Source organism: Mus caroli, unplaced genomic scaffold (genome assembly GCF_978045245.1).
Source record: "Mus caroli unplaced genomic scaffold, Mus_caroli_1 scaffold_14, whole genome shotgun sequence".
In the NCBI taxonomy this organism is placed as follows: Eukaryota; Metazoa; Chordata; class Mammalia; order Rodentia; family Muridae; genus Mus; species Mus caroli.
The window spans coordinates 103,472,643-103,544,567 of NW_028227269.1; the positions used below are offsets into that span (position 1 = coordinate 103,472,643).

The following is a 71,925-nucleotide window of genomic DNA, read 5'->3' on the forward strand; positions in this document are numbered from 1 at the left end:
AGGCTGTGGTCCATCTAATCCAACAATGGCTGTCCACCAATGGAAGGTCTAGAATCCGGTGGTTGCTCAGTCCACAAGGCTCAGTGCCTCCGCTGGTCTTCAGTATACGCCAGAGCAAGCAGGCAAAGAGACAGCAAACTTCTTTCTTTCAATGTCCTTTGTATAGGCTGCCAGCAGAAAGTGTGGGCCAGATTAGAGGTAGATCTTGCCAGCTCAGATTAAAGGTATGTCTTCCCACTTCAAATTAAGAAAGAAGAAAAAAGAATCCTTCATAGGTGTGTCCTGACATTTTGGGGTTTTAGTTATTTCCAGATGTAGTGAAGTTGAATAACCATCTCTATCTGGTTTGCACATCTCTGAGAGCAGAACGTAGGTGGTTTTCCAAACCATATTTCAATCAGCTATAGAAGAAATGCAGAGTGCAAACCCAAGCAGACATCCCAGCATCCCTGACTTCCAGCCAACACTAGTCTTCAAGACCAACTGCGCTTTTTACTTTTTCAACTTATGTGTGTGTAGTACATATGTTTGTGTGTGTGGATATGTGTGTGTGTTTGTGTGTGTATAGTACATATGTGTGTGCATGGAGTGCATATGTATGTGTGTAGTACATGTGTGTTGCATAGAGTGCACATGTGCATGTAGTACATATGTGTACATGGAGTTCACATGTTTGTGTGTATAGTACATATGTGTGTGCATGGAGTGCATATGTGTGTGTGGAGTACACATGTTTGTGTGTGTAGTGCACATGTTTGTGTGTGTAGTACATATGTGTGTGCATAGAGTGCATATGTGTGTGTGTGTGTAGTACATGTGTGTATACATAGAGTGTGTGTGTGTGCATGTGTGCACGTGTGTGCCTATCTTCTCATGTGTGTGGGCAGTTGTCGAGTGTGAATGCAGACACCCACATTGATGTTCAGATTCACTATCGATTTCTCCTTCATGTTGTTCAGTGAAGCAGGACCTCTCAGTCAAACACTGGCCCACAAAAGATCTCATGTCTCCACCATCTGAGGAAGGAATTATAAGCAGGCAACCCCTTGTCCACCCAGCACTTAGGTGGTGTCTTAGGGTTTTTATTTCTGTGATGAAACACCATATCCAAAGCAAGTTGGAGAGGAAAGGGTTTATTCGGCTTACACTTCCACATCTCATCTCATCACCAAAGGAATTCAGGACAGGAACTCAAGGCAGGAACCTGGAGGCAGGAGCTGGTGCAGAGGCCATGGAGGGGTGCTGTTCACTGGCTTGCTCTACATAGCTTGCTTAGCCTGCTTACTTATAGAACTCAGGACCACCAGCCACAGGGGCTGGGCTCTCCCCCATCAATAACTAACTAAGAAAATGCCCTACAAGCCTACCTGTAGCCTGAGCTTAGGAAGGCATTTTCTTAATTGGGACCTCTCCTCTCAGACTTTCTTTAGTTCGTGTTGAATTGACATAAAACTATCCAATACCCTGAGAATATAAATTCTAGTCTTCACATTTGTATGATCGATGCTTTAAGTGCTAAGCCTTCTCCCTAGGCCCTAAGTTGACATTTTTTAAAAAATATATTTACTTTTGTCTTATATGCATTGGTGTTTTGCCTGCCTGTATGACTGGGAAGAGGCCAGATCCCCTGGAATTGGAGTTGCAGATAGTTGTGACTTGCCATGTGGGTGCTGGGAATTGAACCTTGGACGCTGGAAGAACAGCCAGTGCTCTTAACTGCTGAGCCATCTCTTCAGCCCCATCAGCTTGACTTTTTATAAGTCAACACTCCTGTAGCTACAAATGGCAATTAAATGTGGTGCATTGGCTGACTCCAGGGCTCCAGAGTCCCAGGGCCTCAGGCTGCTGCCCCAAACCATATCACTGTCCTTGATCTGAATTCTCCCTGCTTTTAGGCCCTTTCCTCCCATAGGAGCTAGACATCCCCAACCATCCCAAACGTTATACCTCTCAGTTCTGTGGTCTTGGGAGAAAAAGAATCACTCATTTTGCCTTGACTTTGCAATGACAGTATCAGCCAACTCTCCTGGGAACAGGATGTATGCTGTTGGGAGGTGGGGGAGGGTCTGTCTCTGGGGAAAACAGTTCTTAGAGCAGAAAAGGTCAAGAGGGTGGAAGACCGGCATGTCAACCATGCTGACCCTCTGGTACCCCAACTTGCACACACTATGATTCTCAAAAGTGTCTCTAGCCAACGCAATATACCCAAGTCATACAACCAATGTCTTCATCCCCCCACCCACAAAACAGAGTCCACCGGAAGTCAGACTCAAATCCAGATCCCATGTCAAGACAGATAGGTGGGTTTCACTCATCTCCATTGAACCTGGAAGTTCTCTCCAGAGGACTAGGACCAAATAGGCTCAAATGTGTAACAGCAGAGAGAGGCGAAGAGGGGGCAGGCGCACTCCTCCTGGGAAGAGGCAACAGGAGGGCCTGTCTATTCACAGCATCTAGCTGTACACAACAGCCGGGACCCCTGTGGAGTGGTGAATGGTCTGGTTAGCACCGAGGGCTGTCCCTCACTCTGCTCTCTTCAAGCTCTCTCTGCCCCTATCTGTTGACTATAACTCCTGGGTCATAAAGCACCATCATTGTGTTCATTAGCTTCCAGTCATTTTCACAAATACCCGAGGGGCCCAACTGACAAAGAGGTACCTCCCAGGGCTCATAATGTTGGAGTTTTTACTTCAAGTCCAAGCGGCCTTATTGTTTAGTGGTCTGTGGCAAGATGATAATACAACAGGAAGGAATAAGGAAAGAGGGAAAGGAAGGGGGGCTAGAAAGAAAGAGGGAGACACCCTAGAATCCCCTTTAAGGGCCTATCTCCAAAGACCTAAACTTCCTAGTGCTGCAGTGCCAAGCTGGGGACCCAACCTTCAGTATGCCGACCCAGAGGATATTCTAGAAAGCACTACAAGCATTCTTCAAATACATGTGTCCTGAGCAACCTGATGCTATGACTGCCTTTGGCTCTGAGCTACTCCCCTGTTGATGTCTAGAGCTGGCATTTCTCTAGAGATTAATTCCTCAGGCTAGGGAGACAGTTTAAAATGTAAAAGGCCATGACAATGTGAGTTTGGTTGACCAGCCCAAGGAAAAGCTAGGCATGTGGATCCATCTGAGACGGAAGGGAGCCAAGGCGAGCCAGGCGGATCCTCAGAGTTTGCTGGCCGGCCAGCCTAGCCAACCAGTGAGCTATAGGTTCAGTGAGAGACCCTGCCTCCAAAGAAAAGGCAGATAGCAATAGTGGAAGACACTTCCATGTGCACGCATAAGTGTGCAAGTAGAACTCAGAATCTGGTCCCAGCTAAAATCTGGAAGGCCCAGAGACCTTACTCTGAGGAGCCACAACATGTGACGTGGTGGCCCAGAATTGCTAGACCAGGTGTTGTTGGGTTCAAATGCTGATTTGACACTCAGTAGCCACTCCAGAGAGATGTCTGCTCCTCTCTGAATGGTAACAGCCCTGCAGGGCTATTCTTGGGACTGAGTAGGAACCCATGAGAGGACACGGGCCGCAACACACTGGAAAACATCTTGGTCACTGTCACCACCATCATCATTTTTCCTGTGACACGACAGGTCAGAGCTGCCCTGGGCTAGAGAAGAAGCACCTCCCTGAGTCACCGTCTGCACCACCCACCCACCCACCCCCAGCAGAACTCCGAGCTCCCTCCATTTCCTCTGGGTATAATCAGGAATTTAATTAAAATGACTTCATCAGACTGTTCAGAGGAGCAGTCAACAGAGAAAGGAGAAGAGGCTCAGCCTGGAGACTCAGGCATCCCCTGTGAAGACACGAAGGTGTGGGTGGCATGGCCCATCTAGCTGGGGAACTGGGGGGAGGGGGGCACTTTCTGTGGGTGGAGATGATGACGGAAAGCAGCATGGGGTTTGGGGAGAGCAGACATTTCTGAGGATAAGCACTTCCTGCCACAACAGCAGCGGAGGTCCCCAGTCTGAGCCTGAGATGGCTACATTCCCCAGAGAGTGCGAACTGAGAGTGGCTGGGTTAGACAGTTGAATTTCTCAAGGGGGTTCCCTTGCACAGACCCCTCCAGACTTCCTGCATCCTCACCTGCATCTGGGGCTATTTGCTTTGAGCTGATTGAGCCAAGAATCTTCATTAGAAATGGAATTCAAAGGATCTGGGAAGACAGCTTGGTGGGTAGAGTCTGTTTCCACCGACACAAAGAGGTGACTCTGATCCTCAGAGCCCGGAGGGCTTGCATTGTGATCCCAGCCCCTGGGAGTGGGGACAGGTGGATCTCTGGGCTTTGCAGGCTGGACAGTGTAGTCTACTTGGCAAATCCCAGTCTAGTGAGACATCTTCTCTCTTGTAGGCAGATCTCTGAGTTCGAGGCCAGCCTGGTCTATAGAGTGAGTTCCCAGACAACCAAGGCTACACAGAGAAACCTGCCTTAGGGGGAAAAAAGACACTTCTTTCCAAAAGATTGGTAGCCCCTGAGGAATTGTGCCTGAGGTTGTCCTCTGACTGTCACATGAACCCTTTCCCACCACAAAGAAGTGACTTTTACAAACACATAGATGGTTTAGAATGTTCCAGTAGTGACATTTAAAAAGTCAAAAGAATCAGACGAAATATTCATTGATGGGTAAACATTAGGTTTGGCTAAACTTAGCATACCTAAAGTATTGTCACCGCTCCGTGCTGTGTTTAAAAAACATTCAATTTGGGGGCTTCATCTTCAAATTCCTGCCTGCATTTCCCACTTCCCGTTTTGACTCAGTGAGTTTCCAGGGCCATGGCCTGCTGCCGTTGGCCAGCACAGGTCTGGACTGTGAGCTCATGGAGGACAGTGGCCATGCTTCCATGCATCACAGTACAGTCAGACTGTGTCCTGGAGAGGGTCCTCCCTGACCAGGGAGCCTGGCACAGTACCTGGTACTTGCTTGGTGGTTCATACTTAATGTCTGGGTGAATGAATAAAGGAAGGAGTGAGTGAATGAATGATGCGAGTGAGGGTCCCTCTGCTACATACTTACATAGAGTGAATGAATGATGTGAGTGAGGTATATGAGGGTCCTTCTGCTCCATACTGAGGAGAGCTGCAGGATGCTTCTAATTCTCTGGGCACAGCGATGCTAGGGACCCCTGCTTTCCTGGATAGGTTTCTTTTCCTTTACTGTGATAAAACACCCTGACTGAAAGCATCTCAGGGAATAAACAGGGTTGTTGTTTTTTTTTTTCTTACAGTTCAGAGGGATAGAGTCCATTGTGGCCAGGCAGATATGACCGCAGGATCGTGAGGCCAGCCTGGTGCCCAGGAAGCAGAGGGAGGAACAGGAAGTGCGGCTCAGCTATGAAACCTCAAAGCCCGCCCCTGGTTACACACTTCCTCCAGCAAAGCTCTACCTCCTAAAGGTCTCATAGCCTCCCTAGACAGCACCACCAACAGAGACCAGGGGTTCAAACACACGGGTTCAAACACACGAACCTGTGGGGGATATTTTGCAACCAAACCACTGCATTTCCTGTGCTGTGGGACCTTCACCCATAGGAGATAGAATAACCCACAGGTGAGCCACACCTGTCCATTCAGTCACCATTTGTAAAATCTGCCCTGCCATGTGTACCTGGGCAAAGGACATAGGTAAGGCCATCCAGAGGGTTAGAGGATAGATTTCATTTCCTACAGTCTCCTAATTCTTGCATCTGTTCATTTATTCACTCACGAAACACTCCCAGAATCTTCCCATTAAGCCAACTGCCTGCCAGGTACTGGTGTGTTCTGTGGACTCAAGTTCCCAAGCTGAGAAAAAGCCACCCCTGTGTTAACAGATCTGAAGCAACGATGGACTGAGGGGAACTTCGTGACTATGGAGGTCTTGGAATGTGGGTCAGGGGCCATATTACTTGTGTTACTTTCAGTCCCCATAATAGACAGTCATTGCCCACCTCTGTGTGACCTAACATCCTGTGATTATTAGGTACATCTTTGTTGGGAGAAAATAAAGAAGGAAGAAAGGAAAGATAATGAAGTTGTCAGATAGCATCTGAGGCCATAACATATTGTTCGTTGATAATATTCAAGAGATGCATTGAGTCATCACTTCCTTGTGTTCTGTGACTGTAAATCCATTATGCGGCTGCTTCCATGTGGGAACATGTCAATTAGGACAGATGACCGTGTGTTCTCAGGGACATAGTCACTCACTTGACTCAGCACAAAGAATCCCTTACTCCCTTGGAGGGGAGAGCTGTGTCTTGTGTTCCCAGTTTGATGATTGGATTGAAGAGTCCTGGCCTCACCCTACAGCCTCTGCTGCCTTCTATCCAGCAGAGCACTGGTGGAAACTGGAAGAAACATGGGTGAGTGACAGGTTTCCGTGTAACACATTCACTCTTCTCCTATGTACCAGAGCAGCACAGAATCAGCTAGCGCAGTCTTCCACACTCAGGTATAAAATGCCATGGCCTAGGAAGGCTAAGTTGCTTCATGATGCTGTCACTGGCAAGTGACAGAGCTCAGGCATAATCCAGTTCAGTCCTCACTGTCTCTGGGTTGTTTGAATGAGAACGACACCCATATATTGGAACGCTTGGCCCCCAGTTGGTGGAACTGTTTGGGAAGGATTAGGAAGTGTGGTCCTGTTGGAGGAGGTGCGTCATTGGGGAGGTTTCAAAAGCCCAACCTATTCTCAGGGCTTTTTTCTCCCTCTCCCATTCCCTCTCCCTCTCCCTCCTTCTCTCCCTGTTCCCCTCCCTCTTTGTCTCCCTTTTCTTCGTTCTCCCTTCTCTCTCCTTCCTTCTCCTCCCTCCTCCCTCTGCCTCCTTCTCTGTCTCCCCCTCCTTTCTTCTCCCTCTCCTTCCCTGTCTCCCTCTCCATGCTTTTCTCTGTCTCTCTCTGTCTCTCTGTCTCTCTCTGTCTCTCTGTCTCTCTGTCTCTCTCTGTCTCTCTCTCTCTGTCTCTGTCTCTGTCTCTCTCTCTGTCTCTCTCTCTCTCTCTCTCTCTGTCTCTCTGTCTCTCTTACACACACACACCATATGTGGATCAGATATAAGCTCTCAGCTATTGCTCCAGTCTGCCATGTTCCCTGCCGTGATGGCCATGGACTCAGTCTCTGGAACTGTAAACCCCAATAAACTCTTTTTTTTTTTTAAAGATAACCACTAAATTTATTTCCCAAACAGTGATGGCAAAACACACTCATGGTTATGTATATTTGATCTCAAAATGCACATTTGACCTGAACAGTTCCTTTTGAACCCATGGGCATCTTTGGGTAGACATAGGCTTTGATATATAAGTTTTATATTCTGTAATATCCACAACCTTTTTCTACCAAACTATTGTTAATTATATTCTATATTTTCAAATGCATTAGTAATTCAAGGCAAATTACGACAAATTAATTTTAACAGAGATTGCTATATTGTATGAATTTTGACAATATTCTTTTTTTTTGGTAAGATATTTTCTTTTTAATTAATTTTTTTATTAGGTATTTTCCTCATTTACATTTCCAATGCTATCCAAAAAGTCCCCAATACACTCCCCCCCCCACTCCCCTACCCACCCATTCCCACATTTTGGCCCTGGCATTCCTCTGTATTGGGGCATATAAAGTTTACAAGTCCTATGGGCCTCTCTTTCCAGTGATGACCTACTAGGCCATCTTTTGATACATATGCAGCTAGAGTCAAGAGCTCTGGGGTACTGGTTAGTTCATAATGTTGTTCCACCTATAGGGTTGCAGTTCCCTTTAGCTCCTTGGGTACTTTCTCTAGCTCCTCCATTGGGGGCCCTGTGATCCATTCAATAGCTGACTGTGAGCATCCACTTCTGTGTTTGCTAGGCCCCGGCATTGTCTCAAAACAGACAGCTATATCAGGGTCCTTTCAGCAAAATCTTGCTAGTGTCAATGGTGTCAGCATTTGGAAGCTGATTATGGGATGGATCCCTGGATATGGCAGTCTTTAGATGGTCCATCCTTTCGTCACAGCTCCAAACTTTATCTCTGTAACTCTTTCTTCTACACATTGCCTTGGTCTTGGTTTCTCTTCACAGCAATAGAAATTCTCTAAGACACAGTCCCCAAACTGGAAGCTTTAACCACACTTGAGACACTGTGAAGCTCTAGCCCCGTGTTCTCCTTTTGGGGACATAGGACTTAGAACATAGTAGATGTTCAGAGAATCTGAACTGAGTGGATTTTTTTTTTACTTTCTTCTCATTCCTCTCCTCCTCTTCACCCCGTGTGCATGCACATGTGCACATAGGCATGTGTGTGTGCATGCAAGTGTGTACATGTGTGTGCGTGTCTACATATGCCATGGCATGCACATAGAGGTCAGAGGGCAACTTTCAGCAATCAGTTCTGTTCACCCACCAAGTGGATCCCAGGGATCAGACTCAAGTCCTCGGCCTTGGTGGCAAGCACCCTTACCCGCTGAGCCATCTCACTGCCCTGGTTCTTGTTGAAACAGTGAAAGACTGGGTTCCTTCCTCCACACTTGAGCATCATTACAGCTTTCCCATTGTTTTGAACGAGATGTACATTCTTTATAGGCAGGAGCCAGTCGGGGAAGACAAGCACTTTGGAGTCATCTGCTCTGGGTTCCAGTCCCAGCATTGTCCTTGTGTGCACATGTGCCCTCCTTACTGAGGGACCTCAGTAAGACTGACTGCTCGGTCTATTTCTATGCACTGATGTACAATGCATGCTTTGTGGTTCCTGCTAAAGGGACCCAGGCTGGGCTGCAGTTTTCCTGTAGAGGACGTAGCCTTGAGAATCACCTATGTAGAGCACTATGTATTTAATAAGGTCCCCTGCTGGCCCTCATACTAGCAGCCTCGGTCTCTTTTTAAAAAGCACTGACTGTTTTAAACAGAGGAGTCTCTCTGAGGGACTGACAGAGGGAGGAAGGCGTGCTGGCATCGGGCCTCCAAGCCAGTGGGTTTACTCTTGTCTGTTCCCAAGGATAGGTCCTGGGCCATGACTCCCACTCTAACTTGTGTGCTCCTTAAATAATTTATCAAGTCACTTAATGAGGCAATCGTGACTTCTTAAATCCTTTTGAGAGGCTTTCCAAAAAGACCAGGCCTCCACCTGAGGGGTCTGCAGCCCCCTGCCTCCCTCATCTGGATCCCAGATGAGTGCCAGAGGTCAGGACAGGCCCCTACTTCTGGCTGGAGCCTTTTAAGGGACACACTGTTCCCTTTCTCCGCATCCAAGTTCTTGGCACATATGAATTATGCATGCAGGGCTTGGCTTGGCACAAGCTCACTATCTGAGCATCTCAGGAGCTAGAGGCATATCCCTTGTTCAACCGCGGCCCAAGTGGAACTTGTGGTGGCCTTTGGCCTACCGGGCACTTGTGTTCTTGTCAGTCCAAGGGAGCACTCGGGAATGCTTGGGAGCACTCAAGGCTTGTGGCATGCCACCTCTTCCAGCAGGTAAGCCTGTCTCAAGGACAGAGAAATGCTATGGGACAAATAAAATAAGCTGCCATGACAGACACAAGCCAGTGTGGCCATGGGGGGGGGGGTCCAATGAGAGATGCTTTTTAAGATTTTATTTTCAAAGTTTTAATTATGTATATGTGTGTGTCGGTGTGTGGGGGTCCAGGGATTGCACATAACCGCAGGTGTCTAAGGAGGCTAGAAGAGGACACTGGATTCCCAGGAGCTGAGGTCGCAAATGGTTGTGAGCCACCCACATGTAGATACTGGGAATGGAGCAAGGGTTCTCTGTGAGAACAGTGTGCACTCTTAACTGGGCCATCTTTCCTGCCATGAAGAGGTGGCTTCTGAAAGGAAACCTGAGAAAAAAAAAAAGATCATCATAGCAGAAGGAACCACAGAGAAATTGTCCCTGAAGGAGGCACACCGGCTGGTATCCTCCTGGGAGAGAAATAAGGTCCCAGGATGACCCTCGCCAAGATGTGGGCTGAGAATCCAGATGAGGGAGAGAGGAGTCTGGAGGCTGATGTCTGACTCCCGCACTAAGTCTCTCCCAAAACTATTTCTGGAGACTCAGCAAAGACACTGCAGGCAGTACAGAGGTCTCTGTGCTCACAGGGGACCAGGAATGCTAAACACACAGAGTTGTCCCTTCAGAGGGAGGGACACATAACCTGTTATCTGCCTAGGAGGTTGGAAGCAAATGTGGTTAACAGCCTGGTGACCTCTGAGCTGTCTATGTGGCCGAGACCACACTGGATCCTCCCCAGACCCTTACTGTGAGCTTGTTAATCTACAGAACTCATCTGTTATGGAAGATGTCATATATACTTTACAAAGAGTTTTGATGTAGTCACATCTTAAGCTTTGTGGTGTATATGGGATTGAGTTAATTATCACCAGGAAAGCACCAAATTGTGCTGTGCTTAAATTTGCCTAAACTTAATTATTTGGGGTCAGACTACTGAAGTTTGAACCAATAGTTAGTCATGTTGGACTGAACTACTTTCTTATCTCTATCAGATTGTTACTCTGGTGGTCACAGAGACCCCTCTTCCTCTGGGCAGATACAACCCCTTACCCAGCCACAGAAGGGGAGTGTGGCTGGACCCTGAGTCCCTCTACCCTTGTGCAGTCTACATACACAGGGGACCTGGATAGCATCCTCTTCTGATTCAGACAGAACCAGATCGAAGAGAGAAGTTGGAGCCTAGTGCTGGCAGGATTGGCGACTCAGGAGACACCACTAAGTGAACAGTCAACAGAACGCAAGGCGACCTCTAGGGTTCATTTGACATTACCTGGTGAGCACTTTTTGCAGGTCATTTAGAGAGAAGAGTGAGCCTGTAATTGGTCACTCTGTCAGGAGAAGGTTAAGGTGGGAGCCAGAAGAGAAAGTCTAAGTAGAAATGCTGTCAGAGCTCCAGAGTGGGTGGTGTTGTCACCTTGAAGGCTCATTAGCACAGCCTCCTGCTCTGGGTAATTTAATGGTCGCAGAATGGTCTTTATAAGAAATGGCTCTGGGACAGCTGGATGTGGTTTTAGAAAAGAAAAACCCCAACCTTTATTTCATATCTCCTATAAAAATAAAAAGAGGGTGACAGTCCGAAGCATAAAGAACAGGAAAGGTGAGGTGTGCTTTTAGCGGGTTTTTTTAAAAATTCATTAGATTATATTAAAGCTGAAATAGCCCCAGGCTGAGAAAACATTTGCACATGTCTGATATAAAACGTGTTTGCAAAATATATAAAGAACCCTAGCAACTCAATATCAAAATGGCAAGTGATCCAAGCTTTCCAAAAAGGGGTCAACGCTTTGCACAGACCATCCGCAGAGGGAACGAGATCACTGAGTAGCCCCTGAGCCCATGAACTCAGCCTCAGTGTCATCTGCAGCCACAGAAACACATACCTGAGACCTAAGCAAATGCTACTTTATACCCACGAGGGTCGCTAAATAAAGAGCTCTGAGACTCAGTACTAAGTGTTGGCAAGAAAGGAAGTCAACTAAGACTTGTGGTCTGCTGCAGATGTGGAACACACAGAACAAACAGAATGTCTCCAAAGAGGTTTCGACACCAGTGTATGTGAGAAACGTATTCACAGCAGCCAACGGCTTAGCATAACCCCAGTGCCTGTCAGCACGGCAGAAGCTGGGTGGGCTTCGGTTACCCGTTCATCGGAACGCCGTTCTGCAGTAAAATGGGTCTATTGATACACACGGCACGAGAAACAGAAAAAATTACATTGGTGTGTCAAGACTTACTAACTTGAATGTGTAAAAGTAAGTCCATTCGAGTGACCAGAAATACACCAAAGATTTAGTTTCTGGGGACAACCGTGGAGTTCTAAGGCATCATGGGAATTCACCTTTTTCTTCTTTTCCAGATGATGAGCCAGTGCTTACCACTGAGAGGTGACAAAGCACAGGAAGTGAACTCCATGCTGACTGGCTCCCCTCATCTTCTTTCAAAGGTGAAAAGCCACAGCCCAGGGGCAGGGAGGGCAGATGAGCCTTGTCCAAGGACACAGGACTAGGGTGAGGTACAGGCCACAGGGTGCTCAGGGGGCTTGCAAAACAGAACTAAAACAACTGGGTTGCCTCCACCGGGTCTCTCTCTTCCTCCAGAGCACATCTGGGAGAACTGTCTGGGTTTCTAGTGGGCAAGGCCAGGTCTGAAGGGTGAGAAGCTATGCAAGGCCCTAATCTACTGGACATACTGTAGAAATGACATCACTCCAGGACCACAGCCTTAGGAATGGGTGACAGACGTGTTCATGAAAAAAACTCAGACATAAATGTATATAGCAGATGTTTTCATAAACACCAAAGAACAGAAACATCACAGACATCCTTTGACAAATATGTAGTTAAGCTAACCGTGGTACGTCAAAAATATAAAATACTACTCAGCAATAAAAAAAGGAGCAAACTGTTGTGTCTATAACAACCTGGATAAACCTCCAGGTAGCTGGCCATTTATAGAGCTTTCTTGAAGTGACAGAAGTACAGAGATTGGAACAGACCAGTCAGGGACCATGAACACTTAGATTCCAGGCGGCTGGGGCAGCCGGGCAAGCAATAAAGCTTTGAAGAGATGGCCCTCAGGGCTTAACGACCATTGCTTAGTCTGTGTAATTGTGAGCCTGAGCCTTTCATGACTGGGCCATTTCTCTAGATCCATTTATTCTTTCTGTGTGACTGCATGGGGGAAGCATTATTGTTTAAGTTGTATATCACACATGCACACACACACACATAATGCACACATACATACATATGCACACATACATACACACACATAAACACACACACCTACAAACCTCTGCAAGTAAGGCTTCATGGTGAAAGTGCAGAGGATGTGAAGGTTCTGGGTGGGCTGAGGAACTGCCAGGCCATAGAGCAGTTGTTCTCAACCTTGGCATCACGACCCCTTTGGAGTTAAATGACCCTTTCACAAGAATCGCATATCAGAGATCCTGCATATCAGATATTTACATTACGAACCATAACAATAGCAAAATTACAGTCGTGCAGTAGCAACGAAAATAATTTTATGTTCAGGGATCACCACAGCATGAGGAACTGTATTGAAGGGTTGCAGCATTATGTCGGTTAAGACCCGCTGCCGTCGCCCTGTGGGAACTAGTGGGGTTCCGGGCACTGAGACTGAAGGCCAGTGCTTGGCCTGGAAGGGTGCAGAAGTGATAGGTGCCAGAGTGAGGGAGCGAGGAAGAGTTGAGCCTGGAAGAGTTAGAGACCCAGGAAGCAAGAAAGGAAACAAACTGGAAGCACGGGACAGGAGGTGGGAAGGAGAAAAGGAAGGGGGAGGGGAGAAAGAGACGGGAAGGATGGACACACACACTCCCAGAGAGCAACAGGCCCCTCTGGGTACCTCTGTGGCTCCCTTCACTGCCTCGATAACCGTGACTTGGGCTACTTTTCTGGTAACTGAACCACTGGCACTGTTTGCAGGTTATGTATGCCATTCACTCCTTGGTCTCCACTAAGGGCCTTCCTACAGCTCATCCTGTGGTGACATATACCACGTCTTATTTAATTCCTAGGTTCTGTTACTCCCATTCTACAAACGAGGATACTCAGATTCAAACGAGCACTAATTCACCCAAACCGCACAATACAAAAATGCTAGACTTTCCTCTTTGTTCTGCTCAGTTCAAGAGCCAAGTCTTCAGAAGTGTAGGAGCAGGGTTGCCACCGAAAACCAGACACATCTACTCAACTCCCGGAAAGCACTTTTGGGGCTGGAGACAAGTGCCCTGGGAAGGGCACCCATCTCCCCAGCTGGCTCGCCTCAGACCTCACTTTCCCCATTTGGCCAGGGTAGAGCAAGGACTGCTAGAAATCAAGGGTCTGGCTTGGCCCGCCCTCGGGGGTGTGGTTGGGAGTGGTCACGTGGAGGGGCGCCGCGCCCGGGGTCTCCCGCCCACTTGGAGGCGTCTGGAGCTGGAGCCTGGAGCCAGCCAGGGCGCTGAGAGGGCTGGAGACTCGCCACCACGCCGGGGCTGCTGAGGTCACGGTCGCCGGGGCCCGAGGGCACCTGCTCGCGGTTCCGCCCGCTTTCTGATAATTGTGCGGGAGGCTGGACTCGCAGCGGCGACGGCGACGACAGCAGCAGCAACAGCGAGGACTGGAGCAGGGGCAGCAGCAGCAGCAGCAGCCACACCAGCCGTGACACCATGGATCTGTCTTTTATGGCCGCTCAGGTAACCTGGAATCTAACCCACGCGTCCTGGGGTCTCCAAGTTTGCAGGACCCCAGCCTCGCTGTCCTCCCGGGTGCATCTCTTGCATCCGTGGCCAGGTCCTTTGTCCCGAGCCGGGGAGCCCCACCTGGTGTACGTACTTGGGAGCTTGACTGTCCTGGATGGAGTGGCCCATGCCCCTTGCACATTGAGGGGTGCAGTAGGGCTGTCTCCACTGAGCACCCCTACTTCTGAGAAAGACAGTTCCGAGGAGCCTGGGCAGTTGAAGTGGCCCCTCCCAGCCCAACCCCCACCCGCTGTTTGCTCTGGAGCCCCTGGACTGGCAGAGGGGAAGCTGCTCTCCCCATTCTGGTTTTGCTTGGCGCTGGTACTTGTTGGTGTCCTCTGGGGACCCCCCACCCCCTTTCTTCCCCACTGTGGGTGGGACTTTAGTCTCTATCGCTCAGGAAGGCAGTGTGACAGGGCTTTGTGATAGAGATACATGGTTTAAAAGCATTTTTGCTTTGTGCTGGGTTTGAGCAGGGAACCACCATCCGTCCCTACACAAAAACAGGTTCCTCGTGGCAGGCGGACAAATGACCTCTTGGCGCTCTGCCTGGTCTCCGCTGCAGGAGAATCCCCTGAGGTGTGATCCTTGGTGTTCTCTTGAGCCAGAACAAAGACACACACCCTTTTCTGGGATTGTGTGTGGCCCCTGGGAAGACCCAGAGTCGACCATGGGTAAAGGCTACATTTGGCTGGACACAAGTCCCAAACCATGATATTTCACCTTCTGAGGTTGTGTTGGGAGTAGAGTGATAGGAACGGCACCCTGTCTCCTGGATGCTTGTCAAGCTCCCCTCCGCCCCCCCCTCCCGAAACACTGCTGCTTGTTTTCCAGAGTGATGTTCAAAGGCACACTTTCGCCAGACTTTGCCCGTGTGGTGGAAGTCTGTTTAAGATGTAACTTCAAAAGTCAGACTGGATATGGAGGGTTGTTCCCAAACGGAAACATCAAAGGAGCCAAAGTCCCCAAGTTGGTTCTGGGGAGTCAGGACCCCAGGCTTTGGGCTAGCTCTCAAGCAAGCAAGCTGTGAGCTCTAACAGCTCCTGTAACAGGACCCAGCTCATCATATTCAACCCGTGTGTGAATACCATCATGTGCAAAGCAGTCACTACCACTCTCGATGGAGGTGGGCTTAGCTGAGTGCTAACTGAAGAGAAGAGAAAGCTCACAGGATGTCTGAGGCTGCCTCCCTCTCTGCATCCCACAGAAACTGGTGTTCCCATGGTTACAGGATAAATTGATCATTACTAACTAACCTTGGGGCACCGGCTAGAGCATCCACAGTTGCTATGGCAACCTGACAAAATAAACAGGGCTTTTTCAGCACCTGTGGGCAGAGCTGGCAGGAGTCTGGATTGTGTGGTGGTGGCTGCGTTTGTTTTTGTTTTTGTTTTTGTTTTTGTTTTTATAATTCACATTTCAATTGGTCAGTTTGTTCCTGCCAACAGATGGCATTGATTACGCACTCCGCGCCATGCTAGCTGAAAAGAAGGAAAATGTGAATGGGCGCACCAGCAGAAGACACACTAAGGTTTGTTGAGGACCTACTGTGTGTGAGCTCTTGCAAGTTCTATTAGCCTGGAGTTGTACAGATTGGGTGCCCGGTGTTAGGGAGAACAGTTGGTAAGGAAGGAAGCTGGCTGTGAGTCCAGACCCTAGGATCTGCAGAGATTGGGCATTTTCCCGTTCTGGCTTCACCCTAGGGACACATTCCAAGATGGCTCATCATCTCCCTTCTTCTGGAGAAGCTGGCATCTTGATGCCTCCTGTACAAAACAGGCCCGGTTGTGCTCAGCATTGCTTCTTGCTGTAGACCTGTCTCACTGTTCCCATAAGAAGAGAATCGCTGTGTTTTGTAATATGTAGGACCTAGCAGTGGGTGGGAGTGAGCACTCACACCTGGTGTGTGTGTGTGTGTGTGTGTGTGTGAGAGAGAGAGAGAGAGAGAGAGAGGGAGAGAGAGAGCAAGCTTCTTTCCTCTTCCCAGTCTTATCCGGCAGTGAGCACCTGCAGAGAAATATTGGCACACAATTCACTTCTTTAGCCCCTTGTGTCACATGCCTTGCCAAGCACTAGGATAGGGTGCCGAGGGACAGAGTTGGATGTGACCTAGGTCATCTTTCTGGGTAGTTATAATGCGTTGGTGAGACCAGGACCCAGCAAAAGAAATAGACCAAGTGTTGGGCTCAGCACTGAGCCGGCACATAGTAGGTCTTCAAAACGTCGCTCTTGGATGTTTGGATGAGGGCGAGATGAGGTAGGTGTATGCTCACTAAAAGACACTCATGTGGACAGAGTCAGTGCAAGATGTTAGGTATGAATACCATCAGTGGGACTCTGAGGAGGCAGTGGACATAGTAGGACGACAGGCCCCGAGTAAGCTTGAGAAGGAGCCTCCTCGAGAAGGTGCATGGAGTTAGAGGGGCTCAGGGTAATTCAGAGCCCTTCAGGAAGCTATAGGACAGGAGATACAGTGGATCTGGCAGGGTGGGAGATGGGGTGGGGGTGTAGGCAGGACCAGGTTATGGAAGTCGCTGACTGACAGATGAGAAGCTTGGGTAGAATCAGAGAGTATTGGGAGCCTTTGTGAGCTCTTCAGCACATAAATGGCTTATTGGTGAAGCAGTGCCTGGGGAAGCCTGTGGGCTCACCCCGCCCTGCCCCGCCCCCTCCCCACGCCCCGCCCACCCATGGAGAATGGATGGAAGGTGGAGGAATGGGCTGGGCCAAGAGTCTGTTCACTGATAGGGAATAAAACCAGATCCACCTGACTCCAGATCTGGGTTTCCTGCCTTCAAATACAGCTAACTCTAAATAGGATTCCTGTCTGCAGGATAACATGATGCAGAGCATGTAAGCCTTTGGAAGGATTTGGAGCTACAAAAATAAATGTTGAGATGTCACCCCGTCAGATGTGGGGTGTGGATATGTTTACCCCGACACAAGCATGTGTCATGCTCTCTGTAGGAGGCTGAGAGAGGCCACAGAAGAGACTGGGCCTCAAAGGGTTAAGGCAGCCTGGGCACCTGGCCACCTTTCTATCACAGTCCCCCACAGTGAGATTGCATCCATTTTTCTGCAGCCAGAGGTGACCAGATGGGCAGGGCCACCAAGACTCCAGTGCTGGGGGGAGAGAGGGTCACAGATCTCTAGGACCCAGCCTAGATTCTTGCACTCAGAGACAGCCTTTACCCATTTGTCCACTCAGGAGCTGGGATCTGCTTTCCCATTCCTTCAAACCTGGGCCACCAATAATGACTTCATGACTCTGAGCATGCCATATTGGTCACACTTGGGAACTTCTGAGACTGGGTCCTGAGAAGTCGCCTAGGACTGGTGAACATCTACTCTAGGGAAAGCCACTGGCGTTTCCACACAGGAAATATGATGGTGCTGGGCCCCAGGGCTCATTCCCCTAGGACTTGTGACAGGAGCCTCACCTTCCCGTGCCCTTGCATCAAGCGTGTCCAAGATCTCAGCCATGTTTCTCTCTTGGACTGTGTCTAAAGTGACTGGTGTCTGTTCAGTAATAATCGATGTTCCTGGCTTTAGAATCCCCTGTGGCTGTTAGACGTTGTCCAGAGGTTGCTCCCAGTCCCACCCAGGTATCCACATTACAACAGTACTTCCAGTGACAGAGGCCTGGAGACACACTCAGCCAGCACGCTCCCTTCCCTGCCTTTGGTGGAAGCAGGTCCCTGGCTCTCTTGCCAGCCTTGGGTCATAAAACGACATGTGGTCCTGGAAGGTCCCAAATGTGACACTGATGTCATAGCTTAAAATATTTAAAGCAAGAACTGACTCGGAACATGCTCCCTCCTGAAGATTGGGCCTGTCACCTGCAGTCCAGCAGGTGACTCTCTTCTTCCCATTATTCAGGCTGTGAGAAAACAGGGGAACCACCTCCTCTACAAGCAGGAGAGTGGAGCCCCTCTGCTGGTCCAAGGCTATCTCATAGTCTCACCCCTCCTCCAGAGCAGACCAAGAAGTTGGGGTGCAATGAACCCTTCTAGAATTAGCCTCAGGGAATCCCCCTATTTTCTCAGATACACAAAACATTGTGTTTCTGCCCACATTTAAGCCAGTTCTTAAATGTACAAATGAGCAGAAAAAAACTGCTAAAACACTAGAATTTCTTCTCCCTCAGCTCTTAGGCCAGAGCTCCACACACAGGTGTTCACCTGTCCTGGGCACTGAAGGCCTGCAAAGAGGTCTGCTCCCTGTCCATTGAGCAGGGTTGTCCCCTGCCATCGCTGGTGTCCCTTGACCTTTACAGACCTCACTCTCACCTCTGCTTCTGTGGTTACATGGCATCTTCCCTATTCATGCCCTGTTCCCATGGTCCCCAGTCTAGTGGGCTGAGGGTCACCTTAGAACTGTATCTTGATCCCATCTGCACATATACAGAGATTCTGTCTAAAAATAATGGTGCTGGATTAGAACTTAAGTACATTTCTCGAGGGGGAAAAAGTTCACCTGACATTAGGATCTGAACACACACACACCTTAGTGAGCAGATTCTCCTCCAAGCCTCAGTTCTTCACCTTTGAAATGGCGCTGCTTGTTTTGTTCATTGGTTTGGGATTTACTGAGTGTCAAGCCCACAGTGGATTGTGAGACAGGACACGGCGTGGTCTAGGAACCCTGGGAGCCTACCAGGGCCACCTTTGATAGAGTTTAGCTTGAAGGTTACATCATCGTCATGCACACAGGATGAAGGACAATGGGCAATGAAACCAGCATGTGCTGGCCAGCGTCGCCTTGACACAGTGAGCCCTCACCTGTAGGGATTACTTCAAGCCATTCGTTGGGCTGGAGTGGAGGGTCAGGTGATGAAGCATTAGAGGTTAGGGCCCGGGAGGGGAGCCTGGGTCCAACTGAGTAGCTTCATGGAGAGGAGCAGGGTGGTGGGGGTGCCCTGGAGAGTGGGGGGCCTGATCTGGAGGTGTGGCAGATGCTAGCCCCCACGCTACATTTCTCATTTGTGCCAGGCACACACACAGGCTGGAGCAGTGGTTCTTCTGTTTTAGAGAAAGTGGAAATGGTGATGTTCGTGTGCTCTGTGTGTGTGTGCACATATGAGTGTGTGCATGTGTGTACATGTGTATGTGTGTGTGCACTCGTGTGTATGTGTGCGTATAGATGTGTGCATGTTTGTGTATGCGCATGTGTGCACACGTGTGTGTACATCTCTGTGTGTGTGTGTTTGAGTGTGTATATGTGCTTGTGTGTGTGTGCGAGTGTGAGCACGTGTGTTCACATGTGTAGATTATAAACGTGGAGGGCAGAGGTCATTGGTGGGTGCTCTCCCTCACTGGTGTCTTCCTTGGCTGTTTGTACAAGGCCTTTCCCTGACCCTAGGCCTCAGCAGTTCACTAGGAGGACTGTGTGGCTACTGAGCCTGGGGATCCCTCTAGCTCAGCCTCGCCGGCACTGGGATTGCTAGCAGGTGTCACTGTGCCCGGCTCTTTATGTGGGTTCTGGGTCTCCGACTCGGTCCTCGAGCTTGCTGTGCAAGCCCCTTACCTACTGAGCCAACTCGCCAGCCTCCAGATTGGATTTTTAACGATGACTTAGAAATCCGTAGCAACCTGACCGGCCTCAGCATGGGCTGATTGGATCCTGTTGATTAGTGAGGTTGCTAAGAGATCTTGAGGAGACATCTAAACTGCTCACAGTTTTGTGGGACAAGATTCAAGATACCTCTAGGTATCTGCTGCAGTGACCTCGGTGGCCTGACATCTGAACATCCAACCCAGAGCTTCTTCACAGGTATTTCTGTCACACACACACACACCCCACCACCCCCACATGGCCACTCCCTCTCCACGGTGCTCAACTCTGCAGAATTTGGGTTTAGCGTTTGGACCTCCTCCCAGCACAGGGCTCTCAGAGTCTGCCTGTTCCCTGTGGGTTAATGGCTCCCCCAAAAGTAAGAATCCAAGAAAGGATCCCAGGTCGAGGCTTCAGGCTGGATCCTCCTGACTGGGAAAACCCTGTGGCGCTGTAGGTGTGTGGGGAGAGGACCAGCCCTCACTTATACGTGTGGGTCTGCCTGCCTGTCTAGGAAGATGGAAAAGCATGGGCCATGGCGTCCTTGGAGACTGGGAAGTACACTGAACTATATAAAACAGGAATGGAGGCTGCTTTATCCTGGAGCTGCGGCAGATTTTCACTACCCTGCGCAGAGCCTGGCAAAGTCTTGTATCCTGCCAAGCGTAGGACGGAAACTAATTACTCTGAACTAGGTGGTGATTGTGTTAGGTGAGCTGTGTGCACCTGCATATATTTGACCATTTCAGACCTGACACTTCATATGACTGAATATCATATGAAGGAGTCTGAGAAGGCTTTCTGTTTCCGGGGAGCTGAGACACTACCCCCTCGCCTTCCCTCAGCCCACCCCTCAGAATCGTGGCTTTGGCAGATGGGAAGGCATCTTAACAGGACACTAATCCTGAGCCTGTCTAGGATCTAATCACTGCTGGGATGTTTCCCGTCTGTCCCCTTTGCCTTGTCTCACCTCTGGGGTCTTAGGAGACTGGAGGTAAATTTGCTTTTTATTTTTCACACAGAGGAGAAGCACAAAAATCATGTTGAACATGTCACCCTGTTGTCTCTGGAATGGGTCTCGTTTGTATCGTACAAAGCAGACTATGAGATCGTTCCGACAGGTCTGTGAAAAATTAGCAGACATTTCTTATCCATAAAAACACCACTCCCTAGAAAAATAGAATCCTGGGAAGCCAGCGATTTGCTATTTAGCCTGTGGGGGGGAGAGGCCAGTGATCCTCGAAGGCGTTAGGCAGGGAAACGGACTCAAAGAGGTGAGAACGAAAACTCAGTTCAGATTGAGTTTTCCTCAACCTGGATCAAGCCTCAGGGAGTCCGATGCCAGGTGACTTTCAGCCTATTTAAAACAGCTCAATCTGGGAAAGTTTCGAGGCGGTGACCATTCCCACTCCAGGTGCACAATAAAGCTTAGGGCGCGATCACATGGAAACTCCTTGGCAATGTGCATGTGACTCTGAGGGTGGGTCCTATAGCTAAAAAGCCTAGAATCTAGTGTCTCTGGCCAAGATAATACAGAGGTCAGCAGGCCATAAAATGCATGTGACATCTCCCCTAAAGATGAATTCTATTAACTGGGAGCTAAAGATGAAGGTCTAGGCTGGGAGAGTCGGGAATAAATCCTGGGGTTTGGTGAGGTCTGCCTCCATAGCAAAGGTTACCAGGCTGTTAACAAAATCCACTCCCAGCCTTCAGGACAGAGAATAGATGATTCCTTTCTCGAGGAGAAGCCTCTGAGTGTTTTACAGCCCTGGTTCCCCCTAGTACTCAGTGGGTGCAAGAGCCTTTGTTCCTCCCAAATGCCCATGGTTTCTTACAACAGGATTTTATCATTAAAGTATAAATTGTCTATTATCTCAGATGCTTCTAACCAGAGGGCCTGTCTCCTTCAAATCTCACTGAAAAGACCTAGTAAGTACTGGGTGTTCTCATCAGACCTGCCTCAGAAGGAGCTGCGACGCCATTTCTTAAGTTGTATAATGAACAGTTAACCAAGGCATCTAAATCACAGACACTTTTCTGGGTCAAATTTCTACGTAATATTTTAAAACCTAGGACTTTTTGGACCTTATGGAACAGGTATGGGGCATACATCTCCAAGCAAGTACTGTTTTTGTATCAATTTCTGTGTGCTCTGCCTTGCTATTGATTGAGCAAGACCCTAGCTTCTTCTACCCCCAGAGTGGGGACCCATAATTGCACCTTCTCTGCCCATTCTGTCTCCTGGAGATATCCCGTCCCTTCCCATCATGGCCACTATTTATCTCACACTTACATGGTACAAGGCATAGTACCCAGCCATACAGGAAATCCCACCAGATCTATACAAGGGATGGGTTCTGTGGAGATGCATTGCACTAGTCAGGAAACAGAGGTAAGGCTGCCGGCCCATGGTGTGTACAGCTAGGATGCAAGTATGGGAATCTGTACTTCTGCTACCGGTATTTTTAAAGTTTTGGTGGTGGTGGTCGTCATGGTTGGTGGTTGGTGGTCATAGTTGATGGTGGTGGTCATGGTTGGTTATTGGTGGTTGTTACTGTTGTAGGTGGTAGTGGTTGGTGGTGGTGGTAGTCATGGTTGGTGGTTGTCATTGTTGGTGATTGGTGGTTAGTGGTTGGTGGTGGTTGGTGGTGGTGGTGGTGGTGGTAGTGGCAGTGGTTGGTGGTGGTTGTTGGTGGTGGTGGTGATCATAGTTGGTGGTTAGTGGTTGGTGGTGGTTGTTGTTGTTGGTGGTGGTGGTAGTGGCAGTGGTTGGTGGTGGTTGTTGGTGGTGGTGGTGATCATAGTTGGTGGTTAGTGGTTGGTGGTTGTGGTTGGTTCTGAGAAGTTAAAGGCTCACAGAAAAGTTGAGAGGGGGATGTAATGGTTTCCCATAAGTCTGGCATTCAGAGCCTCTTCCATCATCAACTTCCATCACTGCAGGGGCCTAGGGACACAGTGGGGGAATTTGTGTTGACATCTCATCTTTAGCCAAAGCATATAGTGTTTGTAGGTTGGCAGGAACTAAGTTTTCTGCCCTTTAATTGAAGTATTTAAACCATTTACATTTAATGTATTTGTTGATATGATGAGGCTTAAGTTTACTATCTATTACACTGTTTCCTGTTTTTTCCAACTGTTCTTTGTTCTTTCTTTTTGCCTTCTTTTGAGATGAGAAATTCTTATTTTCCTATGTCATCCTCTTAGACACAAATCTTTGGTTTTTATATTTTAATAGTTACATAGGATTTTCATTAAGCATCTTTAGCCTGTCTGTGTAATAAATGTCTACAGTATCAAGCTCCTATTTCTCCTCTTCCAGTTTTTGCACTGTGGTGGTTACTACTATATAAGTTATAAACCATAATTATTATATTACATTAATACTATATTTATTATAGACCAACATTATTATTATCTTTGTTAAAAGTCAGTTTTCTTCAACTTATTTAAATAATAAGGGGAAACATTATATATTTTTCCCATGTGGTAATTACTACTGATGTCTTTTCTTTCTTTTGTGTAGAGCCTCATTTCTTTGAGACATCATTTTCTTTCTGCCTGGAATGGCTTTGGCCTGTCTAGTGCTACTGAATTGCTGGATGAATTCTTTCAGCTTTTGTATGTCTGGACATTCTAAGTTGGTGGTTCAGTTAAAAATACGGCTTCACCTTCTAGCTTGTGTTGTTTCCGGAGAAAATCTTCTGATGTCTGTGTTCTGTTCCTCTAAGCATTGTGTCTCTTTCCCCCTCTGGCTGCTTTTAAGAATTTTATCCTTTTCTCTGGGTTTGAGCAATTTGGTGATGTACCTCTGTGCAGTTCTCCCCATGTTTCTGGCACTTGGGATTTCGAAATGTGTGTGCAGGGAGCTGGAGAGGTGGCTCAGCATTAGAAGCTGTTTGTTCCTTTGGAGGATCCCAGGTTGGTTCCTAGCACACATCTGGCCACTTCTTTTTTTTTTAATTTTTAATATTTTTTATTACATATTTTCCTCAATTACATTTCCAATGCTATCCCAAAAGTTCCCCATACCCCCCCCCACTTCCCTACCCACCCATTCCCATTCTTTTGGCCCTGGCATTCCCCTATATTGGGGCATATAAAGTTTGCAAGTCCAATGGGCCTCTCTTTCCAGGGATGGCCGACTAGGCCATCTTTCGATACATATGCAGCTAGAGACAAGAGCTTAGGGTACTGGTTAGTTCATCATGTTGTTCCAACTATAGGGTTGCAGATCCCTTTAGCTCCTTAGGTACTTTCTCTAGCTTCTCCATTGGGAGCCCTGTGATCCATCCACTAGCTGACTGTGAGCATCCACTTCTGTGTTTGCTAGGCCCCGGCATAGTCTCACAAGAGACAGCTATATTTGGGTTCTTTCAGCAAAATCTTGCTAGTGTATGCAATGGTGTCAGCATTTGGAAGCTGATTATGGGATGGATCCCTGGATATGGCAGTCTCTAGATGGTCCATCCTTTCATCACAGCTCCCATCTGGCCACTTCTAACTCCAGGTCAGGTGTTCTCTGCTGGCCTCTGTGGGTACTATGTCACATGTGCATATCCCAGCCCCACATAAATGTACACACCATCAGAAATGAAATAAATCTAAAATATGCACGTATGGACTATAGTTTCATCACATTTGGAAACTTTTCTGACATCAATTCTTGGTCATCTTTTCTGCTCCCTCCCCTGGCCTTTCTGCTGTAGAAACTCTTTGTTCCTCTATCAGGCTGCCTCACCTTTCCCACAGCCCACCAGTGCTGGGTTTTCTCTTGTTTCATTCAAGTAGCTGTTATTGATGCCTCTTCAGGACCAACACCATTTTATTTGGCAATCTTCAAACTAACGGCAAGCCCAGCCAGAGTATTGTTATCTCAAAAATGGGGGGTATTGTCTCCAGACATGTAATTTGTGTCCTTTAAAAATATCTTATATTTTCTTAACACCTTTGGTGCTTACTTGGGCCTCTTAAAACAGGTGAGACACAGATGTAACACCAGTTTTAAATGTCCACTCACATCTAACTCTTGGGTTTTGTTAGGCTGAGTTGTGTTTGAGTGACCGATGCCCAAATTTGGGTTGTCTTCTTGTCCGTCTAGTCATTCTTGGTCAAATGCCAAGCACTGTGTATTATTATTTCCTCTTCCTCCTCTTCTTCTTCCTCCTCCTCTTCTTCATCCTCATCCTCCTCTTCTTCTCCTCTCCTCTCTCCTTTTAAGACAGTTTGTATGAATGCATGCGTGTGTGTGTGTGTGTGTGAGTGTGCATGTGTGTGAGGATGTGGACATGTGTGTGTGCATATGTGTGTGTGTGTGTGTGTGTGTGTGCGTGTGCTGTGTGTTCCTAGATGTCCTGGAACTCCCTCACTAGACCAGGCTGGCCTTGAGCTCTGAGATTCACCTGCCTTTGCCTCCTCTAGAGCTAGGATTAAAGGTGTGCTTCATTACCTTATCTAAGCAGTGTGAACTTCACCTCAGTCACATGATAAGAATTGCTATATTCTCTAAATATTCCCTATTTTGTTCTGGATGGAGACCACTCGTTTGGGGACAGCTTGATCTCCAAGGGTTGCTTTAAGGTTTGCTAGGCATTACCAGTCTGATGGTAACTGCCACATTTACTCTGATGGTAACTGTTGCAGCTGGCAAGGGCAGCCCATTCTCCCTGCTGCCCTGTGAGTTATGAGATCCGCCATGGGGCTGATGGGAGGAAGCAGGAGGGGGTTTTGTGTGCTGCTCTCCAGTTGGTTGCCTCTGCCTCAGCAATGTGAGTATACACATGACTCGGGAGCCACAGTCGTGGGGACCATGACCACCTTCTGCAGGCCGCTAGGGCTTCTGAGTCGCTGTCTCTCCACACTCACACCTTACTTGCTTGCTTGACATCTAAGTCCTCAAAACTGTTTTCTTAACGCCGACCTTGCTTTTCCCAGTTGAGTAAGTGAACTTGGTCCCGGGGACTCTGTCTGGGCTGGGAGCAGAATTTCTTAACCCTATGTCTTTCAGCATCTGCATTTCCAACCCCATTTTTTTTCCCATTGTGGTAAAGAAATGTACACTGGATCCACGCTGGAACCCTGGACATGAGCTGCCCTTTGGCTGGGGGGGGGGCGGGGGGGTGGACACGACACAGGTCACAGAGCTCAGGTGATTGGACGCCCCCAATCAGCTAGGGTGTGACGCCCAAGTTGGAGAAGCAAATCCTTGTGCACACTGCCTACCTTGTGTGTGTCCTGCGACAAGACATTCCAGAAGAGGCCATCTGATCCAGACGTTGAGGCTATACCAGGAAGCCAGCAGGGGTACTTCTCAGGGATGGGGGTGGGGCTGCAGCTGCCTTTGGAGGGGTGTTTTCAGTTTTAAGGGGGCCAGACTGTCATAGAATTTGAAATCCTCCTGCCTCCATCTTCCAAATGTTGAGATTATAAGTAACCACCACCACTCCATCCGGCTAAGCCTAGGTTTCTTTAGGCTTCTGTCCCAACATCAGGACCGTGGGAAGCCCCTTGGAAAGAAGAATCCAAGGGAAGGGAGTGGATGCTGCAGACTGAGCCCAGCTCAGCATGGCTTCCTCCCACTCAGCCAGCCCCTGCGGGTCCCGCGAGGAGCCCCCATCTGTAGCCTCAACATGCGGCTCTGGAAGCCCATTAGAAATGCATTAAGGCCGGGCTTCTGTGCCAAGGGAGGCCTGAGGGGTGACTAATGGGCTCTACCGTCCCCCACACCCTACTGTTCACCCTGCCAGCCTCCTTCTCTGACTTCCTGCCCTTCCTTCTCCCTCCTGCGGAAGTTCATCTGGCCCTGCTGTGTCAGTCAGTCAGTCAGTCAGCCTGGCGAACCCTGAGCCTCGCAGATGGGCGGATGAGAGTGTTGCGGAGCCTGGAGCAGCTTCTTGGGCCCCTTCTTTGCTGTTGCTCCCTCCCGTCTTGGAGCACAGGACACGTGAAGAACATCATCAGGGAGGAACCCGGCCCTCCGGTGGAAGAAGCAGGGACAGATAGCACAGATGGCTCAGGGTCAGGCCACCCCATAAAGAGCAATCCAGTGAGCATGCCCAGAGTCACGCAGGCAGGCGGGAAAGGAGCTAAGCTATTGCCAAATACAGGAGAGGGTGGGGGTGGGGGGGCGCAGTTCAGCTAATCGATTGCAGAGTGCTGGAAGGGACTCCAAGGCTCAAATGCATGTGTCGTAGGTATTTGTCAAATACATTTTTGTCACAGTCTTCTTCAGGCCCAGACTCTGTGTGGGTGGGCAGAGAGGACTGTGGCTGGGGGAGTTGGCGAGGCTCAGATGGACCAGCGTCAGCCCTGGAAAGGAGGAGGCCACGTCCTTCCACACAGCCTACCCCTCTCCTGCACGGCTCTGTTCAGCCTTCAGTCTGGAAGCTATCCCTGATGCTCCCTGACAGCAAAGACCTTCATTTCATATACACCAAACTCGCTGTGCCCCAGCCCAGGGCCAGACCCAGTAAATATTTAATGAATGAAATAAGATCAGGCACGGAGGTCAATGAACGCCAAGTGCTCAGAAACAGGCTGTGTCCTAGAGGGCCGGGAAGGCCAGTACTTCCTGCCAGCACAAAGTGTCCCCCTCTGTCCCTCAAACTCCACCTGCCTCCTGCCCTTCAGCCCCGGTAGCATGCCTGCCTTGTGCCGGGTCTTGGCACATTAGGCTCTCCACTTGGCGTTTTGATACAACCTCTGATGTGTTTGTAGTGTGCGCCGCCTCGGGTGCTTAGTTTCCTGGGGAGAAACGAGGCAGAAGGGTGGAGACACCTGCCCTGGTATTATGTGGCACACAGGCTGTGGGGTGTATGCGAAGAAAGAGCTGTCCCTTGGAAAGAACCTCCACACTTCTGTCAGGATGGTCACTCAAGTGCACCACGACCAACTGTCACGGCTCACTCAGGACTGGGGACTTGCGGCTCTGTAACCAGGATGGTGCCAGGGAAAGGGAGACGCTCTGCCACCTGCAGAGACCACCGGGGCTTGGGGGGGGGGCCTCTGGGAGAATAGAACTGCTGCCCCAGAGGTCTGTGCCCCTGAGTGAGTTCCTGTGTCTGCCCGTTCTTCACTAGAGAGAAGGAAAGGCAGGGGCTGAGTTGGTCGTTAATTCTACAGATGTCTGGCATTTCTCCAGTACGGGCTCCAAATGCTTCTAGACACTTGGACAAAAGCTCTGAAGGACACTTTGGTGGTTTCAGGCCCTGGGACTTGGTTACTGTGATGGTTTGTATCTGCTTGAGCCAGGGGGTGGCACTATTTGGAAGTGTGGTCTTGTTGGAGTAGGTGTGCCACTGTGGGCGAGGGCTTTAAGACCCTCAACCTAGCTGCCTGGAAGCCAGTATTCTGCTAGCAGCCTTCCGAAGAAGATGGAGAATTCTCAGCTCAGCCTGTACCATGCCTACCTGGATGCTGCCACGCTCCCACCTTGATGATAATGGACTGAATCTCTGAACCTTTAAGCCAGACCCAATTGTTGTCCTTATAAGAGTTGCCTTGGTCATGGTCTGTTCACAGTAGTAAAACCCTAATTAAGACAGAAATTGGTACCAGCATAGTGGGGTATTCCTGTGACAGCTTGACCATGTTTTGGGAAGGACTGTGGAGGACTTTGGAACTTTGAGCTAGAAGAACCATTGGGGTGTTAAGAGCTCTGTGGCAGGTGTTATAGGAGCTTGGGAGATAATGTTGAGAACAGTGCTGAAGATGGAAGTCTGGCTTGTGAAATTTCAGAGGGAAGATTAAAGACTCTTAGCAGGGCTGTTGCTGTTTTGGTTAGTTGGGGCTGAAGAATCAGCTGTGATTAACAGGATACCAGAACCACTAAAGTGGAACCTGTGCATTACTGGGACAACTGATGCTGGTTAGCTGGAGCTAAGAAATTGGCGATGATTAAGAAGAGATTAGACTCATTGAGGTGAAATCTTCTGGGAAGTGTTTTCTGAGAACACAAAGAAGCTGTGTTCCAGAGAGAGCCAAGGTTGTACCTCATGCTGCAGCTGGACTTAGTAATGTATAAGAGTCACCCAGGTGGTACTCATTTTGAAGGCATGAAGGGGTCATGAAGAGCAGCTGAGGCTTGGTACTGTGAGAGTCCATGGAAGGCCATTGGTGAAGGTGCAGCCTCAGTTGCAGTTGACAGCCCAGTCCTGAAGGGGTCGGAAAGGATTTGAGGCCTAGCACCGTGAAGGGAGCCTGTGAGAGGCTATTGGTGAAGCCTGATTGCAGTGAAGACTGGCTTTCAGGCAGCTAGGAGTAGGGTCTTAAAGCCCATGCCCACAGTGACACACCTACTTCAACAGGGCCACACCTCCAAATAGTGCCACTCCCTGGGCCAAGCATATGCAAACCATCACAGTTACCTTCTGGGAGATGTGGCCAAAGAGGAACACTATCCCTTCAGCCCTGTAGTCTGGCAGCGTGTATAAAGATGTCAGGAAAGCAGGAAGGGGGTTGCAAGATACAGACTCGTCACTGGCCCCAGGAAGCTAATGCCTCATGGCTGTCTGCACAGCAGGATGCAAGCTCCTCTTCCCCTGCAGCCCTCTACATCACCTCCTCTCAGAGCCTTAGGACACCCCAATTCCAGACAAGCCCCAACAGCCTTAAGAGGCTTCACATGGAAAGCAGAATGTTGCTGGCTCTTGTGGGCCGCTTGCCACCCAACATTAGGGAGCACAGCTGTGGGAGCAACCCAGCCAGGCCACACAGCTCACCCCGCTGGTCCCCAACAGTCATGAGGAGGCAATGTGAAGAAATAGGGTATCTGATGAGACTCAGAGGGAGCGGGCCAGGTGACCCAAGCCACAACCCCACAGAACAAAGGCCTCTCTCTGTGAGACCCTCAGGTCAGTGAGCAAATACCAGGCCGGGGTGGAGGTACCACGAACACAGGTAGAGACCTGGGTGTGAATTCTAACAAGCCATTTCATCATCAGAGAGTGCTGGCCAAATCTCCCACACACAGTCAGGTTTTATATTATCAAGGGCGAGTAACCCACTGTGTCTGCATATCCAGTAATGGGGGCTCACTACTTCTCAAAGCTGTGACTTCAGCTGAAGGCAGGCAGCCATGCTCTTCCTTCTGCTGTGCTGACAGGAAGCCTCTGAGTCGCTCCAAGCCCTGGTGCACTTGGCCTCACAGTGCGGGGAGGGAATCTGTGGTCAGTTACCAGAAGCCCCAGGATTCTGCAGCCTAAACATAGCAGTCTGACACCCATAAGTGTCGGGAAACTTGGCTGATTCACTGTGACCTTCTTGTCTTCTTCCCTTTCCCGCTGCCTGTCACACTAGGCAGCAAGTCTTACCATATTCGTGCTGGCCTGGGAGAGTGCCTGAGATAGGAAACAGGTTCGAGTCTCAGTCCTGCCTCTGCCTCAGTCACTCCTCAGTTTCTCTGTTTGGAAGGGACATTAGCACCCAGCACATGGCTGGACAAGAGATGCAAGTGAGAGGCAGTGTATGAAAGCACACAGTCTTGCCCACCATTCTCAGGGCTCCCCTCTCCAGCTCTGGCAAGCACGCACACGCACACACACATACACACACGATGAAAAATAACCAGCTATACAAGGCTATACGATACTTGAGCAGTCATCTTGTATCCTCTTTGTGTGTCACCTCCTTTTATGGCTTTATGAATTAACGTTGGGATTGACCCCAGGGCCCCATGCCTGCTGGACCTGTGTGCCAGTGCTGAGCTGATTCCCAGGGGTTTGTATAAAGCAGTTTTCTTAGAGCATGATTGTCTCAGAAAACCCATCACCTCTTTGGATCTTGCCCTGATACCCTCATTAGCGTGAGCTGTGGAGTTACATTTGGCCTCACGGAGTGCCTAGCCTCCGGCTTCCTCTGCGACACTGGCGATTCTTCCTGTGTGCCTCTGATCAGGCAGGTCTTCCCTGCAGCGTTGGTGCAGTAGATATTTTTGAACCTTAGCACAAATATGTCAAGAACCGAGATGAACCCGAGACTTCACCCTGCCTGTATAACTCCACAGATGCTGAGAAGAGAGATGCCAGAGTCCAAGCCCCTCTCTTAGCACTGGAACCAGTAGCTGGGGGTCATGTCTACATCCATAAGACCCCTGAGGATGTGCAGAATGGTCCAAGGAGTCCGCATAGCAACTCAAAATGAAGGACTTGGCCCATGGCTGCAAATGTACTCTTGATCACTCTTCCACCTTATTCACGGAGGAAGGGTTCTCAATCAAACCCAGACAGAGCTCACCAATATGGCTGGTCTCGCTAGCTACCTTGACCTGAGGATCCCCTGTCTCTGCCCTCTGAAGTGGCATTACAGGTGTGTTGCCATTCCTACTTGGCATGTATGAGGGTTCAGGGGATTTGGACTCAATGCTTACACGAGCAGGTAAAGTGGTTTAAGCACTGAGGGATTGTTACCGCACTTGCCCTGCCAGTGTGAGCATTAGAGATAATTGTCTAGATCAATAATTGTTGGTCTGTGAGTAGGTTTGTGTGGGATTATCCTGCTCGTTGATGTAAGAAGACCCAGCCCATTGTGGTCCTAAGTATAAGATAGAACACTAGCTGAGAACAGGCAAGAATCTCTCTCTCTCTCTCTCTCTCTCTCTCTCTCTCTCTCTCTCTCTCTCTCTCTCTCTCTCTCTCTCTCTCTCTCTCTCTCTCTCTCTCCTCCCAAGGGTGGAGATGAAGCTTTAAGTCCCTACCTCGACTTTCCCACCATAATTCACTGTAGCCTGGAATTATGAGCCAAATAAACTCTTCACTCGCCAAGTTGCTTCAAGCCCAAGGTATTGTATCACATTGACAAGACATGAAGCAGGTGTGTGTGAGGGATTTCTCACTCACCTGTTACTAAGTGGGCCAGGCTGGCGGGCCTGAGGTTCTCAGGCTCAGCCCCCTCAGTGCTGGGATTATAGGGACGTGTGTTCACACACAACTCTTTACGCACAGCTTTCGGAATTGAACTCTGTTTTTCAGGCTTGCGAGGCAAGCTCTTGGCACCTGTACCTTCTCCCCTGTATGTTCTTTTGTTTGTTGATGGATCTGTCTACCGGCTGCAAGTATGTCTGGAAAGTCCTGCTAAACTCTGCAAAAAGTCAGAAGTTACAAGGTTACTCCAATTCCCTCTGACACGGATGTGACCTCCCGTACACACACACACACACACACACACACACACACACACACTGGTACAATTGTGGGTTATGTCATTTATTAAAATGTTTTACCCCCTGAACTTCAGCTCCAAGAGGCATTTGGGAGGTCTTAACCTCCCCTTGGTCTGGCCATTATTAAAAAGACTCCTGTACCCTTAATTGGCTTAACGATCGAGCATGGTTGTTGCTAACTGTCTCTCGTGAGGTCATTTCGAGAAGGCTCAGACATCGAGGCTGCCCACAGGCCTTCACCCAAACACCCTCACCAGCCTTTCGAGCTGAAGACAAGGCAGGTTTGAGCCGGGGGGACCAGCCTAGCTCCCTGAAGGCTGCTTCCATTGTGCACACACCCACCGTTCCAGGGCAGTGGCCACAACAGACCCTCTGGGCCCAGGCCGCTGGAACCAGACCTGGGCTTTTCACCTGAGGGTCAGTGTGTGTCTTCACTCCGGAACTGCCAAGACCATGGTTTCTTAGGGTGCTCCGTGCCCCAATAACCCGTGATGCTCTAAATACTCTCGGAAATGATACAGTTTGGCTACTAGGATGATTTTGTCTCCAGCATGGAGAGTATTCAGTGTCACAGGATGATTCAGGCTTGGTGTTGCCCATACAATGCAGCGAGCTTTTGTTGAGTACCCGAGCTGTGCCAGAACAGTCAGGGCTAAAGACAGCCATCTCTCCTATCTGGACTGCCCTAGGAGTAGCTGTCAGGGTACAAAAGCAGGACCTCTAGCCCAAGAGAGACAAATTATTTAACCCGAGGCTTGACAGACATCTGGGAGCTGGGCAAGATGGGGAGCAACCCATCTGTTTGACTGTGGCAAGCAGAGAAGTCCTAATGTAGCATTACTTTGCAAATATGGGACAAAGTCCCAGCTCCCTTGTTTCTGTCTGCGTGTTCTTCCCCAGGCAAGTTCACTGCCTAGACTTCCCCGGCAGCAGGCAGCATGGGCTTAGGAAGTTATTTCTTACCAAGTCCTCTCTGCTGGGGGACAGGTTAGTGGCATTGTATGGAGCAGCCACTGGCCAACAGGGATTTGACCCCCTACACACACCCACACACCCTCATTTTCAGGACACCACGATTTGTTCCCTTTGTTCACTCAGGGCTCCAATGGCGCTTCCTGAATGCCACCAGAGACAGGTGACTCTCTGGCTTCTTCTGACCCAGTTGGACGTACCAAAATAACCACAAGTGAGCCTACGTAAGGGACCAGCAAGACACAGCTGCCTTGATGTGTCTCCTGCTCTTCCAGGAGTTCCTGTGACTGTCATCACCCAGGAGCCACAATACTTTGTGGAGGAGACTGGAATTTTGGAGATTTTTTCCTTTGGCTCAGTGGACCCCACAGCGCAGAATCTGAAGTGTGATGGTGGTTCAAGCTGAATAGAACTTTCTCAGGCAGAGGGAGGATGAAAATCCCAGAGGATTGAATCAGCGAGGCGAACTCTGGCTACATCATTATCGCAGCCCACCATCACCACACACTCTAGGATGTACCCACTCTTTGGTATAGGCTGTTGCTGTCTTGTTTCATGTCTTCCCTTCCTACACCGCCCTCTCCTGTCCTCCTTCAAGACAGAGGACTGTGTTTCTCTCTTTATACAGCTGGCCTCTGACCTGTTCTTGGCATACAATAGATGCTTGACAAAATGTCTGTTTAGTTTATAAATGAATGAGCCGTTGGTCAGATTTCCCACCCTTTGCCTTGCGGCCCTGAGCAGCCCTGCTCTGTTCAGGGAAAGGGACACACATTTGGTTCCATCAATGCTACTGGGGTAGTCCAGAGGAGCTCTGGAGCCTCTGAGGTAGAATAGGTTCGGTTCACAGCAGCCTGTGCTAGCTGTTCCGCCGCCCCAAAAGAAAGCCTTCAAGCCTTCATTGTCTTACATTTGCTTTGGGAGACTGTCCAGAAACTTGCTGACCTTCAGAAGAACGAACTGTAGCCACTCATGGGAGGCCAGGCGTGACCAGGAGGTGGGGCCCTCCCAGCCAGACGTGGCCCTTGTTCCTTGATGGTCTCAACCAGTATCTTCTAAGACAAGCTGAATCTCAGGTTCCCCCATGGCACCCTGAGTTCTCACTGTGGCCACGGGCTACACCACAGAGGACAGATCCCAGGTGGTGGCCAGCCACATCCAACATGTCTGCCCCAGGCTAGTGTTCCTTTCACTATTAGTAATCAAAGATGATGGCTCTGTGGAGACAGCGGGTTTTTCTGCTGTGTGCAGAGTTACTATGGCAACGGCCTTGAAAGAAGTCTGTTTGCTTTTTACTCTTAATTCTGCAATGTTCTCAGGTTTTCCAAAAATACCCTTCTTTTCCTGGGCCCCTGGGTGGGGCTGAGTGGTAGAGCAGGCAGCTGTCTGTATGCTGTGCTAGATTGCTCTGCTCACGGCCGTCAGTTGGACATCGTTTTTTCTTATTGTGGTATACTCTTAGCATCTACTTCATGTGAGCAGCTGTGCCTCACATGCACTGGGATTCAAGGAGAAATCTAACGCCAGGATTTCTGTCTTTAAAGAGCTCGCAGCCCAGGGAAGGATAGACACACCCCTGATGTAAGTACATGGCTAATCGTAGAAGCAGACGGATAATATAATAATAATAGGCATGTGTAATGTCATTGATAGTTCATCCACTGTGGGGGTTCATTAGTGTCTGGGTCTAGCACAGAGACCTGTGGACTCAAGGTGGGCAGATTTGCAACTCCATTTCTGATCGATTGCTCATAAGCTATGTGTTCTCAGGAAAGGGACCGTGCCTCTCTGAGTCCCAGAATGGAACTTCTTCTGTGGGGCTGTTGTGAAACCACAATACAGGGCCCAGGTGCAGAGTAGCTCTTCTTGGGAGACTCTGCTTGCTCCGTCTGAGCTCCTGAGACAGTCAGGGAAGGCTCTGGAGGGTCATGAGTATGGACAGGGGTATGGGCAGTGGTGGGGCAGATGAGCGAGCAGCAAAGAACATGGAGATCCCTGACTTAGCGGGTTCAGGGAGATAAGACAGCAGAGTGCCCTATGCAGAAGCTAGGACCTGAGCTCGTCTGCCTAGGACCCAGGCCTACGATCTCCAGGCTCTGATGGGACCCAGTGACAGTCACTAATAAATAGCTCGAGAGTCAGGTGTTGCTCGGAGAGGGAAGAGGGAAGATGCAGAGTATGCGCAGTACAGATGAAACGCAGGTCTCCGTGCTGCCACGCCTGGCCATACTGGGTACTGCAGTCTCACTTCTAAATTCCTTGCCAGCTGAGATCCCCTTTGAGGGAGAAAACATCTCCGTCACTGTTATGGTAGGACACAGAGGTGACTGTGGTCACCCAGGTGACCGATGTTTACAGTGGCCCCGGAATGTAGTGCTGTTTGTGTGTTGCAACACCTAGAGTTTAGTTCCTGGTCAGTTACATACGAGCCACGCAAGCTCGGGAAGTCATTGTACCTCCCTGAGCCTCCTCTCAGTGACTTTCCGTCCGTGCCTCAGTTTCCCCACCTGGAAAACAAGGATGTCAGCCCTATCTCATGGGTGGTCGGTAACCAAATACGACCTGGAGCAAACTCTGAGTAGATGTTCCTTGGGTTTTTCTTGAGCTGCTTTGTTTGACATGTAATCTGTAGCGTGGGTGCCAGGCAACGGCAGCTTTGCTGGTGCATTCGCTGGTAGGCGGCAAATGTTTCCACAGTCTCTGTGGAAGAACAACGGGAGGGGTCAGCTGCCATCTCTGGGGGAGTCTCCAGATCTGCAACCATTAGCATTTCTCCAGGACCTTCCAGAGTTCCGTGGGGAGGTAGTTAACAGAGCAGAACGCCACCCTACTGCCAGGATAGTCCCTGCTGGGTGGAGCCCTGCTCAAGGAATGGAGGCTGCCCTTGGTGCTGAGCTGGGCAGCTTCCCACTCCCATTCCCCACCCCCATGGCTCCAGCCACCCACTGGAGATGCCACCCTGCTGTAACTGAGGCCAAGAGTCTGCAGGCTTATTTTCCATCACACTTGCTTTCTGTTGCCTTTTCTGGGAGACCCTGTTCCTCCACCATCAACCCTGGATGGGTTGGACCTACAGACTCTACCCAGCTATTTACGTTGTATACAGGAATTGCCCGCCCACCTGGGCACTCCCCAAGCCTAGCCGGGTTTTTCGAGACCCTGTTCTTGTCACTACCCAACTTTCCTTCTTAGCCACTGGACACCTGGAGAAGCCTGTATCACACAGACCCCAGACCACACTTACTGAATGCAAGACCTCGGGCACAGGGGACAGGAGACACTTAACGACAGCTGTAGACCCCACATGAGCTGTGTGTGCATTTTTGCAAAGGTCTCTTCTCGTGCTCATATTTCAAACTTATGAATCATTTCTGACCATTTGAAAATCCCCAGTCATTGCATGAGGCTCAGGGATGGAAAGGGCTTTAAGGCATTTCTAATCTATGACCCTATGCACGGTGTGTACACATCCTGTATGCATGTGTATGCCTCTGTGTGTGTGTGTGTGTGTGTGTGTGTACACTGTAATAAGAGCAGTTCACTAGCGTGTTAGAAAGATGGCTAAAACTAATTCTCTGTCAATTGGCCCTGTGTCAGTTAAAGTGTGCGTGGAGCCATTCCGTGACTGTTTTTATCCAATGGCGTCAAGCTAGAGACCAAGTCTGTACCACACAGGTCTTTGAGGGATTCTCAGGATCCAGCCCACTGCAGCATCACTGATACCTTTCCAGCCCTCCTGGTACAGAGTTGGTCCTCAGCATTTGCTGAGCTATAAGAATGGAGGAGGTCGCCGAGTCACGCAACCCTCTGTTTAGACCATAGAGACTGAGAATTCAGCGACGAGAGAAATTATCTGTATAATATTTACTCTGCCTGGGTGCTTATCTGGAATTCTCTGGTGAACCAGGTCACCCAAGAGGCTGGGCCACAGATGGTGTGCTCTGAAGAGACACAGCTGAGGGTGTGGTCCTTGGCTCTGTTTCTCAATGTCTGTAAGCTTAGGCCTGTCAGGGGGGGCAGAGAGAAACGGGAAGCTGACTCTCTGAATATCTGAGAGATATTCAGATAAGACAGAGATGCCGTCAGATAAACGGCAGCTTTTCAGTATGTCCAATGGCGTGTCTGAGTTACAAAATGTAATTATTCTTTAAATTTTCAGTATTACATTTTCTGAGGGAGGGCACATGTATACATGCCATGGGATGCCTATGGAGGCCAGAGGACAGTGTGTATGAGTTAGTTCTCTCTGTCCACCATGTTCTCTGAGGAGTCAACTGAAGCCCTCAGGTGCCTTGACCCACGGAGTCATCCCCCTGGCCCTCATTGGTTTCCCTTTGAGGTCTATATTGTTACTCTGACGATCATGATTAGCTAAGTGCCAATCAATGTCTTATTGGCAGGGCCTACCTCAGAGCCTTGCAACGCAGCTCCCACAGCTCAGTGAAGGCTCACTCTGGTCTTCTCAGTATCTGCCTGGGACTTCTTAGACATCCCCTGTGCAAACTATCATAGGGCTCCTGGCCCAGAGCTTCCTGGGAGCACCAGCGCCTACCACAGACATGGGATGGTCAGAATATGTCTATCTCCATGTGGATTTAAAGTCCACATCCCACGAGTGCTACATTCTATTTGTAGCTAGGCCCCAAGGCTGTGGGAAGGTAGGAAGGGACAAGATGCACTGGACTCTGGGAATGACCACCTGCTGGAGGAGTCTGGCAGAGCCAGGATGACAGAGCAAACCCGTCATCCAGAGCCCAGCAAACAGACAGGGTCTTTCTGAGTGCCCTCCTCAGGTGGGTGCCTAGGTGAAGGACAGTGTCTGACAGCGTCTGCTGTTGTCATCTCAAAGGCCATGCCTTTCACTCTGGAAGTTTGCTGTTCCTTTCCCCAGAGAGGCCCTGGAGGGGTTTGTGTAACCTCCACCTTGTGGAAGGCACCTACTCATTAGGGATGCTCCCACCAGGGGATGGAGGTGAAGGATATGGAAGGACCCTCTAAGGCTCCTATGCACATCGCCAGAGTTCACAACTCGCTGTGTGACAATTCAGCCACCCTGAGTCTCACGTTGAGCTCTCACACTGAGTGTGGTGGTCCAGAAAGCAGCCAGGACTGTGACCAGGACAGAGTGGCACATGCTTCCATTCAGGACTTTATCCTTCATCTTATGATGTTCACCAAGAGCAAAAAGTAGCAGACACCCACTGACCAGAGGCGGAGGGGGGGGGTAGGGGGGGCAGGGGGAGGGGCTGAATTAGAATTTACTTCTATGTTGTAAAAAGAGATTTGCATATAGTGTCCTGCTGGCCCCGCCCTCGTTACTGCTGTCATTCTTTCTTACCACACCCCCACCTTACTCAGAGGCAGCCAGGTCACGCCCCTGGCCGTGTAGTTACAATCCATGTTGAAACATGCATTTACATGCGAGTGGATCCGTGGGCATCATGACACGTGTGTGGCCTTGTAGCCTTCCCTGTAGAAGGGCATCTGAGTTTCCTATGCAGGGCTTGCCTCCCACCACGCAGCAGAATGCAGGGTATTTGTTGGACAGGGATATTGTTATCTGTAAAGTGCTTGCTCTGTAAGCATGGCGACCTGAGTTTGACCCCCAGGACCCACATCAAAACTCTGGGCATAGTTGCCTGCACCTGTAATCCCCGTCCTGGGGGGAGCAGAGACAGAGAGCTCTCAGGGTTCACTGGCTAACTCAGCCTACAGGCTCCAGGACAGTGTCAACAAACAGGATGCACAATGCCTGAGTGGCGATGCCCAAGGCGACCCTGGCCTCCACATGGAGACACTCACACACTCACGGATTTCTGCAATAAGATAGAGAGACCTTTGCGTGACACAGCTGGGTCTTGAGATAGATCGATTCCCACATTCCTGGGGAACCTCTGACACTGATGTCCTCAGTGGCTGCCAAGTGCAAACGCCCACCAGCAATGTGTAAGTGTCCTCTCTCCCACACCCTCGACGGCATGTGCTGCTATTTGTTTTATTGATCTAGTCCACTCTGACTGGGGAAAGATGAAATCTCAAAGTAGTTTGAATTTTAATCTCCCTCATGGGTAAGGATATTGAACATTTCTTTAAGTGTCTCTTGGATGTTTGAGTTTCATGTTTCAAGAAGTCTTTCTTAGTTCTATACTTCACTTTTAACTGGGTTCTTTGTTTACTTGATGTCCAGTTTTCATATATATATATATATATATGCATATATATATATACACACACATACACACATATACATATCTATATACACACATGTATACATATATATACACACATATACACATATACACACATACACACATATACATATCTATATACACACATATATACACATATACATACATATGCATATATATACACACATATACACATATATACACACATATATACATATATATACATACACATATATATTTCATACCATATGTGTGTATGTGCATATGTCACAGTGTATATGTATATATATGCAATATACATATACATATAATATATATACATATATATGTGTGTGTAATATAAATTGCATATACACATGAGATGCCACCCCTCTTCCTGATGTGTAATGGGTAAAATCCTGCAGCTTGCATTGCTACTCTCTGTATAAAAGATCCCAGAAACATAATGGTTCATCTTAAGAGTTTTTTTCTTCACGTCATTGTCACGTGAAAGTGATGCACACTTACTTGGACCACTCCTGTGAGTGTCACGTGTGTCTCTCCCTAAATGACATGGGTCGTGCAGGACTCTGGAGGCTGGGCAGCCACAGCAGGCTGCATACAACTGTTGTGTCCTGGAGGAGACAATCCAGGAGTTGCCTGTGCAAGGAGCTCTGATACTTGGTAGGACAGACATAGCAAGACATTTCTACTCATGGCAGTTTTGAGTTATGGCAGGTCTGTCACATAACGCTAGGTCCTAAATGATTCTCAACCTGGGGGTCCAAGGACCCTTTCACAGGGGTCACCTAAGGCCATCATTGGAAAACGCGGATACTTTCATTATGATTCTTGACAGTAGCAAAATTATAGTTACAAAGTAGCAATGAAAATAATTTTCTGATTGGGGGTCACCTTAACATGAGGAACTGTATTGAAGGGTCACAGCGTTAGGAAGGTGGAGAACCACTGGTCTAGGCAATGTTAAGGAGCCTGTAGGTTAGCTAACGGTTAATTTTATTAAGTATATCCATGTGAAATAACAGATATGTCAGAAGCACAAGGATTTAAACGTATGGCTGACCACCGGGGATCCATCCCATAAACAACCACCAAACCCAGACACTATTGCATATGCCAGCAAGATTTTGCTGACAGGACCCTGATATAGCTGTCTCCTGTGAGGCTCTACCAGTGCTGGCAAATACAGAAGAGGATGCTCACAGTCATCTATTGGATGGAACATAGGTCCCCAAGTGAAGGAGCTAGAGAAAGTACCCAAGGAACTAAAGGGATCTGCAATCCTGTAGTTGGAACAACAATATGAACTAACCAGTACCCCCAGAGCTCGTGTCTCTAGCTGCATATAGAGCAGAGGATGGCCTAGTCGGCCATCATTGGGAGGAGAGACCCTTGGTCTTGCGAAGATCATATACCCCAGTAGAGGGGAATGCCAGGGCCAGGAAGTGGGAGTGGGTGGGTTGGGGAGCAGGGCGGGGGGAGGGTATAGGGGGCTTTCGGAGAGGAAACTAGGAAAGGAGATAGCATTAGAAATGTAAATGAAAACCACCAACAGGTTGGGAAAGGATCTTCACCTATCCTAAATCAGATAAGGGGCTAATATCCAATATATATAAAGAACTCAAGAAGGTGGACTCCAGAAAGTCAAATAACCCCATTAAAAAATGGGGCTCAGAACTGAACAAAGAATTCTCACCTGAGGAATACCGAATGGCAGAGAAACACCTGAAAAAATGTTCAACATCCTTAATCATCAGGGAAATGCAAATCAAAACAACCCTGAGATTCCACCTCACACCAGTCAGAATGGCTAAGATCAAAAATTCAGGTGACAGCAGATGCTGGCGAGGATGTGGAGAAAGAGGAACACTCCTCCATTGTTGGTGGGATTGCAAGCTTGTACAACCACTCTGGAAATCAGTCTGGCGGTTCCTCAGAAAATTGGACATAGTACTACCGGAGGATCCAGCAATACCTCTCCTGGGCATATATCCAGAAGACGTCCCAACCGGTAAAAAGGACACATGCTCCACCATGTTCATAGCAGCCCTATTTATAATAGCCAGAAGCTGGAAAGAACCCAGATGTCCCTCAACAGAGGAATGGATACAGAAATTATGGTACATTTACACAATGGAGTACTACTCAGCTATTAAAAAGAATGAATTTATGAAATTCCTAGCCAAATGGATGGACCTGGAGGGCATCATCTTGAGTGAAGTAACACAATCACAAAAGAACTCACACAATATGTATTCATTGATAAGTGGATATTAGCCCAAAACTTAGGATACCCAAGATATAAGATACAATTTGCTAAACGCATGAAACTCAAGAAGAATGAAGACCAAAGTGTGGACACTGTGCACCTTCTTAGAATTGGGAACAAAACACCCAGGGAAGGAGTTACAGAGACAAAGTTCGTAGCTGTGATGAAAGGATGGACCATTTAGAGACTGCCGTATCCAGGGATCCATCCCATAATCAGCTTCTAAACGCTGACACCATTGCATACACTAGCAAGATTTTACTGAAAGGACCCAAATATAGCTGTCTCTTGTGAGACGATGCCGGGGCCTAGCAAACACAGGAGTGGATGTTCACAGTCAGCTATTGGATGTATCACAGGGCTCCCAATGGAGAAGCTAGAGAAAGTACCCAAGGAGCTAAAGGGATCTGCAACCCTATTGTTGGAACAACATGATGTACTAACCAGAACCCCGGAGCTCTTGTCTCTAGCTGCATATGTATCGAAAGATGGCCTAGTCGGCCATCAATGGAAAGAGAGGCCCATTGGACTTGCAAACTTTATATGCCCCAATATAGGGGAATGCCAGGGCCAAAAGAATGGGAATGGGTGGGTAGGGAAGTGGGGGGCGCTATGGGGGACTTTTGGGATTGCATTGGAAATGTAATTGAGGAAAATATGTAATAAAAATATTAAAAATCAAAAAAAAAGAAAGAAAAAAAGAAATGTAAATGAAGACAATATCTAAAAAAAAAAAAAAAAAAATGGATGGCTGAGAAATTTTTCATAAAGCCAGTTCTCCCTTATAACCAGCAACCTTCTCTGATAGCGGGGAAACACAGCCCGCACTGAGCTCCCCCTAGTGATCTCTTTCAGTTATTACACCCCAGGGTCGTTATTACACCCAGCCCAGCTCTGGTATCCATCCTAGTTGGTAGAGGAACGTGAATTCACAACCTAATTGGGGCAACATAATAGGATCATTTAAAAAAAAAAAATCCCTCTAAGTTACGAGGGTGCTTGCTTAGTGTGGGCTCATCTCCAATACAACAAAAGAGAGAAACACACACAGGACAGACCCCCACCACCACCACCACCACCAAGGGCTCTCCTAAGGGTGCGCTCAGCTAAAGCAGGCGGTTGGGAAGCACTTAGAGACTCTATGATGACTGCTCTTTACAAAGTAGCCCTGAGATCCAGTGTAGTCACAGCATGAGACAACTGAGTTCCTTTTATGTACTAAGGTCGAGCTGCCCGAAGCCCGGGTCAGGGAGTGGTCCTGCTGTCGCCTCTGGTCATGGCAGGACTGCATGCTGACCATCTTAGCCAGAAGCGAAGGAGACATTTCTTCCTAGTTGCCCATTTGGGTTCCACTCAAGAGAACCGTGGACTGTGGGCCATCCAGGCAGCAGAGTCCTCCCTAAGGATTAATGTATGGTCACTCTGCCTTTAGGGAGGGTCCTTCCAGGCCTGGGCCCGGGCAGAGCAAGGAAAGGCCTTTGTTCTTATGTGCCCAGGCTTATCCCTCTTTGTGTAAATAACCCGCCTGCACCACCCAGAAGCTGGAGGCTGATGGAGGAATAAGGATCCTTTAAATCAAGATAGGCAGTGCTGGTCTCCAGGAGAAAGCGTGCCAGCATTCTTATGGGTTGTGCTGTGTAGTGCAAGTCTTAGGAATTCACATCAGTCTCTTGAAGGGGAGGCAAGGGCGGTTTGTCTCTAAGCACCAGAAACTGGTACTTTAGAGCTGTTAAAGCAAGAGATTGTGCCCATGGAGCTGGAGAGATGACCCAGGAGTTAAAAGCACTGGCTGTTCTTGCAGAGACCCAGGTTTGATTCCCAGAACTAGCTTGGCAGCTCACACTACTACAGTTTCTAGTTCCAGGAGACCCAGGAATCTCTTCTGCCCTCTAGGAGCACTGCATGTGCCAGCTGCACAAACATACCTACAGGCAGAACATGCTCACATGACATACAATGAGGGAAAAAGAAATTGTGCATGTAGGAAGACCATCTTCACAAGTACAAAGGTGTGTGCAAGGGCAGAAGCCCACAAGCAAAAGGAGAAAATCCAAACTCTAGGAACAGCATGAAACTGTGGCTTGGGTTTGATGCACCCCTAAAATCCCAGCTACTAGGGAAGCCAAAGCATCAGGCAACACACACACACACACATACACATACACACACACACACACACACACACACACACACACACACACACACACTGGTCAGGCCTGACCACCTGTCTCAACTCCACAGGTGTTCATGCATACTTACAAACATACACATATACCTACACATGTATGTATAGACAGACAGACGTATACTTTTGGTGGATCCAACAAAGCCCCCAAAGCCCACACATACGTTTGGTGGGTGGATGGGGCAGAGCCCCAGATGCCACACTTTAATCCACTTCTCTGGCCTTCTTATACCTTCCTAGACAAAAGTTCTTAGAAAATGACCTCATAGATGAAATGTTACTCTGAAGGGGAGTTACAAAAGGATGTGATAGTATTCAAAGCAGTGTTTCATTGTATACGTTCATTATAAGTTCAAAGCCACAGTTTCACATGGCCTTGCCTTATGATAGTGCACACCTGTGGCCTCATCCTTGGACCTGACCTAGATGACTATTTTCCCTTGATCACAAATTTGTGCCAAGCCTGTTTCTCTTTTGAATGTGCTTGTGAGAGCTCTTGGTATTCATTATGATGCAGCCTTTACTTACTATTGTCTGAGGAGTGGTTTCAATCCATTTTTTATTCTACCTTTAGTGTGTATTTCTGGCAAAACAATTAACATCATCTCTTAAAATTTTTTCTTCCTAAAATTATTTGAATCAAAGGAATTCTATAAAATATTTAATTCATCTAAACTGCATCAATTCATGAAAGTTTATCATGTTGATCTACAGGAAATCTGCCCAATAGAGGAGGCTATGTAATAGTGACAGGAAAAGGCATATCAGCTACAAGGAGCAATCCTGGGATGAAATTGCCTCTCAGAGCTCACACATCATAGGCCATGCAAAAACAGTGGGCCACCCCCAGGAAAGTCACCTGCTGGCCATAGCCTCTCCTAGATGGCTCCTGACACTCCTCTGTGATCTTTTTAGAGCATATAAACAAAATCTGGTATTCCAAACAACATAATCTGACTCTGAAAGCTTTGGGGTACCACCTTTCTTGGGTAAATCATCTTCCATCAGTTTCCCCCAACAAAACTGTCCTGAGGTTATCAGCCTCTCCAGCCCACCCAAGGGAGGGGAGTGACAGACTGATAGTGATGTCAGTTTGTGAGGAGATACAGAGGTGGTTTGCTCATGCTGCCATCAGAGTGAGGGTCACTATGGGCTATGGCACAGCTCAGGAAGCTCAAAGTCTTTTCCAAAGTGTTGGATCTGTGAGGAGACCACAGGTCTATCTGAACACAGACTCATTCTTTTGTGCCATGTGCAGGAGGTTGATTGTGGTTCTGAAGCCTGGTGCTTAGGACACAACACATGGATTTTAAGCAGCAGCCTTCCTTGTCTGTGCTGAAGAATGGGGAAACTTGGAAGGGAAAGCTGGCTAACCCCAGTGTCTTCCCATGCAGCTCAGATCTCAAATCCAAATCTCCCTCCTCACACACCGGAACACAGGGGCCTCTCTGTTTTAACTCAAGAGCTGCCCCTGAGACCCACTGTAGGTTAGGTCCACTTTTTTGAAACAACAGGTCCCTCTGGACGCTTACAAACCTTCTTCAAGCATCCACCAGAACATTCTAGAAGCTCCTGGGGTGCATGTTGCACATTGGTTAGCCCCATCCCAGAAGGGGTAAGGTGTGTGGTGGGAAGATCTTCTAAAGTGGGAGCTTGGTGGACTTTTACCTTCGTGACAAGAAACTCGCGTGTTTAAACCTCTCTCTCTCTGCTGATTCTCCCTCTTCTGTCTCCACACAGAAGAAATAAAATAAAAACTTAACAAAATGTTAACTAGCTAAATAGGCAGTGGTTTGTGGCTTATAGAACATGGTGTTACTACTATTTGTTTATTGTTTGTTTGTTTCGTATTTTGAGACAGGTATGCCTCTCCTGATTCTTTTTCTTTGGCCACCTAAGGGCTGAAGTTGTAGGTGTGAGTCACTACTAGCCTAACATGTATTCCCTTTTAAAATCAGAACAACAGCTGGGAAATGGTGGCGCACGCCTTTAATCCCAGCACTTGGGAGGCAGAAGCAGGAGCATCTCTGTGAGTTTGAGGCCAACCTGGTTTATAAAGTGAATCCCAGGACAGCCAGGGCTACACAGAAACCTTATCTTAAAGGAAAAACAAACAAACAAACAAGTTAGAATAGGAGTAAATGTGTCTTGCAGCCCATGTGGGTGTGGGAGAGTCTGGCACAGGTTTCAGGGAATGTGGAAACCTGTGGGATGAGATCCATCAAGCTTTGTGTGTGAGGCGGTCTCACAAGTGTCTGCCGTAAAGCTTGATGCATGTGCTGGGGGTTTACTGTTCATGTGGTTTGAATTGGGTTGGTTTGAGGCTAGCTTGCTATTCACCATGTAGCCCAAGCTGGCCTCAAACTTGTAATTTCCCTGTTTCTCAGCCTCCCAAGTATCCGGATTGCAGGCATGCACCAGAGCCAGCACGAAACATTGACTTGTACGAGTTAAAATGTGCATTGGTGTCCTGTGAATTGCACTTCTTTGCAGGCCTGTTGGGCTGGGCCCCTCAAACAGGGTGTCTTCTCCGCTGGGCAGTCCTGGTTCATTCTGTCTCTTCTCCTTGCAGTTGCCCATGATGGGAGGAGCGTTCATGGACTCACCCAATGAGGACTTCAGTACCGAGTACTCCCTGTTTAACTCCCCTGGCAACGTCCACTCGACGTCCAATGGCCACGGCCAGCCCGAGGAGTCTCCTCGCTCCTCCAACGATGCTGTTCTGCTATGGATTGCCATCATAGCAACACTGGGGAACATAGTGGTGGTAGGGGTGGTGTATGCCTTCACCTTCTGAGGATGCTGAAGCTGTGGGGATGCCCCTCCCACTCTGGACTCACCTAGTAAGGTTTTTCATGTGGCTCCATCTTTCTCCCAGATGCTGGAGACACCTGTGTTCTTGAATGGTCCCTGGAGGGGCAGGCACCATACATCTGTAATTTCCTCCAGGCAGATCGGGTTTAGCATATTCCAATGTTGAGGTTGAGCTCATTCAAGACACCTTGAAGTTGGTGCTTTCAGCTCCTAAAAGCTTGATGGCTTGAGTCCTTCAAAGAGCAGCCTGAAAAATTCTTGACGTTTCGGTCAGTCCCAGAATGATGGGTTTGAACATCCTTTTGGGTGGGAAAAATGCAGATCTGGTTTGGTGACATTGTCTTAGCAGTCAATTATCACTGTATGTCATATTTTTTTTCTGCGGACTTGTTGAACCCAGCGTGCGGGTCCTGGGACAAGAAGGACTTTCACAAGTTAGAATTCCTACCTTTTAATTTTATGTCCCCCCCAGCCCCCGGGGACACTGACGGCGCTGTTGTAAGGCCGCAGAGTGTTGAGAAATTGACTTGTAAATGATACTTTGTCACCAGACACTTGGTCCCTTGCAGACTCCAAATGCATCAGAAAACCCAGACACTGGAATGAACTTTCTGATCTTTGTAAAAAAAAAAAAAAGCAGAAGATGTCTTCACGTTTTAGATAGTCCAGGCAGTTAGCAGACTCTCCTCCGAGGATGATTTAATCATGTCCCCCGCATCATTGGACAGATGTCAGGGGCGATGGTGTGGTAAGAAAGTGAAGGAGTCAGAGCTGAGTCTGACCTCCATCCTAGCCAAGTTCTCTAGTGAGCCCGTCCCCACGCCACCCCAGCAGCTGAGGCGCCGAGGGAATTGGGAGATGTTCAGTCTGGGCATTCACAGGTCATCTGGTGTCTGTGCTGTAAATTGGTTTAGCTGCTGTGCCCTCCGTCACAGGTTTGAATCCCCACACCCCTCAGTGTATCCAGCCATACTTGCAACTGCTTTGGGGGAAGCTGTTAGTACAGAGAACTGGCCCAACCTTTGTTGCCAAGAAGTAGGGGCATAGAGTGTCTTCTGAGCCTCCTAGAATCCTCAGCAGGGCAGGACGCTGGGCTGGCACTCAGCTGTTGTGTGCTGGACACGGAAGTTGTGGGATGTTTGCTCTGGCTTCCTGCCTCCTCGTCACACCCCTGAGCCTTTCCCTGTGCCGAGGGTGGGGCATTCTCAAGAGAGAAGCCAGGCCAGCATTGGGAGTGTGCTGTGACCCAGTGCTTTCTGAGTGCCTCGTGGGAGCTGCAGCTGGTGGTCTGTCCCCTACCTTATCTCCATGGAGACAGCAGATTGGGGAAGGACCTGTGCCTGCTGTACTGAGAGACAGGACAGGAAAGCTAAGGACAGCTTCTAGCCCTGTAAGGTACTGGCATGTCAGTGCTTTTACACACACACACACACACACACACACACACACACACACACACAGAGAGAGAGAGAGAGAGAGAGAGAGAGAGAGAGAGAGAGAGAGTCGACATCTTTCCTGCTCTCCTGGATCAGACAGAGTGTTACATTGTCACGAGCATGGGAATCCCCTTGTCCACCTGGCATCAGCTGGTCACATTCTGCCCTCCTGTTTGCTCCAGTTTCCTCTCTGAACTTCCTCACCACAGATAGCAGTGAGGAACAAATGACAGGTCCCAGCCAGAGTAGCCAAGGTGCAGCCCACTGTCCTTCCTGCCTCTGCTTGGCTCTGTCTTGGTCATCAGATAAGGGATGAGCAGGCCTGAGCTCAGTGCTTGAGTGTTGTGAGCAGGCATGGTGCTAGATTTTTATGCGCAGCCTTCATCCTTCCATCACCTCATAGCAGCAAGGTCCGTGCCCAGAAAGGAACCAGAGGCCCAAAGAAGTGGAGTGACTTCCCTCAGGCCACACAGTGTAAAACTGAGGATCTGGGTCTGGAACCTGGGAAGCTAGGCTCTCTCTCTCTCTCTCTCTCTCTCTCTCTCTCTCTCTCTCTCTCTCCACTGAGGTACATTTGAACAGGACTTGAGTCATCATAAGGTGTTTCCCAAGGTATCCCAGCTCGGGATGGCTCAGCCCATCAGAAAGCGACGGCTTCGGCTTTGTCTACACCCCAGGGATAATGAACCTTTCCCCACCACTTAAAATTGACCTTCAATCTCCATGTAAGTCTCCAAGAAGGGTTCCCAAAGTAGGGTTTCTTGGTTACATGTCTAAGGGGCCCCCAGCAAGGCTTGCAAGCCCCAGGGAACTGCACATTAGGAAGGTTTCGGTGACCAGCACTGCAGTCAGATTGTGTAGCAAGCTGGGGTACAGTCTTTCTGTGAGCCCGAAAGCTCTCCAGAGCAGAGGATAGCATCTTCTTGGGGATCCCAGCCAGCACCCCATTGCCTTCTCCCTAGGTAAGGTGGGTCCCAGAGCCCCCTTAATTTGACAGGAAGGTCCTTACCTTTTGGGTATCTGACCCTTGGAGAAGTGCTGCCCTTGCTGAAATGTTCCCTGTGGTCCATGAAATCCAATTAGAAGAACTAATGAGTTCCTTTTCTGCCTTGCCCAGAGAGGCCACTGTCCCTCCTTGTTTGCGTTTCTTGGATCCCAAGGATCAGGAAATGGGGCAGGTCAGTGCCACACAGCCAGAGAGGCAGCATGCCAGCTTCTGGTCTTGGCTAGGATGCTTGTCCACTGACTAGGATCTGTGTGGGAGCTAGAGCCATACACGCAGCTGAATGTGTGCTCTGGGCATTGTGGCCCTCTCCTGCAGGGGTATGGCCACCCTTTGTCATCAATGGGTAGTAAAATGGCCTATCTCTCCTGCTGCGGCCAGTCCTGCCTATCTCTCCTGCTGCAGCCAAGTCCTACTTACAAGATCATATATTTCCCAAGTCAGGACCAGGGAGGAGCAGTCAGAGACTGACTGACACATGGGCACTTGTGCCAAGCCCTCCTAGCCTCTGTCCTCCAGGGCCACTCTGTGCAGGGTCTGGAGGAGAGAGAGGGTGCTGAACTTCAGCTGAGGTGCAGAACACAGGCTCGGCGGGGCTCCTTGAAGAAACCAGGGGATGAAATTATGAGCTTTGGTTACCCCTCGTACAGCCTCCTGAGATCAGAGCTTGAGCAAGACCTGGTATGAGGGAGGGACGGAGGGAGGGAACCACAAAACTCACAGGGCGAAGGGCAATGCACATCACTACCAGTGTGACAAAACCCTGCCATCACTCAGGACAGATGGAGGCTACACATGGAACACAAGTCTGCATGATTGGGCCTGGCTCACTGTGGCTGCCGTCTGTGGTTTACTGATGGGAAATAAAACCCGAGGGCCGAAAAGTTGCTCAGTGGGTAGAGCATGGGAACCCCGAGTTCAGATCCTCAGAGTCCACATTAAAGTAAAACCAGCTCGGGGAGGGGGGGTGGTGGTGAAGATAGGCAGGTTCAGGGGGTTCGCTGGCCAGCTACTAGAACCAGAAAAGGTGAGCTCAGGTTCGGTTTGCTTTGAGTTTTGTTTTGCTTTTTTAAACGGTGAGTGGATAAATGATTAAGGAGGATCCTTGATGTCCTCTGGTCTCCACATGCAAGCAAGTACAAGTACCTACACATGTCCATGTGTGCACACATGCACACATAGACAAGAGAGAGAGAGAGAGAGAGAGAGGGAGGGAGAAGGAAATCCAGGGGACTCAGACCTTTCTGAGGACAAGCTTGAGCACAGTGGTGTCCTCATGACTGTCTAGGCCACATCACTGGGGAGACATCCTCTCAACCTCCCCATCTTTCTGCCGATGTCTGCCTCAAAAGCTTTTCAGATCTGCTTTTCCATGGGGCTAACTCCCAGCCGATGTGTGTTCAGCGTGCTTTGGCCACAGGGTACTTCAGAGCGAGCCCTGGTTCTGCCTGGAGCCCTCTGTCTGGTGGAGTAGCCCAAGTCTATGACTGCCTCCTGTGGTCTTTCTTGATTTTTTTTTTTTAGACTTGCAGCCTATATGAGACCTCATGTGGCTGAGGATAGCTATGCATCCCACCCAAAACAAAATCATACACTTAAAACATTACAAGTTTGTTTTTTTCTTTTGTCCTTTGTAACTCAGTTACTCAGTTTAGGGTGGGAACTTTGCAGATGGTGTCACTGTGCCGAAATGTCAAAGCATAAGACCTGAGAATCACTGGCATTTGCAGTTCAACGTACTGTTATTACGTTACCAACCGTTCTGTGTGCAGGCTTGCCAAGAGGGCATGGATGCCCAACCTCAGGTGGGTTTGGGGGCATTGCCAGATGGGGCTGATCTGTAGAAGAGCAGAGTCTTGTCCCCAGATTTCCCACCAGAGAATTCCCATGATTCTTCATTTCAGGTGCCATTGTTCCCCAGGGGACATTTGGCAATGCCTAGAGATCGTTCTTGTCTCGAGTTTACAGAGGGCTGTGGAAGTCCTGCATCTAGAGGGTGGAGGCCAGAGGTGCTGCTCATCCACACACACACAGGATGGACCCCGTGACAAGTGCTATCCAGCCCCCAAATGCCAACGGCACTGAAGATGGGAGACTCCATTAGACCTCAGAGTCCAAATCAATGGGGAGTTTTCCAAAGCTGCACCTGTCACGTGTGAATCAGATCACACATGGGTCAGAGCAAATCAGAGCAGCCAGCACAGAGGCTGCTCAAGGTGAGAGAACGTCAGCCACGTGACTGCTCCCTGGGAGAGATGACCCTACAATACAGCCAGGCTGCTGAGGCTGAGCCTGCCTCCCACCAGTGACTCTGTCCAGGACCTCTGAGGCCTGCCTCTCACCAGGGCACCTGAGAAACATGATCGGTGGAGAGCTCCTGATGGGGACAGGAACAGCATCTGACAAATCCAGGTCTCCTTTCTGACCCTCTGTGTCCCCCAGCCCTGCTCCCCAAAGCTGCAGACGTACTAACTCTACTGTCTAACTCTTTCCGGAATTCTTACCCATCACCTGCTGCTCACGGATTCCAGCCGTTCACGATGAGAGCATCAGCCAAGCTTCTGTGTTTGTGACGATTGCTTAGTCAGCTTGTAAATGTGACATGGGGGTACTTTAACCTTTGTTCCGGGTCCCCGCTGCCCAGGCACCTGGTTCTCTGTGTATTACTGGCTTCTATTTTGCAGCAGAAAGGTTCTTTGCCGATGTAAGATTAACGTGTGCTCTCTTGAAGGTGTGATGGTGACACCTCCCTGTGTTAGCTTTCTTGCTGTGGTTGTCATTTTCTATTTCAATTAAACAAAAGGAAGATTTAACTCTGTGTCTGGCTCCCACACACTTGTCTTTGAAAGCCACAGCTCCAGGGTCCACTGAGGCAGGATAAATCCCTTCCACCCCTGCTCCCCTCCGAACTTGCTGTGTTATCACAGCTGAGGTAAAAGGCAGAGGCTGCAGACAGCCAACCCATCCCTCTCCTGACCCCTGTACCCGCCATCTGAGAGCAAGGTTTATTTCCCTCACCTCCCACCTTCAGCAACTGCACTGTCTCTGATGCACAGGAAATACACAGCAGATGTTCAAGGAATGAATGAGTGAATGAATAAATGACCAGCTCAGTCTGTTGCCAAGGAATACCAAGTAGGCAACCATAGTGGCATTCATTCATTCACTACTAATGGAAACACCACAGCAGTAAGGAGTCTGAGGCAGGAGGATCACTCTAAATCTGAGGCCAAGCTGAACAACAAAGTGAGACTCTGTCTCAGAGAAAAGAGCAAAAAAAGAAAAATATTTATGTTGCACTTGAGTGTCAGGTAGTGTTCTGAGCTCTTAGCCTACATGTCAGCGGTTAGGCTGTAGGTACTGCTGTCATCTCCACTGCACAAATGAGGTAACTGAGTCACAGCGAGGCTTCTTACCTGAGGCAGGTAAGCAGGGCTGGAAATCTTACTCTGGGCTTATAGCAGCTTCTTAGGTTGACTACAAACATCAGAGTGTGGAACCCGAGAGATCACTGGCCACTATTGGTGTGTCCTCAAGAAGGCTGGTGCTCAGTAGAGGCAGGTAGCCTCTGGAGGTGAGGTGACAGGTGTGTCAAGGCCACAAGGGAACCAAGAAGTGACTCCAGTTACATCTCTCAAGCCTGCTCCCAGTCCAGCCACCGTCCCTGTTCTATAAAAAGCATCGATCGCCATCCCCAGACCAAACTCACTCTGCCTCGGGTCTCCACTTATCTTGTTTCTGGCGAAGATGGCCACACCCTTCATGCTGCATTGAAGATTCTGTTCTCAGGACCCAGGCACAGCATCTGACATGCATAGGAAAGGCCATTTATAAGATCTTTTCCTTCAAGATCCACAGCCCAGCACCGTTAACTGTATTTTAAGTAGCTACCACTGGTCCAGCCCCGGCCATTGTCCACCTGCATTGAACATTGTCTGATTCCCAGCCCCACCCACCCTGCTGGCCAGCATTCGCACTGCAATTGGAGATTTACAAACTTGGCAGGTAAACACAAGCATCCACAAGCTGTGCCCTGTCCCCTGGTCCTCTTGGATTGTGTGATACAAGACACCTTTGTTGGGATAGAAGAGGTCTGCTGATATATATATATATATATATATATATATATATATATATATATATATATATATATATATATGAACAGACACAGCTGCCCCTGTCCAGGATCCTGATATACTGTGGGTTGCTAGGCAGCTATCTTTCCTGGGGACAGACCTGTCCTCTCTTTTGGGTGTGTTCCTGCACGTAAATGCTCCCTCTTGCTCTCTCTCGGGCCCTCACAATGCCCAGTCCAGGAATGTCAAACTAGTAACGTCTGCCTACATGGTGAATAAACAAGGTGCAGAAATCAGGTAAGGAACCCGTGAAAGGAATGCCGCCCCATCCTGGCACCTGCTGGATCAATGGCTTCCTTTATTTGTTTACCAAAGCTGGCTGTTGACGAGGGGTAGAGAGAATAGGGAAAGAACCCGGGACCCTGGTGGCTCCTCAGTGATTCCCAGCAGGTTGGTCTGTTTACTTAGCTGCCAGCTGTAGTCTCCCAACCCCACCTTCTCTGGAATTTTCCACTTGGCTTCTGATTGTTCTCTCCCGCAGCTCCACAGTTAACTTGTATACAAATCAGGATGCTGGATCCATCTGTGCTGACGTAGCCAATAGCATTGTCCACCATGGCAATCAGCGCTTGCATGGATGCTGCCCAAGGGTTTGCAAGAACATTCCAGTCCAGCCCTCCAGCTTCCGGACCAGAGCTCCAAGCATTGGCACAGCAGCCTGGAAAGTTTTTCCTTCTGGGAGAAAACAGACGACCAGTGGAGAATCACGGAGTGAAGGGTGAACCATCGAGAAGCCAGGGGTTGGGTGATGGGGAGCCAGAAAAGGCTCTGTACCAGGCTGGCACCCCAGGCCAGACAATCAAGACCCTGGAGTTAAAGAAGAAATAAGCAAGTCTGTTACCTGCTCGACCGCAGCCAGCGGTTTAAGCCAGGTCCTGCTCTAGGTAGTGAACAGAGCAAAGCCCTGACCCTCAGATGAGGAAAGGAGAGGAACAAATAAAGGAGATGGTTTGGGGACGGGAGAGCTGGGGGTGGGTGGCTCAGTTGGTAAAGTGCTTGCCTTGCAAGCACAAGGACCTGAGTTCAAGCCTCGGGACCCATAAAGAAAAGGGGAAGGGAAGGGAAGGTTAGGGAAGGGAAGGGAAAGGGAAAGGGAAAGGAAGGGAAAAGGGAAATGGGAAAAGGGAAGGGAAGGGAAATGGGAAGGGAAGGGAAGGGAAGGGAAGGGAAGGGAAGGGAAGGGAAGGGAAGGGAAGGGAAGGGAAGGGAAGGGAAGGGAAGGGAAGGGAAGGAAAAAAAAAAAAACCAAGTATGGCAATGTATGCTTGTAATCCCACAGCTTTAGAGATGCCAAAAGGAGATGCTTGGGGCTCCCTGGCCATCCAGGTGAGCTCCAGGACAGAGTGACCCTGTCTCAAAATAAAAATGTAGATGGTACTTAGTGTTCCTATTGCTGTGACGAAACACTATGACCAAAGCAACTTGGGGAGGAATGGGTTTCTTTGGCTTACACTTCCACATCACAGTTCATCATCAAAAGTAGTAGGGAGAGGAGCCTGGAGGCCGGAGCTGATACAGAAGCCATAGAGGGACACTGCCTGCTGGTTTGTAGAACGCATGATCACCAGCCCAGGGATGAAACCACCCACAATAACCTGGGTCCTCCCCAATCAATCACTAATTAAGAAAATACCCTACAGGCTTGCCTGCAGCCTGCTCTTATGGAGGCATTTTCTTAATTGAGGTTCTCTCTTCTCTGATGACTTTAGCTTGTGTCAAGTTAACATAAAACTATCTAGCGCAACACTTTAGAAACAAAACCCAAAGTTATCATCCAAATTTCACATGCATGCACACGCACAAGAATAGAGCAGCACGTAGGAGCTGAGTTATGGGGAATTAAAGCAAGCACGGGGTTTGAGGGCAAGCACCCATGGCTTTGAGGATCTCAGGTCAGGGTGTTTGTAGTCAGGGTCAAGGTGGAGCAGTAGCTCGGGCTAGAGGCAGTTTTGAAAGGGGACCTGAGGTGCTTCCATGTGCAGACATCCTGGTCTGAGTCTCCCAGTCTCCAGAGCTGCAAGAAATAAAATTTTGTTTATAAACCATCCATCGCCTAGGGCTGTTACAGGAGCATTGCTAAAACACACAAACACATCGTGGTCTGCACAGTGCTCTGGCCATGGCCAGGGAGGATAGATACACTGGTCAGGTCCCATTAGTTCCGTGAAATACCTGATGCAGTTAACTTATAAAGAAAATGCATAGGGTTGGGTTGGTGAGATGGTCAGAGCGTAAAGTCACTCAGTGCAGAACCTCAATGCTGAATTCAATCCCTCGCAAGCCACATGAGTGGAAGGAGAGAACCGGTTCCAACGAGCTGTCCTCTGACCTCCCCGTGTGTGCTTTGGCACGCAATCTTCACACGCATTTATGTAAAATAAACATAGAGGACAAGGTCACATGCATTTATGTAAAATAAACATAGAGGACAAGGTTGCCTCCTTATGGCTCTGGAGGTCCCCGGTCACTCTTGCTTTAGTTTTTGGAAGACGTGACACCTCGAGGCAGGAACGCATGCTTAGAAGGCAGAGGCTTGAGCAGCCGACCCCCTTAGCTTGTGATCAGCCCCTGGGGGAGCAGTCTGTAGCTGGACTAACCAACTTCTCTAGCGGAGCAGAACTGAACGGATTAGTAGATTGGCATACAGGCTGTGGTCCCTGTCATCCAACAGTGGCTGTGTCTCCTGTTAGAGAGACAAAGAAGCCAGTAGTTGTTATCCAGTCTGTGAGGCTGGATGTCTCAGCTGGTCCCAACTGGTGCCAAAGGCACAGAGCAACCGTCTCAACTTGTAGGTCTCAATCCCCCAAAGGACACAAAATACAGATACTTACATTGCAAATCATAGCAGCAGCAAAATTACAGTTACGAAGTGGCAGCGGAAATCATTTTATGGTTGGGGCCCACCACAACACGAGGAACCGTATGAAAGGGACACAGTGTTAGGAAGGTTGAGAGCCACTGATTTAGAGGACTCCTAGAGAGCCACTGGTCTTCAGTGTAAACTGGAATCCTGAAGAAGCTGGTTCTGATACGGGCAAAGGAATGCCCCAGCTGCAGAGTAGATGAACATGCCAGGGAGAGTGGAAGCAAGTAGGCAAAATGCATCCGACAGCAGTCTCGGCCTGCTTCTCATCTGTTTCACCTGGATCTTGTTGATCCTGTTTCTTGCTTTGCAAACCAACTGGGTGGAGCTTGGAATGGAGGTGGCCCTCTCTATCCAGAAAAGCAGAAGAATCAGGCAATGCCAGCCCCAGGTGCTTGGGTTCTGGCACGGTAGGGACTGCTCCCAGCAAAACCGCTCTTTACAAAGCCCCTCAACAAGGCCCCCACACATCTGCTCCTCCCCACATCCCATGTGCTTAGAGTGAGCTACAGTTTGACAAGGCGGGTCAGCACATCAGCAGGTGACCAGGACAATGTCAACACAATATGACTGATGACAGATCTGTCATGATCCATCCCACTGGTGGAAATCAGGTGCTTCTGGGAGCCACGCTGGAGAAGGGAACTTGGAGGGGTTGCCTGGAGCCATGAACTCCTGCCCCCTACCCCCTGTATCCATGCCTGGAGGACCCAAGTGTGCTGTGGAGGTGGGCAACTGTCAGGGGCCATGTGTGATGCCTCCCCTTCCATCTCTTATTCCTGCCACTAGGAGGGAGTGTATGTGTTAAACTTATGTTCCTGATCTACCTTCCCCTCTCAGGGAGTCCTTTAGAGATCTTGGCAGGGCAGGAAAATCCAGAAAGCTAATTAATTCCCCCTAAGTGCCCCTCCCAACAAGGTTAAGGAGAACACCCCTTACTTTCGCAGTGAGAGAACAGGCTCTGTGGAAGGTCAGAGTGCGAGCCATCCCTGCAGGGGGCAGTGTGGTGCTAGAAACAATGGAAAGAGCAGGAAACTTCACCCCACTGACACCATCACACCGTGCAGATCTCAGCACAGGGTCTTTGTGAGGCCAGGGCCCTCACCCAGCCTGTTCCAATGCAGACAGCAGAAGCCATGAGGTGACTTTTATACCTTACTGTGGTACACATGGCCTCACAAGGAGAAGTTGCTAAACTTTACAGAGGGTCCCCACAGAGCAACTGAACGGAAGGCTCATGAGCAGACCACCCAGATAGAGCTGGAGTCCTAACTGCAGATCACGGACTGAACCCGGTCCCGAGGCACTTTCCCAATATGACCAGAGAGGAAGGTCCAAGTCCCTGTGTGCAATGCAGTTCAATGATTCCGTAAAGTTGTTATGGGACAAGAAGCCAAGTCCTCTCAGGATACCCCAGAGCCCTTCAGCTTCCACTGTCATGAAATCCATTCTGCCCAGCTGCCCACAAGGAGGGTGATGGGGAATTCTGGTTCTGGCTTGGCTTTGACTGAATGGAAAAATCTGCTCAGAGGCTGCTGACCATGGGGGGGGGGGGGGGGGAAGGAGTCTGTGTCAGACATAGCTGTTAGTCTGCTCTGAAGGGCACCCACACTCAACAGATCACACCCGACCCCTGGCCCAGTCAAAGGGCTCTGCCAGGACCCCCTTCCCTGTCCTCTTGCCTACCTTGTGTGATGTTTTCCCTCCATAAGGCAAGGGCCCCTCGGGGCCAAGACAATATGGCCACCCTCTGTTTAGGTTTAGGGTAGGGGCTAATCTGGCTATGCCCACCTGCAGCAGCCTCTTTCTCTCAGCTGCTGGAGCACAGAGGCTCTCAGCCTTCTTTATGCTGCATGTGACCCTTCAGTACAGTTCCTCATGCTATGGTGACCCCCCAGTCACAAAATTACCCTCATTGCTATTTCACAACTGTAATTTTACCACTGCTATGAATCATACTGTAAACATCTAATATGCAGGATATCTGATATGCGACAGCTGTGAAAGGATCCTTTGACACCCCCCCAGGGGTCGCGACCCACAGGCTAAGAACTGTTGCTGTAAAGGGACCGGCAAGCCCCTCCCAGAAGCCTGTCTATGCACTACAAACCCCTGCTCCCTGCCCTGCAATGGACTTCCCAGGTGCTGGGATTAGACAGCAGGTGCCACAGTCCTCGTTCCTTCAGGAAAGTCTATAGGCCCAGAAGTCATTAGGCTGCTATAGCAACATATTGCCTACCTGTATAAAGGTATACCTTAGCTAAGAGTGCTCTTCCTCCATGACACCTAGTCCACCCCCACCTCCACTCAATGCAGGATTGCCTCTCCTCTCCCTGATCCCTGGGAACCCGGAACAGCATGTCTGCAGGCCTGCACGGTGAGCTGTGCAGTTACATGGTATGAAACCTCCCCTTTCCTCTGAAGCCTGTGAGAAGAAGACAACTCCCCACACACTCTCCTATGTGGGTGTGAACCCTCCTCACATGGGTGTGAACCCTCCTCACATGGATGTGAACCCATCTCACATGAGTGTGAACCCATCTCACATGGGTGTGAACTGGCCTCACGTGGCTGTGAACCCTCCTCACATGGGTGTGAACCCTCCTCACAGTTCCTGCCATAACTGTTATCCCCACATTAATGAATCCCTTACCCAAGGATGATCCATCTCAGGGTCTCCCTTCATCCCCAAACTCAAAATCTTTGCTTGCTCTACTATCTATCACCTGTCTGGACCACCCTGTGGTATTTGGGACGCCAGACTTCTGTGAGTCCCCTCTGTGCATTTAATCAGGCGCTGCCACAGGGGTCTACACCCTTAGGCCTCAGAGCAGTACCAATGGACAGCTAACTGTCATGAGAGAAAGGGGACACTTGGTGAAGCTCAGAGGTATATTGTGATTGGCTGCCCTGGGGGACTTAGAGGAAGGCATGAGAAGACAGCTCCATCCATCTGCGCATTGTCCCACCCTTGCCTCCAAACATCCCATTGCCATCCTAAGATAGAAGGGGTCATAGATATAAGAGGCCTCTGTGGTCACTTAGGTTATAGAGGATTCACTGCATGGAGACATCCAGCCCATAGTCAGCCAGGGCTAACATCCAGCTGTGCCTGTTTCCAATCACATGCCTGCTATACCTACTCTGTGGGGAGGCAGGGCCATCCCCCTCTTCTTGTCCTCCAGAGCCTGGGCTTTGTCTCCCATCCTAGCCCTGACCTATAACCTCCCAGCCTTGTTCTTTACCTACCACATGAAGACAGGAACGGCTTGGTGACAGAATGCGAAAGGCCTGGTAATGCATCACCATCCATTCAAAGCGATGTATAGATTGATTCAGTTAAGGACCTAGGGATGGGAAGTGACCCTGGACTTTCCAGGTTGACAGTGACCTCATGAGGCCATATAAATGACAAGAGACATGCTCCAAAGCGGAGGCAGAGGCAGAGGCAGGAGTGGGGAGGCAGAGGAGGGAGGAGTTGCTAGGGGTTACAGAGTCTCCCCCAGTGATGCCAGAAAGCCCAGGCTGGCCTTGCCTTGAGCCGGGGACTTTCTTGGCTCCGGCTCCCAGAACTGCAAGATAATAGATGTTGATCTAAGATGCTCGGCTGGTGCTGACGGGTTACAGCATCATTGTGGACCCACACTGGCTGTGAGGGGTCCCTGACTGCTAGTGCCAGGCAGAGTTCAGTCACTCTCCACGAAGTCCCTAAAGAGGATTCCCCCACCTCCAGCTCCTCCCTTCCTCTCCCTCTAGCCCCAGGGTGACTGGAGTACAGGAAGGCGGGGGGGGGGGGGGGGGCGGGGGGGCGGGGGGGGGCGGGGGGGGAGTAAGGGTGACCTATCTATGACTGTTCACAAGGGACAGAGGCCAGGAGAAGCCATGTGGTAGAGATCAGAGTAATTACATCCTGGCCCCTTTCTGGACTTGCCCCACCTTGGAGGAGCCAGCGTAGCAGTGAATGTATTAACTACAGCTCTGGATCCCAGCCCTCACTCCAGAGCAGAAGCTGGTGGAAGCACAAGTTAAACTCAGACAACCTGTCAGCAGCCCACAAACCAGGCTCAACCCTAGGGCATGGAGGCACACAGGGGCAGCCAGCCACCCTCCACACACTACCCTTGTTTGGCCCAGCCCCCAATCTCCTGCCCCGCTCCTCTGAGACCCTCTGCAGCTCATTTTTCCTCTAGGAGCCTTGGCTTCGGGTCATTCCAGCAGTCATTAGGAGTCACTGTGTCTTTCTGAGCCAACCTTCTCAGCTGTGGGATGGCTTGAGTACACTGGCTGGCACATGCAACCTGCCTGGTCTTGGCCAATCTGTGGGAGGCATCAAGGGTAAATGCCGCCTTTCTTCCTAAGGCCAAACGAGCTCATTTTCAGGAAGAGGTTTTGGGAATCTGCCTCACTTCCTCCTTGGCCCTTTACTGAGTGTCCGTGACACTTGTAAAGAAGAGGCAAAGCTTACAGGTGCAAGCCGCCACAGATAACTCCCTAAGAAATGTAGAGGTGGCCGCACACGCCTTTAATCCCAGCACTTGGAAGAAAGAAGCAGGCAGATCTCTGAGTTCAAGGCCAGCCTTGAAAACAGGATGAGTTCCAAACCCTGCCTTGGAAAAAAAAAACAAAAACAAAACAAATAAACAAAAAACAAGACCACAGTTCTGGGAATCTAGAGGCACAGCCTGCATGTTATAGACATCAGCTCCTCGTGTATGTGTGTGTGTGTGTGTGTGTGTGTGTGTGTGTGTGTGTGTGTGGTCGGACAGCAGATGAAGCTTTTCTGAAAGCAACGGCTTCCCTCTGGGAACCGCTGCCATTATTAATTCATGAGCATAATGGGAAAATGACTCCCCAGCAAGAAGGTTGGGGCTCAGGGAAGGTATCCCCGCCTCTCCTGTACACTGTGTGAGTCTCTTTCCAGCTTGTGGGTAAGTAAGCCTTAAACCATGGCCCCTATGTTTGTGCCAATCTCGGTGGCTTCTAATCTGACCGGCACAAATAGGGATTCCGCTGGGCTGCAAGCCCCCGCTGCAAATGCTCTGTGTGGGAATGGGAAACCATGAGAGGCATGGAGAAAGCCTCCACTAACTCTTTGCCCAGGACTTTAAAGAAAGAAAAAAGCAGCCAAGCAGGGATGGGGGAGGAGGGAATCTACCTGATCAGACTGTGGAGTGCTCCAGTAAGAACCTGTCATGAAGCCCTCCAGTCGGGCAAACTGCCAACATAAGCTGAGAATACAAATGGGGGTGGGGGTGGGGGTGGGGAGTGACCCCCATGACCTCTCAGCATTATCACCACCTGCTATTCCTAGAAAAACCTGCTAGCTAGTGGTGTCTTGACACAGGAAAGGGAGAAGAGAGAGGGTCCCAGAGATGGGGGAAGGGAGAAAGGTGCTCAAGGGCATGCCCCAGAAGAATGTGGGGTTCATGCAGAACAAGCAGTGGTATGTGGGAAGGGCCAGTACTGAAGTGGCTCACTCACGGTGGCTTCTAGAGAGGACCCGAGAGCCACCTGCTTTGCTGGCTACCGGGTCACTGATTTATCAATGAGGTAAGACAGTGGAGACCAGCATAGTGACACCTGTGTGTGCCACTCAGGAGAGCAACAGGTATCCACGTGGTATCCTGGCTTCATTCCTGTCACTGTGGTAAACACCCTGACAAATGCAGCTTGAGGGATTGGCTTACAATCCAAGGTTGCAGTCTATCATGTTGGAAAAATCAAAGGAGAAACTGGGGACAGATCGTTACATCACATGGAAGGGAAGAGAGAAATAACTGCATGAATGCAGGCCTACTGCTCAGCTCCGTCCCGGGCCCAAACCTAGGGGATGATACCGCCCACATTCAAAGTAGGATTTCCCACACAGTTGAGGACACAGACCCAGGGGATGGTACCGCCCACATTCAGGGTAGGGCTCTCAATCCCATAAGAAAAAAAACTCTCACAGACATGTCCATAGGCCAACCCAATCTAGACAATCCCTCACTGAGACTTTCTATTCAGGTGATTCTAGACTGTGACAATTTGACAATTAAAACCGAGTGTGTGTGTGTGTGTGTGCATAAAATAATGAAACAGTAGAAATAGTTAAGTGTATAAAAATATGCAAAAACAGAACCCACACATTTTCAGTAGTGTTACTAATGAGAGGGAGAGAAGAATCAAGAAATTAATTTGAACAGCAACTTTTGTTTTGCTTTTGTTTTCTGAAACAAGATCTCTCTATGTAGCCCTGGCCATCCCAGAACTCAATCTGTAGACCAGGCTGGCCTCAAATTCAGAGATCAGCCCATCTCTGCCTCCCTACTGCTGGGATTAAAGGCGTGAGTCAACACTACCCGGCTCTGAACAGCAATTTTCTTTTATAATTTATTTATTTTTACTTTATGTTTTTATTTATGTTTTGTTTTTTTCCTGCATGTGTCTTGTGAGGGTGTCAGATCCCCCTGGAACTGGAGTTAGAGACAGGCAGTTCGGTGCTGCCGTGTGGGTGCTGGGAATTGAACTCAGGTCCTGTGGAAGAGCAGCCAGTGCTGTTAACTGCTGAGCCGTCTCTCCGGTCCCCTGAACAAGCAGTCCTTAGCAGAACATAAGGAAGAATTTAAAATCTCTCATAAATGGCCAGACAGTAACACAACCCACTTTTAGGTTTTAAATATAGCATAGATAACATTTACTGAGATTGAATCACAACGTAATTATCTACTGAAAGTAATTCTTTTCTCTCTTGTGGGCCCATTCTCATTTCCTGGCAGCCTATCTCCCTCACTCCCAGGAAAACATGCACACACAAAACTGAGAAGATGCGGGTCTGAGTAGGAGGCAGAAGATGTGATGTGCATCTTTCTGAGCCAGGGCTACCCCACTTATTTTCCTATTTTGTCCATCCTCCCCACCCCCCAATACACTACAAATTGCATAGTTTCATTTTTCTTAACAGCTGAACAAGATTCTATCGAGTTTTTGTTGTTTTGTTTGTTTGTTTGTTTTTACTCAGACCCTCATGTGGCCCTACTGTGTGCCAGATGCTAAAGCAGGGGTCTACTAAAATGTGAAGCTAGAATGAAGCAGGTCATGGCTGATGTCAGCACATAGTGTGACGACACAGACGTAAACTGTGCCCACTGTCCAGGCTACCCCATTCCTCTGCAGAGCCCCCTGCTCTACTTAGGTTTATGCTGGGTTTGCTACTGGTTTTGTTGCTGCTGCTGATATGTGTTTTGTTTTGCTTTTTTGTTGTGGTTTGTCATGATGTTCAAAAATACACAAGAAATATCCCAGGAACAAATGTCTTCCCATCTGAGATGCCTTCAGGAATCCCTGAGCAGCTCATTTACCATACATGCGCGCAGCCAGGAATTCTAGACAGTACCTGCAGTGTACCTGTGTTTTGACTGCAACCCATCCTGGCAGGTCAAGTGTGGAAGGTTTTGCTCATAGAAATAAGTCGGTGCTCAAAAATCTTCAGTTGGGGGCTGGAGAGATGGCTTTAAAAGCTACTCTGGACCACAAAGAGATGTGACTTCTAACGACACAAAAATGTCAAAGTTATTGTCCCAGGCAATAAAGAGAAACATGTCCTCTTAAGTGTGTTTACATTGATCCAAAATCTCCAAATTTGTTCAAAATGGTGCGGGGAAATGGCTCAGTCAGGTAACACAAGAACCCGAGATCAACCCCAAACCCATGTCCAAACACCAGGCCTGGTGGCAGGAGCTCGAAATCCCAGAACAGAAGAGGGAGGTCTTTGGCATTTGCTGGCCAGCCAGACTAGCCTTCCTTACAAGTACCAGGCACAATGAGAGACTTTCTCACTCTGGGACTCTGAGGACCCGGGATGGGGGTGGAGGGAGATGAGAGATGGCTCATTAGTTAAGATCACTGGCTGCTCTTACAGAAGACCTGGGCTTGAGTTCCAACACCCACACGGTAACTCTAGCTTCCTGGGATTTGGCGCCCTCTTCTGGTCTCTTCAGGTACTGCCTGCACATGGTGCACATGCATGTAGACAAAACAGCCATATATGTTTGAGAGAGAGAGAGAGAGAGAGAGAGAGAGAGAGAGAGAGAGAGAGAGAGAGAGAGAGAGAGAGAGAGAGAGAGAGAAAGCTGAGCCAGGTGACAGTAATCCAAGGCCAGCATGAGTTACATCAAAGTCTTGTCCCAAAAAACAATGTAGAAATTAAGACTCACACAGATATTCCAGGAATATATGCTATATAAAAAGGCTTTGGAGCTGGGCGTGGTGGTGCACACCTTTAATCCCGGCAGAGGCAGGCAGATTTCTGAGTTTGAGGCCAGCCTGGTCTACAGAGTGAGTTCCAGGACAGCCAGGACTACACAGAGAAACCCTGTCTCGAAAAACCAAAACCACAAAAAAAAAAAAAAAAAAAAAAAAAAAAAAAAAGCTTTGGGAAGGTGAGAATTTGCAATCCAAGGAGAGAAGCCTTAGAAGCAATCAGCCTGGCCTCCAGGCTTCTGTCCTCCAGGATTAGGTCTAAATGAATTATCCACCCAGCACATGGTGTTTCTGGATAGCAGCCCCAGCAAACCAATACACATCTCTATGCTAAAAATAAAAACCCAAACCCAAGCTCCCAGCCTCCACTGCCATCCTGGGTATCCCTGTTAGAGGAGTTGCTGGTGTTAGCATTCTATCTAAACTCCACCCCAAAGTTACCTGGCAACAGCCAAGTAGTCCTGGCCTACTATAAAGGGGGCTGCTTGACCCCTCCTCTCTCTCTTTCTCCTTTCTGCTTGCTTCTCTCTTGCCCCTTGGGCTCTTCCCTTCCCCTTTATCTTCACCCCTCTCTCCACGTGGTCATAGCTGGCCTCTACTTCTCTCTACTCTCTCCCTCTCTTTGCCTTTCTCTGCCTCTACTACCCTCTTAACTCCCCTCCCCATGCCCTGAATAAGCTCTATTCTATACTATACCTTCTGTGACTGGTCCCTCAGGGGAAGGGGATGTCTTGGAATGGGCTGGCTCAGTCACTCCCTCCCCCCATACCTCGCCACACCCTCTTAGAACATGTTCCTATAGCTGGTCTACCCACAGCTGCAAGCGGAGCCATCTTAAGTCTAAGCAGAGAAGCTGTGGAGAATACCACTGGTGTGAGGTCGGTCTGCCTCTGAGAGAAGACTCTTAGCAGGGGGTTGCACCACGCTGAGAACCTTTTTAAGGCTGCAGGGACCTGCAGAGTTTTTCCCTGGGGAGGGTGAGTCCTGTTAGCTTGCCTTATTAGGAGAGTCTGCATGCCCTACAAGTGCTTTGTTGCAGTATTCCAACCCCAAATCCAGCTGAGCAAACATAGCAGACCACAATAATTATTTATGAGCTAACAGACCTGAGTCAACCACATTCTAACAAAACAAAACAACAACAACAACAACAAAAAGCCATGCCGCTCTAGCTCCAATAGGACTAGCCAGGTCATTTTGTGTGCTAACTGTCCTCCCACCCAGGATACACCCAGGGAGGGGGTGGCAAGGCTTAGGTTTTGATCCATGTCAGGACAATTCACACAAGGGGCTGAGGAAAACCAGCATGCTATCTCATACTGGTGGCTTTGTAGCTTTATCAGAGTCTTTAGGGTAAGGGAGATGTCTGGCGGTAGCTGGATCAAAGAAACTCAAAGGCTGACTGAAGACTTGTCATTCCCAACCTCTCTGCAATTAGGTCATAATGTCTTTGATAAAAGACTTGGTCAGCACTCAAGAAGCAAGAGCTGGTGGATCTCTGTGAGTCTGAGGTCAACCTGGTCTACAGAACAAGTTCCAAGCCAGCCAGAACTATAAGACCTTGTCTCAAAAAAAAAAAAAAAAGAAGAAGAAGAAGAAAAGCAGGGGTGAGCTAGCTGGGTTTAATGGCTCAACCATTAAAGTGTGAGATGCATCAGACTGGGGCCTGAACTCAGATCTGGAGCCATGTAAGACAATCTTGCTTGCCAAACCCTGTGGTGCCAGCCTGGGAGGTAGAGACAAAGGCTCTCTGGGGCTTGCTGGGCAGCTGGTCTAACAGAGTAGGAGAGGTCAGGGTCCCAGCAGAAACCCTCCAAATATAAGTTTGAAAACAGCAAGGGTGACCTCTGACCTCTATACACACACACATGTACACCTGCATACACATCACACACACACATGTACACTGCATATACATCACACACATGCATGTACACTTGCATACACATCATACAAACATTACACACACATACACGTAACATCTGCATACATATCACACACACACACACATTACACACACACATGTAAACCTTCATACACATCACACACATACACATCCCCCCCAATAATTATATGCACATGTTCTACCCAGATATACATGTAACCAGGTGGAACAGTGGGGGGAAAATGTCACAGAGACCAAACTCAGGTAAAAAAAAAAAAAAGGAAGTCAGAACCAAATGAAACTCAAATTTGCTATTGTAGTCAGCCAGGCAGAAATGAAATTGTTCTAAAGAGATTCCTGAGTCCTTCAGTCTGACTATCGGACTACTGAAACAGTGAACGAACCCCAAAGACATGGGACTCACCCCAATAATCTCATGATGGGGAAAGGAAAAGGCCTCAGGCAGGGGGAACTTGTGTTCTGTAAGGCACAGCACAGGGTTCTAAGAGCATGTCAGACGCCCTCCCAGGGAGAGGGCAGCTCAGTGGTGGATGGGACCACACCTGGGCAGCAGGAGTTTCCAAAGTGTGCTTCCCCCTCTTCATGTCACTCTTTTGACTGGCTTATTGAGAAGTGGTGGTCAGACCCGGGTTGTGAGTTCCAAGTTTGAAACAGCACAACCCTGTCCCCACAAGACTCAGCCAACAGTGAAGAAAGGACAGAAAGATTGTAAGACCAAGGGTCAAAAAGGACTCCTGACAAATGGGACCTTCTGGCCACCACAGCACCCTCAGCAGCTGTGTGAGATCAAGCCAGTCGACAGGCCAGCTCTGGCGGGGGAGGGGCACAAGGTTCCCCACCCCTAGGTGAAAAATCTGTTGGTAGCTGATGGCTTAGAGAAGGAAGAGTCCCTTTCTTCATGGGCGTGGCCCTGGGATGCGTCAATCACGCTCCAGTGAGTAGCCCCACACTCATTCACCTACCGGCATCCCTAACCGGACTTATTAAATCTTTTTCTTTTTTTTAAATCACGGAAAGTGGGAGGGAGCCATGGAAGGATCCAGGAAGAGTTGGAGAGGAAGTGGGAGTAGATATAATAAAGCCCTTTATCTTCAGTGATGAGATTCTCAAATGACTAATAAAGTGTAATGAACACCATCTATAAAAAGTCAGAACAACATGAAATAATTATACTATATAAGAGTCAACAAACACACTGAGAGGTAGGAATCTTCACTCTGGGGGAAGAAAATTTTTATGATGCATGGAATCTCACAGAATTATAAAAGAAACGTGCCTGCGATGCCCAGAAGGCTCAAAGGAAGCACCTTACTTGCTCAGGGAAGACTCAACATTCTGACTCCATTTGGAGGCAGAAACTGTATCAAATGAGTACAAAAGGAAAGAAGAAGACAGGAAGGGAGGACTCTCCGCCAAGAGTTTTGGAGGAAGCAAGGCTAGCCACGGCCTGGTGTGGGGACCTCTGACAACGTAAGTGAACAGTCTCCATGGCCTTCAGTTGCCCAGACCACGTTGAGTTATGGAATAAAGCCTTCAACCTCTCCGCTTGTGACTGCTCCGTGCCTGGGAACTCTCTACCTGGCTCTGGGTATGTAGGTGGAGAAAAGAAACACAGAAATGAAGTCCTTGCAGTGATGGGTCAGAAAGGGGGTTAGCTGACAATGATTATTTTCTTTGTTTTCTTTTTTATTGGATATTTTTCTTTATTTACACTTCAAACGTTATCCCCTTTCCCAGTTCCCTTCCTCCTCCGGAAGGCCCCTGTCCTACCCTCTCTCCCCCATCATTTTCTATACATATATAACTTGACCACCTATTGATGCCCAGAGCAAATCTGCACACTGATAGAATGGATTGTTCATTGATATTTTTTTTTTTTACATAAAGAGTGAAACCTTGGCTGAAAATTTGGTGCCGTGGGGTGCAGAGGATCATCAGCACCGTTCAGCGATGAGTCAGATTTTATTTTCATAATTATCAATACCGAAAGCATCTCTTCCCATAAACACCTAGTACAAAATGGCAGAAGAATAATTTCAGGACACACTGGAAATTCTATCCTCATCCTAAACATTTGAAGTTTGTTTTGATTTTTTTTAAATAAAATTCAAGTTAGCGACTCAGAGAGCTATTTTTAAAACCAAATATTCTAGCACAAAACAGTCTAAAAGCAGACTAATGTGTCACTGTTGTGCAGAGTGGTAGTGGTAGGGAAATCTCGGAAGCCTTTGGTTTCTGTGATTAAACCATTAGTTTCCCATAAGAGCCCAACATTTTTGCTGCTGTGTAAACAATGTGATTTCCAGCATGCAGTCATCTCAGATAGGATCCAAGGCGTTGCAAACAGAGATTGCTGGCATTGCTCAGTGTGATGGAAGTCCCAGTATAGAGTGTGCATGTTGTGTGCTCAGGACCAAGGTTGCAGTGAGGTCACACTGTATCCCACAGGGATCACTGCCAGCAATGCCGGGGATCCATTGCATGGTTGGTTTTGAATTAATTCATTTGGGGTCCTTGGGTATTCAGAAGCTTCATAGTGTCCCACATTCAGTTACAGGACGCCCCATACCGGGTCACGTCCTGCAGTTTAAAGAGCAGCGGACAAAGGGCCACACAGACGCCTGGTTTTCCACAGAGCTCCCTGTACAGTTCCACAAGGCATCTTTTCAAACAGTGGGGTCGTAGAAATATTTAATCTCAACCAAGGGCTTCTACCCTGCCTTTGATTATGCAATTCCCAGATAAAAGACATGCTCGACCTTTGATTTATAATAAGCCTTTATGAGCACTAAAACTGGTCAGCTATCTACCTTCTACGCCATTAGAATCTATTTTCCTAAAGATAACCCTGAGTTATTTCTTTCGCTGTTCCAACTGGGCTGCTCTTAACTCCAAATGGCTAGCCCTCACAGCCATGATTTTAAGATTCTAACCTCATGGCTTCTTCTCTCTCATGGTCTCCTCCAACCACAAGCCCAGGAACCCCATCTATATCTCTTCTGCCCAGCTATTGGCTGTCAGCATCTCTGTTTAACCAATAGTTTTAAATTAGGAAGCGAGGTCCCATTCTACGGGCAGATTCTCTCATTCCTAGGAGCAGTTGGGCCTTGTGGGCCCAGTATTGGTCATTACAATACATGTCACAAGATCAAAACTCAACAGGTGGTGTCGCGACTCATTAGCTAAGACAAGAAAATCAACTCTTAGCCATCTGGAGTGTTAATAAATTCACTTTAAATGAATCATGGAACTAAAAGCTAAGATCATAAAACTTCAGACGAGATCAGGAGATAACACTCGATGAGCCTTCATAGGTAAAATGTAAGGCAAAAAAAGAAAAAAGCACTACACATAAAAGAAAAATTGAATTGGATTTTATACAAATCCAGAATTTCAGCTCTCCAATATATACCATAAAGATCTGGAGAGATGGCTCGGCAGATAAAGGAACCTGCAGTCAAGCCTCAGGACCTGAGTTTAATTTCTGGGATCTGCACAGTAGAAAGAGAGCTGACTCCGAGAGCTGTCCTCTGACATCCATGTGCATGCCACAGCGTAAGTACACACACACACACACACACACACACACACACACACCACAGAGGGTCATCACGAAGTGTGTACTTAGGCAACTCCCTGTGATGTAAGTGGCTTGCCAAGAGTATACAATGAGTCTTTACTGTTGCTGTCTCATTCCAGGGATACCTCTACCTTTCAAAGCAGGCTTCAGACTGTGACCTGCAGCTGCCCCATTCCACCCAGGAAGTCTCAAAACCCTGCTAGATAATCAGTCCACTGCACAAATTCTTTCTGGGGAAATGTGCTGCCCCAGCGATTGATGGGCAGTACCTAATCTCAGATTCTGAGAGGGAGGGGAAATGGGTGTCCCTTTTTGATGGGCAGGAGAGTGAAGGCCATGACAAATATGGAGTGTCTAAATTGAGGTAGAGGATTGTGATCATTTCTGCAATCTATTCTTTATCCCCTTCCACCTCCCATTTTATGTCAAGGTCCAGAGAAGTTGAGTAACTCCCCTAAGGCCACTGTGGTGGTTTGTATAGGACCGACCCCATAGACTCACGTGCTTGAATGCTTGGCCCACAGGGAATGGTACTATTGGGAGGTGTGGCCTTGCTGGAGTGGGTGTGGCCTTGGTGGGGGAAGTGCGTCACTGTGGGGGCGGGCTTTGAGGGCTGAGGCTTTATATGCTGAAGCCACGCCCAGTGTACATAGACTCACAGTTGCTCCTCTTGCCTGCAGATCCAGATGTGGATAGAACTCTCAGCTCCTTTCTCCAGCACCATGTCTGCCTACATACCACCAAGCCAACCCCAGTTAAGATACTGGAATAAATCTCAGAAACTGTGAGCCGGGCCTAATTAAATGCTCTCGTTTATAAGAGTTGCCACGGTCATGGTGTCTCTTCAGAGCACTAGAAACCTTAAGACAGCCACGTAGCCAGCAAACGGCACAGGCTGCCGGGCTCCAATTTCAAACAGTTTTCACAAAAAAACCTCGATTTTCATCTTCAGGCATTTCCAACGTCTTACGATATGTGATTTACTCTCCCCCCCCCCTCCTGCAATTTTATAGCCTGAGAAGATGAGCTCATGATGAGACAGGAAGTCCTCACGCAGCGGATACTTCTGAGGCAATTCCAAATGTGACATAATTTCTAAACAGACTCGAAGTCCATGTCCGTTGGGCAGTGTGGGAGGGCTGAGACTATCTCCAGAATATATTACCTACTCTCTGATCCACAGTGGGTCAGGAAACAAAGAGCAGAAAAAACGCCCACGCAGGCTATTCCCGAAGAGCTAAGGGAATGCGGGCTCTCTTTCCTGGATTCATCCAGGACATGTGTGGTGGTCGTGGCAGTTTCACAAGAAAGAGAAGGGGAGACGCCCTCTCTACACAGGCTGAACATTTAGGCAACCAGTTCCTGTATTGTAATCCCAGATACAATCGGATCCATGGAAACCCCCTCCTCCACCATATTTAGAAACTTTATCAGACTGTTGCCAAAACAAGTCAACTTGGAGCTGTGACAGGTGCGGTGCACCCAGCTACCAAGGAAGCTTTCTTGTTTCTGAGATCTCAGCAAGGGGTAGGCAAAGCAGTCAGGCAGTGCTCACTCAAAGCAGTGACCAGTTGGGTGGGGATTGCCCAGCCTGGCAGTGGGTGTGGCTAAGGTATGGGCGTGGGAAATGAGGAGCCTGGAAATGTCCACATATACATTGACAAAGGGAGGAAGTGACCACACAGGCCAGAAGGGGCTGCAGCTGGGAGCTCGTGTCTGTAACTAAAGCTATACAATGTTGCACCTCCAAACTTGAATGAATCTTGTGTCTCTCATCCCTTAAGTAAATGGAGTGGGTCTTACACTGTCCAATCACAGTGCTCCCCTGCAGGGCTAGGGTACCTAGGTACCCTGCAGGGCTGTGGGAAGAGCCTGACCTTGGGTGGGACCCTCTAGGGTACCTGGCTGTGGGAAGAGCCTGACCTTGGGTGGGATATTTGAATCCCAGTACCAGGTAACTGTGGCACTCGGAAATGGAAACTGTGGGCACGCAGGTGCTCAGGACCTCTTGGCTTCTCTCAGTTGCACAGCCAGTCTTCTTTGTAGATGTGGTGACTGGTTTCAAGGGTGATGGGTTTCTTAGTGTGCCTCTTCTGCAGTTCCATGTGAGCACAGTCTCTGACCCCTGCTACTGGAGATGGCTCACAGAAGCCAAACCTACTCCATCTGGGGACCGGACTCTATCTTAAAAGAAAAAGAGAAAAATCTGAAGGGCTGGAGAGATGGCTCAGCGATTAAGAGCACTGACTGCTCTTCCAAAGGTCCTAAGTTCAAATCCCAGCAACCACATCGTGGCTCACAACCATCCATAATGAGATCTGACACCCTCTTCTGGTGTGTCTAAAGATAGCTAGTGTACTTACATATAATAAATAAATCCTTGGACCAGAGTGAGCAGAGGTCCTGAGTTCAATTAAAAAAA

The 71,925-nt window shown here is 48.9% G+C and overlaps 1 protein-coding gene across 1 annotated transcript; it reads left to right on the plus strand.

Moving 5' to 3' along the window:
* Positions 1-13,862: 13,862 nt before the first annotated feature.
* CUNH14orf132 (chromosome unknown C14orf132 homolog) lies at positions 13,863-46,983 on the plus strand. Its single transcript, XM_029484968.2, has 2 exons — positions 13,863-14,158; positions 46,097-46,983. The coding sequence occupies exons 1-2, from the start codon at positions 14,132-14,134 to the stop codon at positions 46,319-46,321; spliced, it is 252 nt and encodes an 83-aa protein (XP_029340828.1). The 5' UTR covers positions 13,863-14,131; the 3' UTR covers positions 46,322-46,983.
* The last annotated feature ends 24,942 nt before the right edge of the window (positions 46,984-71,925 follow it).

Bases quoted from the DNA above. Each gene is read 5' to 3' on its own strand.
- CUNH14orf132 (XM_029484968.2), top strand. From the start codon at position 14,132: ATGGATCTGTCTTTTATGGCCGCTCAG. The intron at 14,159-46,096 runs GTAACCTGGAAT...TTCTCCTTGCAG, and splicing joins TGTCTTTTATGGCCGCTCAG to TTGCCCATGATGGGAGGAGC.